General features: G+C 42.2%; 4 protein-coding genes across 10 annotated transcripts in view; all 4 read left to right on the top strand.

Annotated features, from left to right (window-relative positions):
- The first annotated feature begins 1,623 nt into the window (after positions 1 to 1,623).
- LOC139406386 (G/T mismatch-specific thymine DNA glycosylase-like) lies at positions 1,624 to 15,053 on the top strand. Of its 2 annotated transcripts, XM_071148924.1 has the most exons (11): positions 1,624 to 1,746; positions 2,232 to 2,297; positions 3,009 to 3,187; positions 3,517 to 3,776; positions 4,173 to 4,242; positions 4,509 to 4,644; positions 4,795 to 4,877; positions 4,977 to 5,071; positions 9,709 to 9,880; positions 10,295 to 10,447; positions 11,582 to 15,053. In XM_071148924.1, exons 2-11 carry the CDS (start codon positions 2,242 to 2,244, stop codon positions 11,746 to 11,748), a joined length of 1,371 nt encoding a protein of 456 aa, XP_071005025.1. In that variant the 5' UTR covers positions 1,624 to 1,746; positions 2,232 to 2,241; the 3' UTR covers positions 11,749 to 15,053. The 2 variants fall into 2 exon arrangements, with proteins under 2 accessions (XP_071005025.1, XP_071005026.1); XM_071148925.1 differs by lacking the exon at positions 2,232 to 2,297 and having other exon boundaries at positions 1,650 to 1,746; positions 11,582 to 12,509.
- A 10,305-nt stretch (positions 15,054 to 25,358) lies between these two features.
- LOC139406387 (tripartite motif-containing protein 16-like) lies at positions 25,359 to 43,216 on the top strand. Of its 2 annotated transcripts, XM_071148927.1 has the most exons (7): positions 25,359 to 25,558; positions 31,240 to 31,979; positions 32,385 to 32,480; positions 41,363 to 41,596; positions 41,751 to 41,910; positions 42,036 to 42,095; positions 42,327 to 43,216. In XM_071148927.1, exons 2-7 carry the CDS (start codon positions 31,398 to 31,400, stop codon positions 42,842 to 42,844), a joined length of 1,650 nt encoding a protein of 549 aa, XP_071005028.1. In that variant the 5' UTR covers positions 25,359 to 25,558; positions 31,240 to 31,397; the 3' UTR covers positions 42,845 to 43,216. The 2 variants fall into 2 exon arrangements, with proteins under 2 accessions (XP_071005028.1, XP_071005029.1); XM_071148928.1 differs by lacking the exon at positions 25,359 to 25,558 and having other exon boundaries at positions 31,364 to 31,979; positions 32,391 to 32,480.
- Positions 43,217 to 44,141: 925 nt separating this feature from the next.
- LOC139406389 (tripartite motif-containing protein 16-like) lies at positions 44,142 to 56,382 on the top strand. 3 transcript variants are annotated; one of them, XM_071148934.1, is made up of 7 exons: positions 44,206 to 44,709; positions 47,204 to 47,308; positions 48,371 to 48,466; positions 54,195 to 54,428; positions 54,573 to 54,732; positions 54,858 to 54,917; positions 55,155 to 56,382. In XM_071148934.1, exons 1-7 carry the CDS (start codon positions 44,218 to 44,220, stop codon positions 55,670 to 55,672), a joined length of 1,665 nt encoding a protein of 554 aa, XP_071005035.1. In that variant the 5' UTR covers positions 44,206 to 44,217; the 3' UTR covers positions 55,673 to 56,382. The 3 variants fall into 3 exon arrangements, with proteins under 3 accessions (XP_071005033.1, XP_071005035.1, XP_071005034.1); XM_071148932.1 differs by lacking the exons at positions 47,204 to 47,308; positions 48,371 to 48,466 and adding an exon at positions 46,571 to 46,666 and having other exon boundaries at positions 44,142 to 44,814; XM_071148933.1 differs by lacking the exon at positions 47,204 to 47,308 and having other exon boundaries at positions 44,206 to 44,814.
- A 10,249-nt stretch (positions 56,383 to 66,631) lies between these two features.
- The window catches only part of LOC139406388 (E3 ubiquitin/ISG15 ligase TRIM25-like), a 14,171-nt gene continuing 9,180 nt past the window's right edge, over positions 66,632 to 71,622 (top strand). Inside the window, exons 1-2 of one of the 3 annotated variants that reach the window (XM_071148929.1) lie at positions 66,632 to 67,307; positions 68,375 to 68,470. In XM_071148929.1, the coding sequence (XP_071005030.1) occupies positions 66,711 to 67,307; positions 68,375 to 68,470 (693 nt within the window). In that variant the 5' untranslated portion in view covers positions 66,632 to 66,710. The remainder of the gene's footprint in view (positions 67,308 to 68,374; positions 68,471 to 71,622) is intronic. The other 2 variants (XM_071148931.1, XM_071148930.1) reach the window with 2 other exon arrangements.

A 71,622-nucleotide genomic window follows, 5' to 3' on the forward strand; every position in this document is an offset into this window, starting at 1 on the left:
TATAGGAGAGACAAGAACAAGATGAGACTCTGGACAAGGCGGATACGGTATATTTGAGGCCTTTTAATCTAGCATAGTGATAGCTGGCAAACGTGCAGCACGGCTCTCATCGTCCACTCTTAGGGAGGTTTCGGAAAAAAGAGAGCGTAACACATATTTGGGCAGTACATTTATACATTGAAATGACGTAGGTAGATTCTAGTAGTCCTGGCTCCTGGTTGGTTGTTCGTAGGTGATAGACAGTCCTCTCCAGCCTGTTGTCGGTATCTCATTAGTTCTGGACAGAGTTCTTTGTCTTTGTAGCCCATCCCAAAGGGTTTGGAGCAGTGTATATTCATGGGTTATCCGTGTGTTTAACAACAGTCCGTGGATGCGTCATTACATGTTTTAATATGTTATTACAACACTAGTTAAATAAAAGGTTAAATTTAAACAAAAATATATATCTGATGTGACAACTTCAATGTGTTTTAATTTTCCAGTCATCTCAACTTCAATTGTGCCCAGGAACATACTGTCATTCTCCTCACTCTGCTCAACGGTGTGCATTATCCTCGGTTGGCTCTAAGATTCTTCTTCTTTTGGCAGGATTTACATACTTGACCATAGGCGGGGCATTTTCTGTGCTCATGCTTGCAACCACATCTATTGCAATTGACACACATGTTTAGTTCATCTTGAGCTGCCTTTGCTCTGTTCTTCTTGAACCTCTGCAGTACTGACACCTTTTTTTACCCGACTGGACGTGATTTTACTAGCACAACACACATTAATAGCTTTAGCCAATGTGAGATCTGCCTCTTTCAACAGCTTGTCTCTTTTTCTGTTTCAGCATGGCAATCTTGTCTTTCTCGCCTTCGGCAAATTCAAACCTGTTGCATACCTTGATTGCCGCCTCTCCCGCGATGTCTAGAACGTAGCACATTGCACTTTTTCCTCCTTTTCAGCAATGCCACTCGCGGTCAGAAACAATTCAAACTTGTGTATCCAAATCTTCCAGTCTTCAACAAAAATGTCCTTGTAGACAAGCTAGATGTTGGTTGTAACAGAGCCATCTTCTATTTTTCGCGGTTTATTCTGACACCATGTTATGTTGTTACAATATTAATGAGCCGGACAAAAAAAGTACTGTATCTCCAAAGTTATAAAAAAAATCTAGTATCTCTGCCTCTGCCTGCTTACCACAGGGTCATTGCTATCCGGGTTCCCTTGGACGTCCCTACCACGCATTGAATCTGAAATGTTAAATGGTTACGTTAGGGGTTTTAGAGTAGGGACAAAGATATTTATAGCCCCTTCTGTCTGTGTTAGGGACGTCCGAATGATTCCGGATAGCACTGACACTTGCCACAGAGGCTTGTAGCCAATGAAAACAACCTCGGGAGTTTAAATGTCCGTTGAGCAAACCAACGCTAAAATGGGGGAGAGAGGCTAGGGCTGTATTTGAAAATGTGTAAATTATGCAAAAACAAAAAATATTAGCAGTTTCTATGATATTAGTATACATTCCTGATATCAATACAACGTTTGGTATATACACTAAACCTTTACTGTGAATTTCAGGATTAGAACGTTTGACTTAACCCCCCCCCCCAACCATTATCATGTTGGTATCTTCCCATGTCAAAGTTGACGTGCTTTACTGTCATGTCTTTGTTGCTTCAATGCTAGCAAGTCCAGCGCGAAAGTGATTGAGCACAGTCGTTTTTAAGAAAGAAATAACAAATTCAACAATTTCTGTAATAGGTATGTATGCATTTGATTAATTACATATAATTTGTATTCATTTGACAACGAACCAGCTCATTGCTAGCTAGTAAAGTTAGCAAGTCATTCATCCATGCTAATTAGCGAAATAGCTAGCTAGCTTGCTTGCTAACGTTAACCAGTGAATAGCTATGCTATCTTGACTATCCATAATGACTTAATACGCCAAATCCAGTGGGTTAGCCAACATTGATTTTAAGTATACTATAGACGAAGTCGGAGTTAGAATGTGTGTTGGCTGTTTACTTTGTTGACAAAGCAGCGCTGGTTGTCTGCTAACGTAAGCTAGCTAGCTGCCAAAGCGCCTCTTAACTACTTGTCTAGGACAAATATAATTTTTGAGTTCTCGCCCCGATACACTGTTGCTAATTCTACAAAGCCAGGCAGTTTATAAGAATGATGTGCTATATCCAAATCAGAATATTAATGTCTCATCAACATGAATATTGATCTATCTAACAAAGTAAATCCAAGATGGAAGAAAAGCTGTATGGATCAGTGCCTGTCCCCTCGGAATATCTTCAACAGTGGTGAGTTCTTACGCCGTCAAAAAAAAAAGAAGCCCAGGACATTTTGAACGAACTCCCTCCTTCATCCCCTGAATGGAAAAATGTTATGAATCTGAAATAACAGCATGTTTTTGTTTTGTTTGCATCTGATGGATTGTGCTAATCTGAATCACCTAAATGCTTTGAATTGAGTTTACCACAGAACGACCTGTCTTTACTTGCAAGCCTAGATAATTGTGAGAATGAATTATGAGGACGAATTGTGCAATTGATACTATCAAGACAGTTCTGATAAAAGTGTGTGGGTGTGTGTGTGTACACCCACACTGGCCAAACCCAGACGGCGCTGGGCCAATTTTGCACATACAGTCTGCATACACATTTATATTTATATGTATATTTATGTATGTATGTGACTGGCTTTCCAGTTCAGCCTCATCTAGGAAACTTTCAACATGCAGGTGGTATAGGCAATAACAGGTTGCTTCTATGCTGTTGAAGCTGTGTCTACTGTAAGCTACCTTGTGAATATGGTGGAGGTAGGCCTACCTTTTCTGGACCTTCTGGTACCTTTGAGGAGTCTGGGATTCTGAATGTCCTCGAGGGCATGGTGTATTTGTTTTACAGGACTCACAAATATATTTACAATATTTATACTGGGGCTCTCACTGCAATATATTTTGGCTGTAGGATTAATACTGGGGGTTATTTTCTTTTGTCTTCCTTGTACAGGATTCAGTCAGCTCAACAGCTTCAGGCTCTGCAGGGCCAGTATCCGGGCATCAACCATCACCACAGTCCTCACCCTCACTACACAGAGGAACCAAGAGAAGAGAGAGTAATGGCACATGCACATATGGCTGTCAATGATGAGCTCATGGCTCAGCAAGAACCTGCCAACTTAGCGAAAGGTACCCTGCTTCTTCATTCCCACTGAGCTGTATTCAATAACAATAAGGACATGATCCTCAATGTATTGCTTGCCCAATGGATTTGAAGTTGATTTATTTGTGGGAGAAGTGTTCTTTTTGATGCATTTCCCCACAGATTAAAAACAAATGTAACTCTTGTTCGTTTCGAACTGCTTAGCTTTATCTTGGCCAGGTTGCAGTTGTAAATGAGAACTTGTTCTCAACTGGCCTACCTGGTTAAATAAAGGTGAACAAAAAAAATACCTCATCAACAAATTGTTGGGAAGGTTAACAGCAAGGTGATTGGGAGTTCTCTCTACCTCTTGCAGCTCCAGCGAAAAAGCGAGGGAGAACGGCACAACCAAAGGAACCCAAGCCACCCAAAATGCCCAAGCCCCCCAAGGCCAAACCGGGCCCCAAGCCCAAGAAAGGCAAGGAGGGTCAAGAGGCTGACGGCACGCAGGAGAAGATGGACGAGACCGTCCAGAAGGTCAGGAAGAAACGAGACCGATTCAAGGGCATGACGGAAGATGAGGTCATGAGCAGAACTCTGACTGACATCCTTGACGACAACTTGGACTATGTCATTGTGAGTTCTACCTGTTTGTCACTTTATGCCAGACATTATTATTATTATTATTATTATTATTAATGATATGAGACTGAAAATCGAGCTACCTTGATTTGTCCAATAAGAAATACTCATTTGTTTCCAGCTGCAAAATGTATTATGTTGCGAGCCCTAATGCAGTGTTTCCCAACACTGGTCCTCCAGTACCCCCAACAGTACACTGTTTTATTGTAACCCCGGACAAGCACACCTGATTCAACTTGTCAACTAATCATCAAGCCCTCAATGAGTTGAATGAGGTGTGTTTGGCTACAATTAAACTGTGCACTGTTGTAGGTACTGTAGAACCAGTGTTGAGAAACACTGCAATAATGAACACAACCCAGTTGCATGATGTGAATCTCTCTGTTCTAGATTGGAATCAACCCAGGTCTGGTGGCAGCCTATGTTGGACGATGGTTCCCTGGCCCTGGAAACCATTTCTGTAAGTTGCTTTAGTAGATATTTAGTCTTGATTTGGTGTGTGAACAGCTGTCAGGAACTCTTATTTTGAAAATATTTTCTATTTTTAGTCTGCGCTTTCATTATCTCGACACCGTTTATGAATCAACCGAAATCGCAAAACCTTTAAATTCAAGGCATCGTAACTGCAATGTTTTCCTATGCTTAGGGAGCAGAGCATTACAAAGTTGACCTCAATTTCAGAAGAATAATGGTACGACAAATTTAATGAAAACTTGTCCTCATCAGGGAAGTGCCTGTTCTTGTCTGGATTCACTGATGAGCAGCTCAACCACATGAGTGACACCAGCCTGCCAGCGAAATATAAGATCGGTTTCACCAACATGGTGGCAAGGACAACGCCTGGAAGCAAAGACCTTTCAACGTAAGCTTAGGAAGAAAATAATCAAATCCTTAAGACAGTCAGCAATGTGCTGAGAAATGACGAGTGAGACAGTAGAGTAAATGTCAAACAGTGGCCACACAGCAACATATAGATGGAAGACAATGTTTGACATCTTATGTTAATTCACAGCAAAGAGCTACGTGAGGGTGCCTTAATTCTTGTGGAAAAGCTGAAGAAGTACAAGCCTCTCATAGCTGTTTTCAATGGAAAATGTAAGTAGCCACAAAAACCCTGCTAGAGAGGAGAAAATGCCAGTTGCAAGACCTTTCCATTGAAATTCCATATTAAGCGTTGAAATTGTTTATTTTCAGGTATCTATGAAATGTTCTGCAGAGAGATGTTTGGAAAAAAGCCCAAGAAACTTGACTTTGGTCTGCAGCCACACAAGATACCTGACTGTGAAGTGGTAAGGGCTGTGCTTCCTGATAGTCTGATGTGGTGCTCTGTTACCTGGTAGTGTAACTTTCAGTTAGTTAATTTTGGCCACCCATCCCATGAAAGTGAATGTCATTCCAGTGCGCTGCTTGCTATGAATTCTATATGATGGTGCATGTTTAGGTTAAGACACTGACAAGTAGAGCGTAATATCTTTATTTTTCTTTGGTGCAATCTGATTGGGTGGGCCTGACTCCCCAGTGGGTTGGCCCAGGCCTGTGCGGGTGATTATTAACCCCCAAGAGTTGATTGACGCACCGGTGCGTCATAGTAACATTAAACAATGGCCATCTAAATCAGTTAGTTTAAGGTAGAAATCTTTTATCTTTTTTTTGCATTGGATGCGTCTCCATCCACCACATCTGCCGATGTGGAACTTCTGCATCTGCGGTAAAAGGTGGCAGAGCTAGAGCGGTGTTTGTCAGACCATGAGACGTCCCGAAAATCACTTCTCACCGAAACGTACAGTGCCTTGCGAAAGTATTCGGCCCCCTTGAACTTTGCGACCTTTTGCCACATTTCAGGCTTCAAACATAAAGATATAAAACTGTATTTTTTTGTGAAGAATCAACAACAAGTGGGACACAATCATGAAGTGGAACGACATTTATTGGATATTTCAAACTTTTTTAACAAATCAAAAACTGAAAAATTGGGCGTGCAAAATTATTCAGCCCCTTTACTTTCAGTGCAGCAAACTCTCTCCAGAAGTTCAGTGAGGATCTCTGAATGATCCAATGTTGACCTAAATGACTAATGATGATAAATACAATCCACCTGTGTGTAATCAAGTCTCCGTATAAATGCACCTGCACTGTGATAGTCTCAGAGGTCCGTTAAAAGCGCAGAGCATCATGAAGAACAAGGAACACACCAGGCAGGTCCGAGATACTGTTGTGAAGAAGTTTAAAGCCGGATTTGGATACAAAAAGATTTCCCAAGCTTTAAACATCCCAAGGAGCACTGTGCAAGCGATAATATTGAAATGGAAGGAGTATCAGACCACTGCAAATCTACCAAGACCTGGCCATCCCTCTAAACTTTCAGCTTATACAAGGAGAAGACTGATCAGAGATGCAGCCAAGAGGCCCATGATCACTCTGGATGAACTGCAGAGATCTACAGCTGAGGTGGGAGACTCTGTCCATAGGACAACAATCAGTCGTATATTTCACAAATCTGGCCTTTATGGAAGAGTGGCAAGAAGAAAGCCATTTCTTAAAGATATCCATAAAAAGTGTTGTTTAAAGTTTGCCACAAGCCACCTGGGAGACACACCAAACATGTGGAAGAAGGTGCTCTGGTCAGATGAAACCAAAATTGAACTTTTTGGCAACAATGCAAAACGTTATGTTTGGCGTAAAAGCAACACAGCTCATCACTCTGAACACACCATCCCCACTGTCAAACATGGTGGTGGCAGCATCATGGTTTGGGCCTGCTTTTCTTCAGCAGGGTCAGGGAAGATGGTTAAAATTGATGGGAAGATGGATGGAGCCAAATACAGAACCATTCTGGAAGAAAACCTGATGGAGTCTGCAAAAGACCTGAGACTGGGACGGAGATTTGTGTCTTCCAACAAGACAATGATCCAAAACATAAAGCAAAATCTACAATGGAATGGTTCAAAAATAAACATATCCAGGTGTTAGAATGGCCAAGTCAAAGTCCAGACCTGAATCCAATTGAGAATCTGTGGAAAGAACTGAAAACTGCTGTTCACAAATGCTCTCCATCCACCCTCACTGAGCTCGAGCTGTTTTGCAAGGAGGAATGGGAAAAAATGTCCGTCTCTCGATGTGCAAAACTGATAGAGACATACCCCAAGCGACTTACAGCTGTAATCGCAGCAAAAGGTGGCGCTACAAAGTATTAACTTAAGGGGGCTGAATAATTTTGCACGCCCAATTTTTCAGTTTTTGATTTGTTAAAAAAGTTTGAAATATCCAATAATTGTCGTTCCACTTCATGATTGTGTCCCACTTGTTGTTGATTCTTCACAAAAAAATACAGTTTTATATCTTTATGTTTGAAGCCTGAAATGTGGCAAAAGGTCACAAAGTTCAAGGGGGCCGAATACTTTCGCAAGGCACTGTATGTAGCATATTACTACCACTGTGTGTCACGGGACTCGTCTGAAGTCGGTACAGTCGATGTGCCAACTTTTTGTTTGTAGGGTCCAAACCACTTGGGTTACAAACTAATGTGACCCCACTGTGGAAAGGGGAGATTCTCACGAACACGATGGTGTTCTCCGTTTTGCTCTATGACCCCCATGGGACTTGTCTGAAGGTAACTTGGTACCATTTTTTTTCGTTTTTTCTGAATGGAAGTATCAATCAAATCAATTACATTTATTTATAAAGCCCTTTTTACACCAGCAGATGTCAGTGCTTATAAAGAAACCCAGCCTAAAAACCCAAACAGCAAGCAATGCAGGTGTAGAAGCACGGTGGCTAGGAAAAACTCCCTAGAAAGGCAGGAACCTAGGAAGAAACCTAGAGAGGAACCAGGCTCTGAGGGGTGGACAGTCCTCCTCTGGCTGTACCGGGTGGAGATTGAAGGTACCCAAAAAAGGGGTTAAATATGTATAAGAACTAAAATATTTCCTGAGCTTTCTTATCTCTTAGATCTAGGACAAACACTTCAAAACCTTATCCCTTATGATACATTTTTTGACTTTGTTAACTGCTTTATAAATGTGTTATTCAATTAGTTTCTCTGGGATATAGTAGTTCAAGCCCCCCCAAAAAATAATAAAATATATATATATATATATATTGTGTGGGGTACAGTGGGGCAAAAAAGTATTTGGTCAGCCACCAATTGTGCAAGTTCTCCCACTTAAAAAGATGAGAGGCCTGTAATTTTCATCATAGGTACACTTCAACTATGACAGACAAAATGAGAAAAGAAATCCAGAAAATCACATTGTAGGATTTTTAATGAATTTATTTGCAAATGATGGTGAAAAATAAGTATTTGGTCACCTACAAACAAGCAAGATATCTGGCTCTCACAGACTTGTAACTTATTTTTTAAGAGGCTCCTCTGTCCTCCACTCGTTACCTGTATTAATGGCACCTGTTTGAACTTGTTATCAATATAAAAGACACCTGTCCACAACCTCAAACAGTCACACTCCAAACTCCACTATGGCCTAGACCAAAGAGCTGTCAAAGGACACCAGAAACAAAATTGTAGACCTGCACCAGGCTGGGAAGACTGCATCTGCAATAGGTAAGCAGCTTGGTTTGAAGAAATCAACTGTGGGAGCAAATATTAGGACATGGAAGACATACAAGACCACTGATAATCTCCCTCGATCTGGGGCTCCACGCAAGATCTCACCCCGTGGGGTCAAAATGATCACAAGAGCGGTGAGCAAAAATACCAGAACCACACGGGGGGACCTAGTGAATGACCTGCAGAGAGCTGGGAGCAAAGTAACAAAGCCTACCATCAGTAAAACACTCCGCCGCCAGGGACTCAAATCCTGCAGTGCCAGACGTGTCCCCCTGCTTAAGCCAGTACATGTCCAGGCCTGTCTGACGTTTGCTAGAGAGCATTTGGATGATCTGAAGAAGATTGGGAGAATGTCATATGGTCAGATGAAACCAAAATATAACTTTTTGGTAAAAACTCAAGACATCGTGTTTGGAGGACAAAGAATGCTGAGTTGCATCCAAAGAACACCATACCTACTGTGAAGCATGGGGGTGAAAACATCATGCTTTGGGGCTGTTTTTCTGCAAAGGGACCAGGACGACTGATCCGTGTAAAGGAAAGAATGAATGGGGCCATGTATCGTGAGATTTTGAGTGAAAACCTCCTTCCATCAGCAAGGGCATTGAAGATGAAACGTGGCTGGGTCTTTCAGCATGACAATGATCCCAAACACACCGCCCGGGCAACGAAGGAGTGGCTTCGTAAAAAGCATTTCAAGGTCCTGGAGTGGCCTAGCCAGTCTCCAGATCTCAACCCCATAGAACATCTTTGGAGGGAGTTGAAAGTCTGTGTTGCCCAGCAACAGCCCCAAAACATCACTGCTCTAGAGGAGATCTGCATGGAGGAATAGGCCAAAATACCAGCAACAGTGTGTGATAACCTTGTGAAGACTTACAGAAAACATTTGACCTCTGTCATTGCCAACAAAGGGTATATAACAAAGTATTGACAAACTTTTGTTATTGACCAAATACTTATTTTCCACCATAATTTGCAAATAAATAAATTAAAATGTGATTTTCTGGATTTTTTTTCTCATTTTGTCTGTCATAGTTGAAGTGTACCTATGATGAAGATTACAGGCCTCTCTCGTCTTAAGTGGGAGAACTTGCACAATTGGTGGCTGACTAAATACTTTTTTGCCCCATTGTGTATATATATATTTTTTTTAATTCATTGATTTTTCTTTTTAAACTAAAGGGGTCCTAAAATGTCAAATCAAATTGCTAAATGATCCATAGTATGACCATCTTAAAACAATTCCACATGTCGGCTTAGCCTTTTTAAAGAATTATCTTTGATCATTGGGCATACAGAGGAAGTACAGTACCATTCCCCTTTTTGAAATGACACCGTATAACCCTGCCCTCGCCCCTACAGGCTTTGTATTTGATGCCGTCGTCCAGTGCCCGCTGTGCCCAGTTCCCCCGTGCCCAGGACAAAGTGCACTTCTACATCAAGTTGAGGGAATTAAGGGACCAGCTCAGGGGCGTGGCCAGAACAGACGACATTCAGGAGTTGGAGTACACCTTTGACCTGGGATTGGCCAAGGGTAAGAGAACGTACTGCAGAGTGCTCTGAGTATTAAATTACATTTAGATGAAAGCACATGGTTAACATCAAAAGCCAATTATTATTAAAAAGGTGAATTTTAAAATGAAAAGCCATCACAGTTCTTGCCCAGTCTCATGACCTTGTTCATCTGAGTGAGCTGTATGAGAACAGTCTTGTTCATCTGAGTGAGCTGTATGAGAACAGTCTTGTTCATCTGAGTGAGCTGTATGAGAACAGTCTTGTTCATCTGAGTGAGCTGTATGAGAACAGTCTTGTTCATCTGAGTGAGCTGTATGAGAACAGTCTTGTTCATCTGAGTGAGCTGTATGAGAACAGTCTTGTTCATGGTAACAGTTTGTTTGTTCCATAGAAATACGTTTATATTTAATTTTGTGTTTTCTCCCCCCTACAGAGGACGCCAAGAGGATGGCGATTAAAGAGGAGGCGTACGACCCGGGCTACGAGGCGGCCTTTGGCGGCGCATATGGCGATGGTGGGCCGGGGCCTGAGGAGGGCCAGAGCAACGGCAACGGGCACTGTAACTTCTCGTCAGCGGAAAACACAGGTCAGCACAGAGATGCCTGGGTGGACCATAGAACTAGGATAAGCAGCAACTAGTTATATGGTATAGGCTCCCCACAGCAGGGTTCTCGATACACACCCCTGCTGAGTACGGCTGGGTGGAGGACCGGAGGGGGGGCGGGGTAGCGCCCCTCTTTTAACTCATATCTTTTCATTTTTTAACACCTGCAACTGTCATTATCTGCAATCTAGAGCAAAAAAAAAAAGCCAGCCTAATAAACACCAGGGTCAACCGTAGTCAGCCAGCCCAATAAACACCAGGGTCAACCGTAGTCAGCCAGCCCAATAAACACCAGGGTCAACCGTAGTCAGCCAGCCCAATAAACACCAGGGTCAACCGTAGTCAGCCAGCCCAATAAACACCAGGGTCAACCGTAGTCAGCCAGCCCAATAAACACCAGGGTCAACCGTAGTCAGCCAGCCCAATAAACACCAGGGTCCAGGGACAACCGTAGTCAACCAGCCCAATAAACACCAGGGTCCAGGGACAACCGTAGTCAACCAGCCCAATAAACACCAGGGTCCAGGGACAACCGTAGTCAACCAGCCCAATAAACACCAGGGTCAACCGTAGTCAGCCAGCCCAATAAACACCAGGGTCAACCGTAGTCAGCCAGCCCAATAAACACCAGGGCAACCACAGTCAGCCAGCCCAATAAACACCAGGGTCCAGGGACAACCGTAGTCAACCAGCCCAATAAACACCAGGGTCAACCGTAGTCAGCCAGCCCAATAAACACCAGGGCAACCACAGTCAGCCAGCCCAATAAACACCAGGGTCCAGGGACAACTGTAGTCAACCAGCCCAATAAACACCAGGGTCCAGGGACAACCGTAGTCAGCCAGCCCAAGCATGGCATATAAGCTCAATTGTGACAACAAATTATGTATACAAAACAAGTAGAAGGCCAAAATGAAAGATTCAAACAATGTCCTCCTCTCACTCTGCAATGACCTGCTAATCACCCAAACTTGTGAACAATCACTAACTTATGTTGCTGTCACTCGCAGCACCTAGTCCGGATGCTGCTGCCCCCTATGTGTGATTTGTAGTGGACGGGTTTGTCTTTGGCCTAGGTAACATGGTCCAGTCACCTCAGATGTTATTTTATTCTAGTTTCAGACGCTGTCGAGAAGGCAGACACTTCTCAACTTCCTGCCGCCACCGCCGCTGCCACAGAGGGACAACTCCCGGACGGACAGTGGATGATGCAGTCTTTTGCTGATCAGATTCCAGACATTGGTGGCTCTAAAGAGCCCCAGGCATGGGCGGGCAATGTATAAGGAAGGGGATAGGGCTACTAACTAGCCCTATCTGGACGTACAGAGACCTCAACCCACACATCCTTAATCCCCTCCTTCAACAAGACACCGCACCTCAGTTTGAAGACTCAAATTGTAGCCTTTTCATTTTTTTGTCAAGTTGTATTAGCCATTTTAGGGATTTACACGTTTAACTACTTGATAGATGGAATTTTCTAAATTGATAATTGAGGATTTTTTTTAAATTCAAATATTTTATCCTGTTTTGTCATATCATGTGTTTTTTGATTGGCGGTCTTTTTAAATATGTGAAATCAGGGACTTGACAATGATTCTTGATTGTCTTTGTAGATTGTCACGTATTTAAACCTTTTGCTTATTTTGTTGTCATACTGTACTTGGCCACATGATGGCGCAGTAGGTGTAAGCAAAGCGGGACACTGTTCTGATATTACAAATGGCCCTAAATCAGACTTACACATGAACAGTCAGTCCCAAAATGAACCTGTGGCAAAACACACACACTGTATGCAACTGGAAGTCATGCATTGTGAAGTTTAGGATTAGAGAACAGGTACTGAGTGATATGTGAACAAACTAAACATGGTCAAAAAGTGATTCCACAGAGATGTTTTAGCAATTTCTTCACAAGCCTTTTTATAGTGGATTTACATTACTGAAGGTGGGTGCTGTTCTCTTGTTGCTTTATGATCCGTATATTATTTTTAGTATGTTTCTGAAAATTTTTGTTCATTAAAGCTTAAAAACGTTACTTACATACATACAGTGGGGCAAAAAAAGTATTGTCAGCCACCAATTGTGCAAGTTATCCCCCTTAAAAAGATGAGAGGCCTGTAAATTTCATCATAGGTACACTTCAACCATGACAGACAAAATGAGAGAAAAAAAATCCAGAAAATCACATTGTAGGATTTTTAATGAATTTATTAGCAAATTATGGTGGGAAATAAGTATTTGGTCAATAACAAAAGTTTATCTCAATACTTTGTTGGCAATGACAGAGGTCAAATGTTTTCTTTAAGTCTTCAAGGTTTTCACACACTGTTGCTGGTATTTTGGCCCATTCCTCCATGCAAATCTCCTCTAGAGCAGTGATGTTTTGGGGCTGTTGCTGGGCAACACGGACTTTCAACTCCCTCCAAAGATTTTCTATGGGGTTGAGATCTGGAGACTGGCTAGGCCACTCCAGGACCTTAAAATGCTTCTTACGAAGCCACTCCTTCGTTGCCCGGGCGGTGTGTTTGGGATCATTGTCATGCTGAAAGACCCAGCCACATTTCATCTTCAATGCCCTTGCTGATGGAAGGAGGTTTTCACTCAAAATCTCACGATACATGGCCCCATTCATTCTTTCCTTTACACGGATCAGTTGTCCTGGTCCCTTTGCAGAAAAACAGCCCCAAGCATGATGTTTCCACCCCCATGCTTCACAGTAGGTATGGTGTTCTTTGGATGCAACTCAGCATTCTTTGTCCTCCAAACACGACGAGTTGAGTTTTTACCAAAAAGTTATATTTTGGTTTCATCTGACCATATGACATTCTCCCAATCTTCTTCTGGATCATCCAAATGCTCTCTAGCAAACTTCAGACGGGCCTGGACATGTACTGGCTTAAGCAGGGGGACACGTCTGGCACTGCAGGATTTGAGTCCCTGGCGGCGGAGTGTGTTACTGATGGTAGGCTTTGTTACTTTGGTCCCAGATCTCTGCAGGTCATTCACTAGGTCCCCCCGTGTGGTTCTGGGATTTTTGCTCACCGTTCTTGTGATCATTTTGACCCCACGGGGTGAGATCTTGCATGGAGCCCCAGATCGAGGGAGATTATCAGTGGTCTTGTATGTCTTCCATTTCCTAATAATTGCTCCCACAGTTGATTTCTTCAAACCGAGCTGCTTACCTATTGTAGATTCAGTCTTCCCAGCCTGGTGCAGGTCTACAATTTTGTTTCTGGTGTCCTTTGACAGCTCTTTGGTCTAGGCCATAGTGGAGTTTGGAGTGTGACTGTTTGAGGTTGTGGACAGGTGTCTTTTATACTGATAACAAGTTCAAACAGGTGCCATTAATACAGGTAACGAGTGGAGGACAGAGGAGCCTCTTAAAGAAGAAGTTACAGGTCTGTGAGAGCCAGAAATCTTGCACGTTTGTAGGTGACCAAATACTTATTTTCCACCATAATTTGCAAATAAATTCATAAAAAATCCTACAATGTGATTTTCTGGATTTCTTTCTTCTCATTTTGTCTGTCACAGTTGAAGTGTACCTATGATGAAAATTACAGGTCTCTCTCGTCTTAAGTGGGAGAACTTGCACAATTGGTGGCTGACTAAATACTTTTTTGCCCCACTGTATATCCATTAATTCTTGAAGTGTATATATATATTAAATATAGGCTTGTTTTTCTCCAATGTTTTTAAACAAACACTGTATAGACTCAACATGGTTCAAACTATAATTGTGATATCATGGATGCTCAGTCCTTGCATCCATAGTTCAGTCTATGAATTTGAGTGGATTCATTTCTTTATGCCCATCCCTCAGATTTTTTTTTTACCAAAACAGGCGAGGTGATTACATTGTTTTTAAATGAAGGATTTTTAGATGTAAATGATCCTCGTGGAGTTTTTCTATTTTACTTGAAGTTATTTTGTTTAACTTTCCAGCCTGAAAAGATTTGGTCGTCTTGGTTTGGTCGGGTTCTGACGGTTTGAGTGATGATCTTCATGCACGTCAAGAACTTTTCATCCGTCTGCATGCTAAATGAGTCAACCCTAGATCGTGTTTAGTTAGGAAAATGTTTTAAATGTGTTTGTAACTGATTCATTTTTTTTGGTTTCTTATTAGAAAAAACGGATTGTCTTCTGTTTGGTGCCTATTAGAACACCACCCTGTTCTTTCTTGAAACTGTTTCATATTGTACATTACAATACTCTTTGCACAAGTTTTAACTTCTGAGATACTGCTCATGATCCCTCTGGGTAAATGTATGGATGCACGCTGTGAGAATAACTGGGTAATATGACTTTTTTTATTTGAAATGCGTAGTTGTTCCAGTATGTCAGAAATAATAATACTTTAGCATTTACAGTTCTACATCAGTAGTCGAAGTTTGTAGGCGTGAAGCTACTACAGCATCACAAAGGTTTCTACCGTGAGATGGATTAGGGTTTAAATTTGTTGTGGCAGCTACAAGCTACCTCACCTTTTAATTTCCTCATCTTTAAACCTTTCTTTATTTCCTTTTATTCTGGACTGGTTTCATTTTTGTGACCAAATGTGGATTTAAATAAAAAAAAGGGATTTTGCCTATTTGTGTGAATGGAATTGGTCATACATGCTGTTACTGTATGTAAATCCTCTGTTAAAAAGACGAAGGCTGGGATTCAATCAGAAACCAGGATTCTAGCTTTAAAGGACATTTCCATTTGAGACATCTGCAGCATTTACCTTGAATGCGATCTCCGTAAAAGCAGTAACGTTGTTGAGTGCTGCAGCGGTCTAAGGCACTGCATTGTAGTGCTGGAGGCACCCCTACGGACCCTGGTTCGATTCCAGGCTGTATCACAACCGGCCGTGATTGGGAGTCCCATCGGGGTGCGCAAAATTGGTCCAGCGTCGTTAGGGTTTGGCCAGGGTAGGCTGTCATTGTGCTTCAACATCTGCGTAGCTTGCTGTTTGGGGTTTTAGGCTGGGTTTCTGTATATCACTGTGAGATCTGCTGATGTAAAAAGGACTTTATAAATACATTTGATTGATTGAAAATAAGAATTTGTTCTCGACTTGCTTAGTTAAATAAAGGTAAAACTAAATTTTAAAAAGCAGCATTTTGTCTTTCCTGATGACAACACACAAAATTCTTCCGCTGCTCAATGTTCACTACACACCTCAGTCTGAGACTGAAGTCGTTTGTGGTGACGAGGGGTCTGAGAGGTGTTGTACAAAACAAAGTCATCAGTGATTCTACCAATCAGGGTATTAAAGCCAATGATGAATTTACCACAGACTATCAGTTGTATTGATGAAATGTGTTTGAAAATGGAATGAGGCAAAAGCAAGTGGGACCATTCTAGCCAATGAGAGGGCAGATATGCGTGTTAGGGTTAGGCATAAAGTTAGCAGTGTGGTCAAGGTAATGTTTAAAAAATCATTGAATACTTTTTTATTGTAGGCTTTTTGTGGCTGCGGTAACTAGTGAAGGCCTGGCACAACTTTGACATAAAGTGCTTTTTCTCAAAGTTGCCAGGATGTTACGTGTCCTACTTATATCAGTACACTGGTAACAACCTAATCATTACAAAACTTATATTCAAGCAAATAAGCCATTACATTTTTTGCTAACCAATACGACACCTATTGACCTCCGTACAGAAAGTCATCACTTGGTGGCCAATTATTATTATTATTTTTAAATGCTACAATCTGGAGAAGACAGATTCTGGGTCCAGTTAACTCTTTCACTTCATGTCTTCCTCTCTGGCTTTACCCACGTGGGTTCTGGCTCTGGCCATCGGTTTCTGGACCAATCAGACAGCCCTGAATGCCTTCGGGGGAAAAGTCGGGGATGTACACAGATCCAGACTCCTTGCAGAGAAGAAAGGAACATGCTGACCACACCGATCGCAGTGAGCGTCTGATTAGTCAGGCGCTAAAACAGAACTTTGTTCTATTTGTGACGCTTAACGCGCTGCAAGTCCCGCCTTTCCCATCTCCTCATTGGTTTCTAGGAGCACATACCCACGTGGGTGATTGAAAGATGAACTGAGGTCCACACTCCAGTCCAGTTGGTGGTGGTAATGCACCTTAAAGTTGGTTGCCAACCGCCATATGAAGTCCAGAGAAGAAGAAGAAACGCGCGAGCGGTCTTGTCAGCATGTGACGTCCATGTGCACAGTATAGCGTTTGGGCAACATTTTGTCCACAATGTGATCGGATTCAAACAGTAGTTGCGAAGATCACTGTTCTAGTGTGATTGAAATGTAAAAGTGATGTTTCTGCATTCGCGGAGACTGCATCCATTGTACAACCAAATGTTCCGGTTGTCAGGGGAAATGGAATGAGAGCCAGTGATAGGACTTCTACATTTTGGACGTTAACAAGAAGACTCCTCCTTCACATTTACTGGATTGGTTGAACATTGATGTTTTTTCATTTTTTCTCGTCAAGACCAGGATGTAGGGGATCTAGTTTCAGGAGTTTCTTTTTTACGCCCTCTATGGTAAACGCTGAATATGTCTGCTCAATCGAAAATTACTTTTACATTTCAACTAACACTACAACACTGACCTTTACATTTCAACCAACACTACAACACTGAGTTTTACATTTCAACCAACACTACAACACTGACCTTTACATTTCAACCAACACTACAACACTGACCTTTACATTTCAACCAACACTACAACACTGACCTTTACATTTCAACCAACGCTACAACACTGACATTTACATTTCAACCAACACTACAACACTGACCTTTACATTTCAACCAACACTACAACACTGACCTTTACATTTCAACCAACACTACAACACTGACCTTTACATTTCAACCAACACTACAACACTGACCTTTACATTTCAACCAACACTACAACACTGACCTTTACATTTCAACCAACACTACAACACTGACCTTTACATTTCAACCAACACTACAACACTGACCTTTACATTTCAACCAACGCTACAACACTGACCTTTACATTTCAACCAACGCTACAACACTGACCTTTACATTTCAACCAACACTACAACACTGACCTTTACATTTCAACCAACGCTACAACACTGACCTTTACATTTCAACCAACACTACAACACTGACCTTTACATTTCAACCAACACTACAACACTGACCTTTACATTTCAACCAACACTACAACACTGACCTTTACATTTCAACCAACACTACAACACTGACCTTTACATTTCAACCAACACTACAACACTGACCTTTACATTTCAACCAACACTACAACACTGACCTTTACATTTCAACCAACACTACAACACTGACATTTACATTTCAACCAACGCTACAACACTGACCTTTACATTTCAACCAACACTACAACACTGATCTTTACATTTCAACCAACGCTACAACACTGACCTTTACATTTCAACCAACACTACAACACTGATCTTTACATTTCAACCAACGCTACAACACTGACCTTTACATTTCAACCAACACTACAACACTGATCTTTACATTTCAACCAACGCTACAACACTGACATTTACATTTCAACCAACACTACAACACTGACCTTTACATTTCAACCAACACTACAACACTGACCTTTACATTTCAACCAACACTACAACACTGACCTTTACATTTCAACCAACACTACAACACTGACCTTTACATTTCAACCAACACTACAACACTGACCTTTACATTTCAACCAACACTACAACACTGACCTTTACATTTCAACCAACACTACAACACTGACCTTTACATTTCAACCAACACTACAACACTGACCTTTACATTTCAACCAACGCTACAACACTACAACACTGACATTTACATTTCAACCAACACTACAACACTGACCTTTACATTTCAACCAACACTACAACACTGACCTTTACATTTCAACCAACACTACAACACTGACCTTTACATTTCAACCAACGCTACAACACTGACCTTTACATTTCAACCAACACTACAACACTGACCTTTACATTTCAACCAACGCTACAACACTGACCTTTACATTTCAACCAACACTACAACACTGACCTTTACATTTCAACCAACACTACAACACTGACCTTCACATTTCAACCAACACTACAACACTGACCTTTACATTTCAACCAACGCTACAACACTACAACACTGACATTTACATTTCAACCAACACTACAACACTGACCTTTACATTTCAACCAACACTACAACACTGACCTTTACATTTCAACCAACACTACAACACTGACCTTTACATTTCAACCAACACTACAACACTGACCTTTACATTTCAACCAACGCTACAACACTGAGTTTTACATTTCAACCAACACTACAACACTGACCTTTACATTTCAACCAACACTACAACACTGACCTTTACATTTCAACCAACACTACAACACTGACCTTTACATTTCAACCAACACTACAACACTGACCTTTACATTTCAACCAACGCTACAACACTACAACACTGACATTTACATTTCAACCAACACTACAACACTGACCTTTACATTTCAACCAACACTACAACACTGACCTTTACATTTCAACCAACACTACAACACTGACCTTTACATTTCAACCAACACTACAACACTGACCTTTACATTTCAACCAACACTACAACACTGACCTTCATTGCTATGGATTGAATCATTCATTTATGTAGATGTATGTGTCACTCTGATGCTTAGTGTGCTTAGCAGGTTATAGACATGTCGGGTCACATCCCTTTTCACGGGGCTGGATAAACATTCAGTGGTGCTTCAACACAGACCGTTATTGGTTTAGTCAAAGTTTTTCGATCATCCAAACCAGTCAGGTCTCTTTCCCAAGAGCACCACACCCATGTTCAGTGGTGCAAATATTCCCTCCCTTGCACCTATGTTACGAGAATTAAGTTCATAAACCAATTCAATTAAACTACTCAGTCTGCTGATCAGGATTTGTAAGATACTGATCGAAATGAAACAGACAGAGGCCCAGCTAAAATAGTCAATAGGGTTTATTCACTAGAGTGCGCTGGTCTGTTGTACAAAACAATTCATTTTATACTGGCTTCTCACGCACACACATTCGCACAAACATACGCACCCACATTCACACTAACATTAGCACACAATGTTCTGCTACCCAGCCAACAAAGATTAGGGGATTCTTCAAGATCGGGAGACCGAGACCCTGGGAAGTAATCTCAGTGGCCCCAGCCAAGGAGACCGAGACCCTGGGAAGTAATCTCAGTGGCCCCAGCCAAGGAGACCGAGACCCTGGGAAGTAATCTCAGTGGCCCCAGCCAAGGAGACCGAGACCCTGGGAAGTAATCTCAGTGGCCCCAGCCAAGGAGACCGAGACCCTGGGAAGTAATCTCAGTGGCCCCAGCCAAGGTCGGCAGCGAATCTTGCTCAGACAGTCTGTTTTTAAGATACTATTATAGACATATTGTACAGACTATGGTTATACGTGATTCTAACCAATTTCATACGATTATATGGCTTCAGGGTAGATATGGCTTCAGGGTGGAATATTCTAGTCATTCATATAAATTCCATCAACAACCTATCACATTGGGTTGCACATTTCTCTGATTTAAACAGCCTTCACTTCTTTGGTCTTCTACATATTTATATTATCACCATTGAATCACAGCATTAACAATTTATACAACTTGTGAGAAATATTCCATATATAATGTTTAAGAGCTTTATAAGAATCTCCATATAGAATGTTTATAAGAGTTTGAGTTTATTTTATTTTTACAGGGACAGTGCACATTAATCAACTTTTCAGTAAAAGTGCCGGTTTCAACCGCAGTTCCTTGGCAGGTTATTAAAAACAATTACAATACAGACAATCAATGAGCAGTGAGCACACGCAGAGCAACATAGCACAAGCAAGACATAGCATGCAGACAGAGCAACATAGGACAAGCAAGACATAGCAACAGGACAAGCAAGACATAGCAACATAGGACAAGCAAGACATAGCAACATAGGACAAGCAAGACATAGCATGCAGACAGAGCAACATAGCACAAGCAAGACATAGCATGCAGACAGAGAAACATAGGACAAGCAAGACGTAGCATACAGACAGAGCAACATAGCACAAGCAAGACATAGCATGCAGACAGAGAAACATAGCACAAGCAAGACGTAGCATACAGACAGAGCAACATAGCACAAGCAAGACATAGCATGCAGACAGAGCAACATAGGACAAGCAAGACATAGCACAAAAAGCAACAAGACAAAACCCATAAAAGCAACACAGTGTTTCTACACCTCACAAGCTACAGACAACATGGAAAGCGGCAATAGACAGCTAGGGATTATGTTCACAAATCTGATTGACCTTTAGCCATGTCTTCATGTTTTTTGTGAAAGTGTGATAGGTGGTGCAGTTATGTGTGTCTGATGGCAGTGTATTCCAGACATGGGAAGCTCTCACAGAGAAAGCGGATTTACTAAAGGTGCTTTTCCTTATGGGAACTATACAGTCACCTCTCATGGCAGACCTTGTGGATCTGCTGCCATATGTTTGGGTTTTCTGTTTAACAAAAATACTGAGTGGAGGGGGAGCCAGGCCATTTAGGAAATTGAATACAATACATGTGTCTGTGTATTGCACAAGATTTCTCCTACTCAGGAGCTCATGCTTTCTGAGGATGTAACAGTGATGATGGCTATTGGGCTTCCTATCAAGCACATTGAGAGCCTGTTTGTAGACAGACTGAATAGGTTTTAATGTTGTACAGCAAGCTTGGGCCCAACTAGTCAAGCAGTATGTTAAGTGGGGGAGTATCATAGATTTGAAGTACCGTTTTGCTACCTCTGTAGTTAAACAATTTCGTGTAAATCGGAAATTAGCTAGGTTGAATTTGATTATTTGAATGACCTTTTTCACCTGCTTTTTAAAAGAGAGGTTGGAATCAAGTATGATGTCAAGGTACTTAAAATCAGATACCACCTTGAGCTTCTGCCCTGATATATAGACATCTGGCTCAGTTGCACCAGTTGCCCTCTTTGTGAAGAACATGCAGACAGTTTTTTTCACATTGAGATGCAAACACGAGTCACTGAGCCACTTTGTAACCTGGACCATTACAGTAGTGAGTTCTTGTGCAGCTTGTTGTTTGCTCTTTGCATGCACATATATCACTGTATCATCTGCATACATTTGAACTTCAGACCCAGTACAGACAGAAGGCAGATCATTAATGTTCAGGCTGAACAGAAGGGGCTCCAGTATTGACCCTTGGGGCACGCCCACATCATAGCTAAGAGTTGGCGACAGCTCATTGCTCACTCTGACACACTGAGTTCTGCCTTCAACGTATGATTTCATCCATCTCAAGGCATCGGGGGAAAAGTTGAACTTGGACAATTTTGTGAAGAGAATCTCATGGTTAACAGTATCAAAAGCCTTCATTAGGTCCAGAAACACAGCCCCAACAATGCGCCCTTTGTCCATCTTTGACTTCACATTTTCCAGAAGAAAGCAGTTGGCTGTTTCTGTGGAGTGTTTTGCTCTGAAGCCAAACTGCATGGAGTGTAATGTGAAGGGGCTGTTGTTGAGGTGGGCAATTAATTAGTACTCAAACAGCACTCATGAGCCCCTCCTTTATAGTATAATCCTCAAATCAGTTTCTAAAGACGGTTGACATCTAGTGGAAGCCTAAGGAAGTGAAAAATGACCCCATAGATGTAACGGATGTGAAACGGCTAGCTTAGTTAGCGTGGGCGCTAAATAGCGTTTCAATCAGTGACGTCACTTGCTCTGAGACCTTGAAGTAGTAGTTCCCCTTGCTCTGCAAGGGCCGCGGCTTTTGTGGAGCGATGGGTAACGATGCTTCGAGGGTGACTGTTGATGTGTGCAGAAGGTCCCTGGTTCGCGCCCGGGTATGGGCGATGGACGGTCTAAACTTGTACTGTTACATAGACACCTACAAGCCTCAAGAGTTCCCACTTCCTGGTTGGATTTTTCTCAGGTTTTCGCCTGCCATATGAGTTCTGTTATACTCACAGACATCATTCAAACAGTTTTAGAAACTTCAGAGTGTTTTCTATCCAATACTACTACTAATATGCATATATTAGCATCTGGGACAGAGTAGCAGGCAATTTACTTTGGGCACCTTATTTATCCAAGCTATTCAATACTCACCAAGAAGTTTTAAGCCCCAGCTGTCAGAGCAGCTCACAGATCACTGCACCTGTACATAGCCCATCTGTAAACAGGCCATTTATCTACCTCATCCCCATACTGCATTTATTTATTTATCTTGCTCCTTTGCACCCCAGTATCTCTACTTGCACAATCATCTTCTGCACCACTACCATTCCAGTGTTTAATTGCTATATTGTAATTATTTCGCCACCATGGCCTATTTATTGCCTTACCTCCCTTATCCTACCTCATTTGCACATACTGTATTTAGACTTTTTCTACTGTATTATTGACTATATGTTTATTTACTCCATGTGTATAGACTTGTTTCTACTGTATTATTGACTGTATGTTTGTTTTACTACATGTGTAACTCTGTGTTGTTGTATGTGTCGAACTACTGTGCTTTATCTTGACCAGGTAGCAGATGTAAATGAGAACTTGTTCTCAACTAGCCTACCTGGTTAAATAAAGGTGAAATAAAAAATAATAGATATTCCAGTAACCCCAAATCACCCTCTCTCCTATTTGTACAGGAAGACCATTGTAGCTATCCCTGCAAAATGTTGTTTCTCTTTATTACTTCCCAATTATGGCATAACAACTGAGCTTGATTCCATTAGAGAACTAGCTAATGAAGAAGAAAGAATGGGGAATGCTACTGCCACTGCTGTGGAAGCATTGACTGCTGAACTTGTAGCTACACGTACCAGGGTCTTACAAAATAGATTGGCTTTGGATTTTCCCCTAGTGGATAAGGGGTGGGGTTTGTGCAGTGGTGGGGGCAGAGTGTTGTACTTACATCCTGTATTCCTCCATTGTGGTTGCTAAGTCTGTTGCCATTATCAGACAGGTGGAAGCTACTGTAAACAGGGGAGATAATTAGTGGGGTTGGGATCTGTTTGCATGGGTGAAAACTAACCTGGGGAACATTGGAACACTCCTAAACCTCGTTGAAGTCCTTGTCCTTTTTCTGCCTCTTCTCACGCCCGAGGATCTTGGCGAGGAGAGAGTGGTCTGTTCTCACACCTGAGGACCTTGGTGAGGAGATAGTGGTCTGTTCTCATGCCTGAGGATCTTGGTGATGAGATAGTGGTCTGATCTCATGTCTGAGGACCTTGGTGAGGAGATAGTGGTCTGATCTCATGCCCGAGGACCTTGGTGAGGAGATTGTGGTCTGTCCTTCTGCCTGAGGACCTTGGTGAGGAGATTGTGGTTTGTCCTTCTGCCTGAGGACCTTGGAGAGGAGATTGTGTGAAACAGCAGTATCTCCTCCCCACCAGATGGTCATGTGACCACAGAAGTCAACTTGAATGACCTGACAGAGCTCACCACTGTTTCACCCTTTATTGAGGATCAAAATATCCTATTGGAGATGCTAGTTCCTACTGCCCTCTAAATGACCCCGATTCCTATGAACCCCCTTTATCCCCAGATTGTGATTATTACATGATCTTTTAGGAGTTCCATTCCATTCCACCCCTTTTTGTGTAAAATGCAATTTTCCCAGAAATCAGAAGGTTTTCAATTCTGTCTGGCAACAGCTCAGATATATTATGCCTGGTGATGCCTATGGTTTCCATGCCATCAAAGGGGGAATTGCGGTGGCAGAATTTGGGGTGAGCTGTTGTAACTTCTCAAGGGATATGTTCCGTGTTGGACAGTGATGTTCTGTCTTTCATAGACTCCTTATATGTCTGCACCCTGACACAAGGCCATTGTTGTTCAAGGAACTGTTGATGTATTAAGAACTGTTGTGTAACAATATGATTGTATTATAACCTCACACTATATCAGAGACATGGAACCATTTACTCATCAAGTTCTTCCCTGTGAAATCCCAGGTAGAGCTCCCTGCAGCTGCTTGTATTAAGGACTGTTCTATTAAACAGTTAAATAGTCTCTGCCTTCATATTATGATCTAATTGTTCACATAGTAGGACCCTACTTTAGACCTGGTCAGAAGCACCGTAGTGCACTACTTAGGGAATAGGGAACCATTTGGAACAGAGCCAGTTATTCCCCTGAACATCTTTCTCTTCCTCATCTGGTTTCTTTAACAGCCCTTCACTCCTCCACTCTTCCTCCCCCCCTTTCATTCTGTTCGATCAGCCACACCACTAGCTCACCTCCACACAATCCATTTACAAATTAAAGACACACAGTGGAATAAATAACACCATAATTTGCAAATGAATTCATTAAATATCCTACAATGTGATTTTCTGGATTTTTTTCCCTCATTTTGTCTGTCATAGTTGAAGTGTACCTATGATGAAAATTACAGGCCTCTCTCATCTTTTTAAGTGGGAGAACTTGCACAATTGGTGGCTGACTAAATACTTTTTTCCCCCACTGTAGGTCCCTCCATAATGACAATCTAAATAGCCTACCTACAACTGGTAAATAGGTGTCTCCATAATCACAATCTAATAGTCTACCTACAACTGGTAAATAGATCCCTCCATAATGACAATCTAAATAGTCTACCTACAACTGGTAAATAGTTCCCTCCACAATGACATTTTAAATAGCCTACCTACAACTGGTAGAAAGTTCTTACAGTGTGTGAGTGCTGCTCTCGTTCATCTCGCTCACTTGACTCAGCCAATAGCTGTTGTGCTCTCTCAACCCCCCCCCCCCCCCCCCCCCCCCCCCCCACGGCCCTCCCCACCACTCAGTCAGCAACAGCCTGCCTCACTGCTTTACAGTCAGCAGCAGGTCACAGTGAAATATATATTTTTGAAGAGAAATGTCATGGTGGCCGAGGTGCAACTTAGAAATAGCTCAAAATTCTGCAGCCAATACCCTTTCAAAGTAGCCCAATTTTGCGAGACAACAGCAAATATGGCAACACTGCACAGGTACTGTTGCCTACCTTCACCACCTTGGGGCGGCCCATCAGGAAGCCCAGGACTAAGAAGGTAAGTTAATGTCATAAGTGTACACACATGTAAAGTATGATTTGACATGCAAAGTATGATTTGACATGTAAAGTATGATTTGACATGCAAAGTATGATTTGACATGTAAAGTATGATTTGACATGTAAAGAATGATTTGACTCGTAAAGTATGTTGAGACATGTAAAGTATAATTTGACATGCAAAGTATGATTTGACTTGTAAAGTATGTTTTGACATGTAAAGTATGCTTTGACATGTAAAGTATGATTTGACATGTAAAGTATGAGTTGTGCCTGTATAATCAGATTTGTAGTTCCAATTTTTTTTTGCAAACATGTAACTTATTTGATGTGTGAATAAATACAACACTTGCAAACATGTGACTTGATATGTAAACAAATCGAATACGATTTTGCGACTGGTGAATCTTCTTCTGTGAATCGAAACTACATTGTGTCAAATCTGTTTTGGCACTAATTTAGCAATTAACCTGTGATAAGAATTTGAGGTATAAAGTGGTCACTGTTCCAGGGACTTCACCGGATAGAAAAGGTATGAGTGGGCATAACATTTCTAGCTGAGGAACAATTTTAGGGTGCAGTTGCAAAAAAAACACATAAAAACATAACAAATTATATTTAGCCATGCGATGTAGCTATTTTGAATAATTTTGTAATTAATCAAGCTATTTATATCTTTTTGGGGATGGTTTCCAATGAACAAGCTTGCTATCGAAAAGTTACAGCGTGTCTAGCTAACATTTGTTAGCTATCATCTTCATAGCTAGCAGCATGGAGTCAAGACATAACCAAACTGTTGCTGAGATACTGGATGTTGAGACTTCCAAGGAGAAAAGAGGCATTGCTGAAACTCATTCCTATGCTTTCCCTGAGACAGCTACAGGACAACGTCCTCACGGCTAAAATCCAAGAGAGTGCAGATGACATCATGGACTTGAAAAATAACACTGTCAGCATTGTTAACCTGAAGAAAGGGATTGGTTTCAATGCTGAAGAAGTAAATGAAACAGCAGAACACAACATTGAAAACTGCAAAGCAGGAGAAGAAACTCACTGAAATGGAGTCAAGGGTTAACGAGATTTACTCGTACAGTCGGAGATGGAATCTTTGAATTGACTGAATTTCAGAAAGATCTGACGGGAACATCAAAGCAAAAGTGAAATACATTTGCAGAACAATAGTCATGGAGGAGGAGCGAAATATTGTTACATGCTCTCTGGATGTAGTGCACCGCCTGGGTAGGCTGAGAGATGGGGAGAACTACCAGCCACCACCACCAGTGATCATGAGATTCATATAGTCACTGTGATAGTAATTTTCTATAATTATTCTATTAATGCCAGGGGAATCCGTAATATTTTGTATTGTAAGTGTAAGAGTGCCGACATTTATTTAATTCAAGAAACTCGTGCCTGATCCACAGATGTGTTTTGAAAGTGTTAATGGGGGAATGATTATTGGCTTTCATTTTGGTGCCAAACGGTCAGAAGGTGTCACTACTTTAAAAAGCAACTTTAAGGGTCATATGCAGTGCCTTGCGAAAGTATTCACCCCCTTTGGCATTTTTCCTATTTTGTTGCCTTACAACCTGGAATTAAAATAGATTTTTTGGGGGGGTTTGTATCATTTGATTTACACAACATGCCTACCCCTCTGAAGATTATATTTTTTATTGTGAAACAAACAAGAAATAAGACAAAAAAACAGAACTTGAGCGTGCATAGCTATTTACCTCCCCCCAAGTCAATACTCAATACTTTGTAGAACCACCTTTTTCAGCAATTGCAGCTGCAAGTCTCTTGGGATATGTCTCTATAAACTTGGCACATCTAGCCACTGGGATTTTTGCCCATTCTTCAGGGCAAAACTGCTCCAGCTCCTTCAAGTTGGATGTGTTCCTGCTGGTGTACAGCAATCTTTAAGTCATACCACAGATTCTCAATTGGATTGAGGTCTGGGCTTTGACTAGGCAATTCCAATACATTTAAATATTTCCCCTTAAATTAAACCACTCAAGTGTTGCTTTAGCAGTATGCTTGGGGTCATTGTCCTTCTGGAAGGTGAACCTCCGCCCCAGCTTAAATCTCTGGAAGACAAACAGGTTTCCTTCAAGAATTTCCCTGCATTTAGCTCCATCCATCATTCCTTCAATTCTGACCAGTTTCCCAGTCCCTGCCGATGAAAAACATCCCCACAGCATGATGGTGTTCTCGGGGTGATGTGGGGTGTTGGGTTTGTGCCAGACAGGGCGTTTTCCTTGATGTCCAAAAAGCTACATTTTTTTTCTCATCTGACCAGAGTACCTTCTTCCGTATGTTTGGGGAGTCTCCCACATGCCTTTTGGTGAACACCAAAACTTGTTTGCAAATTTTTTTCTTTAAGCAATAGCTTTTTTCCGGCCACTCTTCCGTAAAGATCAGCTCCGTGGAGTGTACGGCTTAAAGTGGTCCTACGGACAGAATCTCCAATCTCCGCTGTGGAGCTTTGCAGCTCCCTCAGGGTTATCTTTGGCCTCTTTGTTGCCTCTCTGATTTAATGCCCTCCTTGCCTGGTCTGTGAGTTTTGGTGGGCTGCCCTCTCTTGGCAGGTTTGTGGTGCCATATTCTTTCCATTTTTAATAATGGATTTAATGGTGCTCTGTGGGATGTTCAAAGTTTCTGATATTTTTTTAGAACCCAATCCTCATCGGTACTTCTCCACAACTTTGTCCCTGACCTGTTTGGCGAGTTCCTTGGTCTTCATGGTGCCGCTTGCTTGGTGGTGCACCTTTCTTAGTGGTGTTGCAGACTCTGGGTTATTTCAGAACAGGTGTATATATACTGAAATCATGTGACAGATCACGTGACACTTACATTGCACAAGGGTGGACTTTATGTAATTAATTATGTGACTTCTAAAGGTAATTGGTTGCACCAGATCTTATTTAGGGACTTCATGGCAAAGGGGGAGAATACATATGCACCCACCACTTTTCCATTTTTCAATTTTTTAAACAAGGAACATTTTTAATTTCACTTCCCAAATGTGGACTATTTTGTGTATGTCCATTACATGAAATCCAAATAAAAATATTTTTAATTTACAAGTTGTAATGCAACAAAATAGGAAAAATGGCAAAAAAAAGGCACTGATATGTGCCTTTTGCTAATTGCTTGTGTAAAATGGTGACACTTGAATCTCATGTAAAAGAGTGTCTATATAAGAGCGCTGTTGTTCCTGAATCATTGGTCTCTCTACCATGCACCCTGAGTGACCAGCCTCATGTCTCCACATCTTAATAAAGCCGTTGTTCCTAAATCATTGGTCTCTCTACCATGTACCCTGAGTGACCAACCTCATGTCTCCACATCTTAACAGCTGTTGTTCCTGAATCATTGGTCTCTCTACCATGCACCCTGAGTGACCAGCCTCATGTCTCCACATCTTAACAGCTGTTGTTCCTGAATCATTGGTCTCTCTACCATGTACCCTGAGTGACCAGCCTCATGTCTCCTCATCTTAACAGCTGTTGTTCCTGAATCATTGGTCTCTCTACCATGCACCCTGAGTGACCAGCCTCATGTCTCCACATCTTAACAGCTGTTGTTCCTGAATCATTGGTCTCTCTACCATGCACCCTGAGTGACCAGCCTCATGTCTCCACATCTTAACAGCTGTTGTTCCTGAATCATTGGTCTCTCTTCCATGTACCCTGAGTGACCAGCCTCATGTCTCCACATCTTAATAAAGCAGCTGTTCCTAAATCATTGGTCTCTCTACCATGTACCCTGAGTGACCAACCTCATGTCTCCACATCTTAACAGCTGTTGTTCCTGAATCATTGGTCTCTCTACCATGCACCCTGAGTGACCAGCCTCATGTCTCCACATCTTAACAGCTGTTGTTCCTGAATCATTGGTCTCTCTACCATGTACCCTGAGTGACCAGCCTCATGTCTCCTCATCTTAACAGCTGTTGTTCCTGAATCATTGGTCTCTCTACCATGTACCCTGAGTGACCAGCCTCATGTCTCCTCATCTTAACAGCTGTTGTTCCTGAATCATTGGTCTCTCTACCATGCACCCTGAGTGACCAGCCTCATGTCTCCTCATCTTAACAGCTGTTGTTCCTGAATCATTGGTCTCTCTACCATGTACCCTGAGTGACCAGCCTCATGTCTCCTCATCTTAACAGCTGTTGTTCCTGAATCATTGGTCTCTCTACCATGCACCCTGAGTGATGGTTGACCTCATGTCTCCATATCTTAATAATAAAGCTGTTGTTGAAAGAATCTTCAGTCTCTCCCCTTTCTGGTTAGAATTTCCACTACACATTTTCATGCCTCTGTGTGCAGTTTTTAAGAGATTTCCCAGTGATTATGCTCTGAGGAGAGATAGGTATTTTATTTAGCATTTTGAAATGCTTTTGAAAGTGTTTTGTGAAACATTTATTTTTAGTAAAACTCCAGGATATTTTCCTATTTAAACCAATCCTTTGCCTCCAGTGTCCTGGTCAGGCCCTGAAAACACCAAACAGACAGAGTATTCTACTATCAGGGATGAGAAGAATTTACTACATACAAATAGAAAATACCATAAAGATCAAAATATCAAAATAAACTACTAAATACTTGTATTTTGTGATGTATATAATTACATGTAAGGTATTTCATTTTTTATACAAAATATATTTGGAGGTATCCGGCCTGAACAGCCACAACCGTCTCAGTAACGGTTACAAGTCACTCTGGAGAAGATAAATGACTGAAATGGAAATGTATATGTAACGCTCGTTGGAAGAAGTGGACCAAGGTGCAGCGTGGTACGTGTTCATGATACTTTATTTAATCTGAACACCAAACAAAAGAACGTCACGTTCTGAAGGCTACACAGTGCTAACAAAAAACAACATCCCACAACCTAAGGTGGCAAAACAGGCTGCCTAAGTCTGATTCCCAATCAGAGACAACAATAGACAGCTGTCCCTGACTGAGAACCATACCCGGCCAAAACAGAAAAATAACATAGAATTAAAGAACATAGAATGCCCACCCAAATCACACCCTGACCAAACCAAATAGAGACATAAAAAGGCTCTCTAAGGTCAGGGCGTGACAGTACCCCCCCCCAAAGGTGCGGACTCCGGCCGCAAAACCTGAACCTATAGGGGAGGGTCTGGGTGGGCATCTATCCGCGGTGGCGGCTCTGGTGCGGGACATAGACCCCGCTCCACCTCTGGCTCACCCCACTTTGGTGGCGCCTCTGGTCCGGGGACCCTCGTCGCCGACCCCGGACCGGGGACCCTCGCTGCGTGCCACCTTGGGGTCTGTAGTACTATCAGACTGTTGATACCAATGTTGTCATTTAGCAGACAGTCTTATCACACCATAGTACTATCAGACTGTTGATACCAATGTTGTCATTTACCAGACACTCTTATCACACCATAGTACTATCAGACTGCTGATACCAATGCAGGGTGAAAGGTGGCCACAAGCTGTGAACTGCTCTAAAAAATTGTATAGAAAAGTATTTAGTGTTTAGAAAATACAAAAATACATTGGAGTATAGTTCAGCCCAGTATGATTTATAAGACAAGATACTCAGAAGCAATTCAAATACGTATTTCAAATACATGTAACATAAATACTGACTATCTCTGCCTACTACCCAACAATCTGTTTTACTTCCTTATCAAAGAAACCACACGCCCTCTACATACTGAGAACACAGTCAAGTAGGAAGCCACTCCCTGTCCTCTGGTGTAGAGTTCCATGAAACAGAAAGTCATCTTTGACACTGAACAGAAAGTAATCTTCGACACTGCCATTGCTTAACCTACGGGAGAGAGCACTAAAATGGCTGACAATCAGGAACTGTTCTGTTGCTCCATCTGTCTGGATCTACTGAAGGATCCGGTGACTACTGCCTGTGGACACAGTTACTGTACGGGCTGTATTAAAGAAAGCTGGGATCAGGATCGTCTGAAAGGTGTCTACAGCTGTCCACAGTGCAGACAGACCTTTACCCCAAGACCTGTACTGAAGAGAAACATCGTGCTGGCTGAAGTGGTGGAGAAACTGAAGAAGACAGGACTCCAGGCTGCTCCCCCTCCTGCTCTGTGCTATGCTGGACCTGGAGATGTGGCGTGTGATTTCTGCACTGGGGCCAGAAAGCAGAAAGCCCTCATGTCCTGTCTGGTGTGTCTGGCCTCTTACTGTGAGACTCACATCCAACCTCACTATGAATTTCCTGCTTTCAAGAAGCACAAGCTGGTCAAAGCCACCGCACAACTACAGGAGAAGATCTGCTCTCATCATGACAAACTACTGGAGGTTTACTGTCGTACCGATAAGCAGTGTATCTGTCTGCTGTGTACAATGGATGAACATAAAGGCCATGATACAGTGTCAGCTGCAGCAGAGAGGACTGAGAAACAGGTAAGACCAGAACAACTTGATGGTGACTGTTTGATAAACAAAGAATTAAAGATACAGTAGGAACTAAGACTGTTCGAATGTGAGATAATTCAAATGAAATCGATCCACGGCAGAACAAATATGAACACAAACCTTGATTATATAGATATGTTAACCCAGATTCTCCAAATGTATCATCATTTTCTAAAGTCAAACACCATTATCATTTGTTATTAAACCCCCAATCAGCTCCCCTAATTTGTGTCATGTTAAAATGATAATAATTCACATAGCAACATAATATAATTTCACACAAACACTTCCACTTTAATCTCTATCTTCTATGTGCCATATGTCACATGACTATACTATTGAGCTACTGGACAAATAAAATTTGATATCTCATTGAAGAGTGATTCTCCACAGAGGCAGCTGGGGATGAGCCAGCAGAAGGTCCAGCAGAGATTCCAGGAGAGAGAGAAGGAGCTGAAAGAGCTCCAACAGGCTGTGGAGTCTCTCAAGGTGAGTGTTGTTGACCAGAGGAGACACACCATTTCACCTGTCTCCTCCAGTCAAAGAGAGAGAGAGGGGCCCCTCTTCAATCCCACTGACCACACTATGTCTGGACCCCTTTCAGAGAATAGACTGCTTAATATAACCAACAGGATATGAACCCATATGAGCCCAGGTCTACTGGAGAAACCAACGTCTTGACCATTACACAAAGAGGACATTCCCAATTGGGCCGACACTGTTTTTAAAGTCGCAGGCGGGGCTACCTCATCACATAACCTTGAGTAACCATGACCGACTCCTGTCCCCTATACATTAACATGGAGTTCTCTCTCTCTCTCTCTCTCTCTCTCTCAATTCAAAGGGCTTTATTTCCATGGGAAACATATGTTTACATTGCCAAAGCAAGATAAATAGATAATATATATAAGTGAAATAAACAATCATGAACAGTAAGCCTTACACTAAAAAAGTTTAAAAGTAATAGAGACATTTCAAATGTTATAATTCAAGTGCAAACAGAGTTTGCCGTGCACCCGACCGAGTTCTGGAGGTGAAATGGAAATGAATGAGGGAGAGTTGAGTGAGGTAGAAGGTGTGGTGAAGACCTCAGAACCAGAGCCTAGCATCAATGAACATGATAAAGAAGATTCTGGTGCAGTAGGAGTTACATTGTTGGAGAAAGTGGATTCATACCTTTTGGCAGATCCATTTGTGGTTTCAGGGTGGGTGGTAAAGGAGTTTGGTGCAGTTGAATCAGTGAAGGTAACCTAGGTAACCTGTAGTGGAATTCTGATATTTGTTTGTTTCTTCTGACCAGAGGGAGTGGGCGCTCCGTGTCACGTAACTTGGGTCAAGATCTGTTTCTTGCTTTGCTCTCAGGAACAGGACACTATTGAAATGAATGATTTCTGGGGTAGCGTTAAGTGTGGAGGTGGAGCAATTGATGGTGGGCGTGGTGAAACAGAGGAGTCACTGTCAGTCCTTTTGAGTTTTGAGTCTTTACCCGACAAAGTCATGTTAGGATATATCAGTTATCCTGTTAGAGTCTTTGTGCCGAAACCACTGCGCTGTTTCAAATCAAATCAAAGTTTATTTGTCACGTGCACCGAATACAACAGGTGTCGACCTTACAGTGAAATGCTTACTTACGAGCCCCTAACTAACAGTGCAGTTTTAAAAAATATGGATAAGAATAAGAGATAACAGTAACAAGTAAAAAAGAGCAGCAGTAAAAAATAACAATATATACAGGGGGGTGTCGGTACAGAGTCAATGTGCGGGGGCACCGGTCAGTTGAAGTTGTATGTACATGTAGGTAGAGTTAATTAAAGTGACTATGCATTGATGACAACAGAGAGTGGCAGTGGTGTGGAGAGGGGAGGGGAAGGGCAATGTGAATAGTCTGGGTAGCCATTTGACTAGATGTTCAGGAGTCTTATGGCTTAGGGGTAGAAGCTGGTTATAAGCCTCTTTGACCTAGAATTGGCTCTCCAGGACCGCTTGCCGTGTGGTAGCAGATAGTATGTACATGTAGGTATGGTTAAAGTGACTATTTATATATGATAAAAAGAGAGTAGCGGTAGCGTAAAAGAGGGGTTGTCGGGTGGTGGGTGGTGGGTGGCGGGTGGCGGGACACAATGCAGATAGTCCGGGTAGCCAATGTGCAGGGCACCGGTTAGTCGGGCTAATTGAGGTAGTATGTACATGGATGTATTGTTAAAGTGCTTCGGTACCGCTTGCCACGTGGTAGTAGAGAGAGCGATCTTTGACTGGGGTGACTAGGGTCATTAACAATTCTTAGGGCCTTCCTCTGACACCGCCTGGTGTAAAGGTCCTGGATGGCAGGCAGCTTAGCCCCAGTGATGCACTGGGCCTTGCGGTCGGAGGCCGAGCATTTGCCGTACCAGGCAGTGATGCAACCGGTCAGGATGCTCTTGATGTTGCAGCTGTAGAACCTTTTGAGGATATGGAGAGAGTGATCACACTGTTGTCTGGAACAGCTGATGCTGTCATACATGCCTAGTGTTGCTTGCCTCGAAAAGAGCATAGAAGTGATTTAACTCGTCTGGTATGCTCGTGTCACTGGGCAACACGCGGCTGTGCTTCCCTTTGTAGTCCGCAATAGGTTGCAAGCCCTGCCACATAAGATGAGCGTCGGAGCCGATGTGGTATGATTCAATATTAGCCCTGTATTGACGCTTTGCCTGTTTGGTGGTTCGTCGGAGGGCATAGCGGGATTTCTTATAAGCTTCCGGGTTAGAGTTCCGCACCTTGGACGCGTCAGCTCTACCCTTTAGCTCAGTGCGAATGTTGTCTGTAATCCATGGCTTCTGGTTGGGGTATGTATGTACAGTCACTGTGGGGACGACGTCCTCAATGCACTTATTGAAAAAGTAAATGACTGATGTGGTGTACTCCTCAATGCCATCGGGAGAATTCCTGAACATGTTCCAGTCTGTGATAACAAACCAGTCCTGTAGTTTAGCATCTGCTTCAAATGGCCACTTTTAAATTGATCTAGTCACTGGTGCTTCCTGCTTTAATTTTTGCAGGAGGATAGAATTGTGGTCAGATTGACCAAATGGTGGGCGAGGGATAGCCTTGTACATGTCTCTGTGTGTGGAGTACAGGTGATCTAGACTTTTTATCCCTCTGGATGCACATTTAACATGTTGATAGAAATGAGGTAGAACTGATTTAAGTTTCCTCGCATTAAAGTTTAGCCCACTAGGAGCACCGCCTCTGGGTGAGTGGTTTCCTGTTTGCTATTTTCTTATACAGCTGACTGAGTGCGGTCTTAGTGCCAGCATCCGTCTGGGGTGGAAAATAAACAGCCACGAAAAGTATAGATGAAAACTATCTTTGCAAATAGTGTGGTCTGCAGTTTGTCATAAGATACTCTGCTTCAAATTAAGCGAAATAAAACACATAATAGCACCATTGGTCGGGCGCCCGTAAAACTGCTGCCATTTCTTCCGGCGCCATTTTAGGTGCAGCGTTTATGGTCATGTTGCTGCAGTTTGTAGCTGGGAGATTCCAATATGTGGGAAGTGTGCAGGAGGGCGGGCGGGCCATTTGTGCTCAAGGCGGGCGGGCCATTTACTTAGTTAAACTTGAAAGGGAATACAATTCTCTCACCTCAAAGGTTTAACATCACATTACATCATTTCACAAATAGTTTCATCTTTACTCATTCATTTTATACAAGAATTAGATGTAAACCTCATAATTGAGAAATGTACACATTCAGATATATAGTTGTGTGTTTCCTGTCCTCTCTGAGGTCACCAAATGAAACACACTCATCATACCCGTCAATACCCGACAATTCCCACATTCTTATGAGTGGATTTTTTTTTTCAAATTCCCATTTTGGGGATTTAGGAGTTCGCCATGTGAAATCCGTTGTTCTCTCTGTGTCTCTCTTTCTGCATGACCAGGGGTAGAGAGTCTCCGCCAGGAATTTATGTCCTGAGATAACAGAACCTGGGTGTAGGAGAGAGTGAGAGAGAGGGCGAAGCCATGATCTATACCCAGAAAGGGCCACGTCATGATACCTACTATTGGAGGTATAATGAATTGAGTGAATGGGTGTAATAGTGAGTTTCTGCACATTTGGGTGTGTTTGGGTGTTTGAGCTTTAAAACAAGATATAATTGTTATTAATGTTCCACTGGGTAGAGGTGAAGCCAAATGTAAGATCAGAGCCATTTCGATAGATGTGTAGCAGAAGAGATGGTACTCTGAGCACAAGGGACGGCATTTATATGCCCTCCAAAAGAAAGGTCGGTGGACCAAGATTCATAGGTCAGATTAGGAAGGAAGAGATGATGTTTACTCGATTGTGTTTAGGACATTGTACATTGAACTGGTCATTACATCTGGTTGGCAGCATGTGGATGGTTTGTGTCTGGAGGGGATTGTCAATGAAACGGTGGAGCATGTGTTGTTATATTGTTGTAAGTATGTTGAAGAGAGGGAAAGATTGAAGTGTAGGGTCATTGAGTTTGGACGGGGTTGGGGGGGTTTGGAAGGGATTTGGGGGATGGGGGAGGGTCTATTAGAAGTTAGTAGGGCTCTTTTTTAGTTTCTCAGAAGTACTGAGTAGGGTAGGAGGATTTATAAATGTTGTCAAAAACCGTGATTGAACACACTCCAGCACAGTAGGTGGCGCCATGCACCTTTAATGTTTGTTTGCAGTCCGCCATTATACCATAGAAGAAGAAGAAGTTGTGTGAGGGTTACTATTCCTTTTTATTTGTGTATTTATTTTATTTTATTTTTGTATTTTATTTTGTGGTTCATGAGGAGGGTTACTATTCTTTTTTTGTTTGGTTCTTGCGTATTTTCCTAATTTATTTTCTCATGTTTGAGGGATTGTTTATTGGTTTCTACTGTTTATCGGTTAGAGTTGAGGGGGGAGTAGGGGAAGTTTGTTTGGGCGGCGTGATGGCTTCAACCGAGTGGAGAAGAAACGCTGTCTCTTCGGGTCCATTCTGGAGAATGTTGTGGACGAATTGTTGATCATGGTCGGCGAACAGGTGGGAGCTGAACATATACACTCTGTATCCAGAATGAACAAGGCGGTGGTTGTGGTAATGAAAAGGTGAGTCTTGTTGTTCTTTCGACACTAATCTGCCTCTGTTTATTACGTCCAAACAGATTCACAAGGAGTTGGTTTGTTTTGGTAAATTTGCAAGTGGTTTTTGTGTGCTCTCGTCTACGTGCCAAGTGCAATCCGTTAAACATGTTGTCTCTTTTTGTAGGCAAGTGTTTGTTTCTTACAAACTTCAAGGTAAAGCAGGGGGAGGGGTGGTACCCAGGGTTTGCTAGCACAGATAGTTTTCAGGGTTTTGAGTGTCGTGGAAATTTCCTGTATTACCAAATCATGAGAGAGCAAACCACACACAAGTCAGAGTTATATCATAACGTCCATATTTAATTATATACGCTTCACCATAGCCCTGTGACTCTCAGATCAATTCAGTGTCCATAAATGAATTCTCTGAGAATGCTTACAAAACAATTCTTAGTATCATTTATAGCCAAGACACACCCCTCTCAACTCACATGACAAATAACAGATCTTAGGAACATTACAAAGGAAGACTTTAATTGAGAGAGGAGTATCCCATAGCCAGACAGCATTAGCTATAAATTATCGTTCAGTTTGGTCTCCTTAAACAAAGTTCCTATCTCGTTCTTGGTACTACTTAGGACCAAAACATTACCTCATCCAATGGCATATATCAATTGTCAATTCTAGATACTCCCATCTCAAATACAACCCTCCTGGACAAGATCAGAAAAGACAGTGAGCCTCCTAGGCCATATACTAAATCAAGATAAGGGCAACCTCAGAGGGGACATGTAATAGTTACAGACACATTCCCATAAGAAGACAAGCCTGACCTCTCCCCTCTCTGGGGCCCAAGTAACTTTACCCACATAAGCATACTTATGAAAATGGATAAAACATCTTATTTATCAATGTTACCTAAATAATTCTGATTCTGCCACAACATGAGTGTGGGCCACATGGGGCATAATGCAATTGCAGACAAGCGCTACCAGCCGGCTAGGACTAGGCTGGACACATGCCATTTTTAATGACTTTTTCTGATAAAACTAGTTCATTGCATCCGCCATGGAGCCTAGTTTAATTTTATTACCATATTTATCAGTTTCACTCTGCCAGCTCCTACTAGTTGTTTTGAAAAAACAGGCCTAATTTTAGGTCATGTTTCACCCTGCCAGCTCCTATTAGTTGTTTTGAAAGAACAGGCCTTATTTTAGATCATATTTCACCCTGCCAGCTCCTATTAGTTGTATTGAAAAAATAGGCCTTATTTTAGGTGATGTCTCACCCTGCCCAGCTACTTGGTGAGGAAGCTCACTGTTCACCTGGTTACACGTTGTATAGATGCTCAGTATTAGCAATGGTTGCCTTTCAAGTTTCGTGAATAAGGTATGTAGTACCCACAGAAGACCACATGGAGGAGCAAGAGAGCTATACCCTGAACCTAACAATCAATCAATCAAATGTATTTATAAAGTCAGTTTTACATCAGCAGATGTCACAAAGTGCTGTACAGAAACTCTAACTCTAAGTACCTATTTTAGCCTAATCCCTAATTCTAGGGTAGGGTAGCCTAGAACATATTTAGAAACAATTTTTGTAATAATATTATGTTAGTAAATACCATTAGAGTACTAAATAGGATTAATTATTTTGACATTATACAACCCTCTTGGTTAGTAAATTTACCTCAACAGCCTCGGAATAGAAAAGACGATGCATCTTCCAGCCCAACAATAAATGACATCTTGCAACCCTCACGGTTAGTAAATGTACCTCAACATGCCCCTCTCTTGTGGGAGAAGGCAGAGTGCTCGCTGCCGCTGACGGCACAAGCTTTTGGCAGGGCTTGTTGAGTTGGATACTTGTGAGAGAAGGCAGAGCGGCTCGATGCTGGTTGATGAATTTGACAATGAGTGTACTAGGAAAATACATTTTTGTTGTCCCGAGGTGACTGACTTAATGTTCAGGCTTATTGATAATCGTTTTAGTAATAAAGTATGACTTCAAAACATGAGCATAAAACAGGTAATATTAAACATCATTATACTACTTCACAGTAATCTGTCAAATGCTTTTTCAGTTCTTCTTCTTGCGTTAGCAGTGTGGAAGGGGACAGAACAAAGCACAGACAGGAGTTTTCCTGTGAGGGGGAGAGGTGTATCTAGGGGAGAACTAAACTAAACTTCTGAAATGTCATTCTTGGTCTTAAGCTGCCATCTATTGGAATTATTTAGCAACTGCAGTAGTACTGAATAAAGTGTATATCCTTACTAAAGTAGTAATTACTCAGAATTACAAAATATAAAATGTTCTAGTTCATTATATCACTATCATGCATAAAATAACAATTTCTAGCATAATAATGAAACTGACATAAACCAAAAACACCATACATTTAATTATATTTAAAAAAATACCAGTCAAAAGTTTTGACACCTACTCATTCCACAGTTTTCCTTTATTTTTTACTTTGTAGAATAATATTTGTATTTCTTTATTTTTATTGAACCTATATTTAACTAGGAAAGTCGGTTAAGAACAAATTGTTATTTACAATGACGGCCTACCCAGGTGTCGTGTCTTTGGCTATGCAGGATTAAGTGATATGACATGCTCTTCTATAAAATCATTTCTCTGTAATTAATATTACCCGATTGATCTAATCATGTAAATGTAATTAACTAGAAAGTCAGGGCACCAGGAAATAATATTTATAGAGCTGTTATCTTCTGAATAAACTCTTAAAGACCTAGTAATATTTTACATCAATAGCAGTCAATATTAATCGTCACCTTATTTCAGTCTCACCTGAAAGTTGTAAATTCTTGGTTTTCTTCACAAACCCTGGCTAACAAGTTGAATCAGCAATACAACATTGGGTTTAATTATTTATTTACTAAATACCTAACTAATCACACAGAATTACGTATACACAGAATGAATCATACCTTGATTACAAATGATGTCATAAAGGAAAATGTTCCTAGCGGAGGGAACAGATATGACAGCTGGTTACACAAAAGAAAAAGGGCTGGGTTTGAGTGAAAGAGCGGGAAGACTGAGGAACAAAGGGAGAAGCGATGTCACTATCGGGCCGTAGGCAGCTACTCTATCGTAAATACAGAATCTTATGCATTCTAAATTACCGCCCATTTGGAAAAGGAAAATGCAATAAATATTTACTCTGAGCTGCGCTTCAATAGGTTGGTGGTAGATGGAAGGCTGTGTTTCCCAACAGAGTCCTTTGTCCTTTGAAGAGTGTCTCTGGTGGTGAACGGGATACGTTGTAGTGTTGTCCTTATGTGGTAGACGGGATACTCTGTATGTCCTCTCCTAGCCCACATTTATGCGGCCGCTGCTAACTCAACGGCTAGGAGGTATCACTTCTGTAGCAAATAAGAGCTCAAAGTTCATACCATTCGCAACCAAAGCTCACGCTGAGGTTGGCTTCATTCTGTAGTTATTATCTGAATCCTTCTGACATCGGACCGTCATCTTAATGTACAGGAGGTTACAGGAGGTTACATTTTCGTCAAGGGCTTATATAGTGGAGGGAGAAGGGTGTGTTTCATAGTTTATAACCCGTGTCTCTTCACAGGGACGGGCCACTGATTGAGCAGAGCTCTAATCTTATGAAAACCCAATTCTCTCATTTGGAAGCTAAAATAATAAGCTAACTATAATGTGTAGACTTTCCCAGATACAGTTTATCTCGTCCTGTCATCAGTCAAAATGTCTCAGATGACAGCCGAACTGACATCATACTCATTAAGTACCAACGGATATTTTTAACTGGTTCCATTACCGAAATATGGTTCCTTTCCCTCCACTTGTTTGATGTTCCCAGACTCTCTGTTTAACAAAGGCTATTCAAGAGTCCCTCTGTAGAGTCAGAGAGAGAGGGAAGGGAGAAAGGTATTTATGGGGGGGTCATAAACCTTACCCACAGGCCAACATCATGACACAGGCCAAACTTGGACTATGCTGGGCCAATTGTGTGCTGCCTTATGGGACTCCCAATCAGGCCTTCATGAGTTTTACAAATTATCAATATTGTTAAGATGTTTCAGGAGGTATGGGGGCTCAGGGGGGCTGTCTGTACGGCTGGAGAGGAGGGGTTGGATGTACGGTTGGAATGTGGTGCTGGATGGTGTATTATACTGTGGTGTTGGGTACTCTATAATGTGATTGTGTGGAGGTTGAGGTGGCACACAATGTGTTATTAGGAGGGGGTGGTGTTAGTGTAATGAGGATGGCTCATATAAGTAAGATAAGTCAGTCTCTGTCTCTCTCTCTCTCTTAACAGCACTCTGCACAGGCAGCAGTGGAGGACAGTGATAATATATTTACTGAGCTGATCTGCTCCATTGAGAGAAGGCGCTCTGAGGTGAAGAAGCTGATCAGAGCCCAAGAGAAGGCTCAAGTGAGTCAAGCTGAAGGACTCCTGGAGCAACTAAAGCAGGAGATAGCTGAGCTGAGGAAGAGAAGCACTGAGCTGGAGAAGCTCTCACACATAGAGGATCACATCCATTTCCTCCAGGTAACTAAACTGCCTTGATACATGAGATATGAACTTTTAACTCAACGTGACACTCAATAATTTGGTTCTGTTCTCTCTCTGTCTCTCTCTCTCTGTTCCTCTCTCTATCTCTCTCTCTCTCTCTCTCTCTCTCTCTCTCTCTCTCTGTCTCCAGAGTTATCAGTCTCTCTCCAGTATCAGTATATCTTCAGACTTACCCAGCATCGTTGTCAGTCCTCTTCAGTACTTTGGAGATGTGAGTAAGACTGTGTCTGAACTGAGAGAGAAACTAGAAGACTTCCTTAAAGGAGAATGGAACAAGATCTCCACTACAGGTGTGTTGAAAATAATAAGAACATCAACTTTAGACCATTGAAAGTTCCCTACTAGTCATATACATGTGGAATATGGTCTGATGATAACATTCCCTCTCTCTGTCAATGTGTTTGTGTGTCTGTAGTGAATATAGTGGATGTTGTACTGCCTCCAGAGCCCAAGACCAGAGAACAGTTGTTACAATGTGAGTCTCTTTATTGTGAAGTAACTAACAGTCTCTTTTTTACTGATACTCCTAACAATCCCTCTAGAAATATATAGCAATAGTAGATCTAATCAAAGACTGGGTATTTATCTGGCTCCTCATATTTCTCTGATTTGATTTCTGCTGTGCTCTTATCAAAGACAGGGTAGATACAGTATCTGACTTAACTTTTGTTCTAACTCCCCTCATTGGTCTCTGCTCTTCTCCCAGATTCCTGTCAGCTCACACTGGACCCAAAAACAGTATACACACGCCTCTCTCTGTCTGAAGGGAACAGAAAGGTAACCTATACAGGCCAACCCCAACCATATCCTGACCATCCGGACAGATTCACCAACCATTGTCAGGTTCTGTGTAGAGAGGGTCTGTCTGGACACTGTTACTGGGAGGTGGAGTGGAGTGGGGATGTTGATACAGCAGTCTCCTATAAAGATGTCAGCAGAACAGAGAGAGATGGTGGATTTGGAGACAATAAAAAGTCCTGGAGTTTAGAGTGCTCTAGTGGTGGTTATTGTTTCATACACAATAATGTTGTGACTAAAGTATCAGGCCCTCAGTCCTCCAGAGTAGGAGTGTACCTGGATCACAAGGCAGGTACTCTGTCCTTCTACAGTGTCTCTGACACAATGACCCTCCTCCACAGAGTCCAGACCACATTCACTCAGTCCCTCTATCCTGGGTTTTATCTCTATAGTTATAATGATACTGCTGAGCTGGTTAAACTGTAGTAGGGTCCACATAGATACTAGTCATGCTGGTGGTGATGGTCCCCAGATATAGCCCCGGATGTGATGATTCATTCTGCTCTGATCTTCAGAAGATGTTATGTATTCATATTTCATAAATTGCATTGTTCATTTCCATTAATCATGATGTATGGTGTTGATGTATATTGTTGGTCATTCAGAACCATTATTTTTTCTCAATTGGGTTTGATAACAAGTTCAAACAGCTGCCATTAATACAGGTAACGAGTGGAGGACAGAGGAGCCTCTTAAAGAACAAGTTACAGGTCTGTGAGAGCCAGAAATCTTGCCTTTTTGTAGGTGACCAAATACCTATTTTCCACCACAATTTGCAAATAAATGCATTAAAAATCCTACAATGTGATTTTCTGGATTTTTTTTCTCATTTTGTCTGTCACAGTTGTACCTATGATGACAATTACAGGCCTCTCTCATCTTTTCAAGTGGGAGAACTTGCACAATTGGTGGCTGACTAAATACTTTTTTGCCCCACTGTATATATATATACTCCAACATTGACTGGTACAGTGTATGTATATTTATCTATATTTATACTCCAGGACTCCAACATTGACTGGTACAGTGTATGTATATATTTATACTCCAGAACTCCAACATTGACTGGTACAGTGTATGTATATTTATCTATATTTATACTCCAGGACTCCAACATTGACTGGTATTGTGTATATATATATTTATACTCCAGAACTCCAACATTGCTCATCCTAATATTTTAATGTTTCTTAATTCCTTTACTTTTTACATGAGTGTGTATTGTTAGGTTTTACTGCACTGTTGGAGCCAGGAACACCAAGCATTTCACTACACCAGCAATAACATCTGCTAAATATGTGTATGTGACCAATACAATTGGATTTGATTGTATTTTTGAAAGTGTTACATAATTCTCAATCCGTGTTGTGTCTTGTCTAAGAACAGCCCTTAGCCGTGGTACTGTATATTAACCATATACCACACCTCCTCAGGCCTGATTGATTAATTACAACACATAAGTGTATTATAACGCATTATAAAGGTCATTAAAATAATTATATGTACTTCATATAAACTGTTACCCTTTATATATTCTAACAACTCACATGTTAAGATTAATTATGTCATTTGTTCCATGTTAAGGGCTCTAACCAAGGAACAAAACTATTTGTCTCCCTCTTGCTGTTGCATGCAGTTCCTCTCTCTTCCTCCATTCCTCTAACCCCTCCCTCCTTCTAACCCCACCCCTCTGGCAAAACCTTGAAGTCCGTCCCCCTCCTACAAACTCTCTTCTGAGGAAACAAAACTGATCTGAGTCTCTGTGTCATCTGTCTGTGTGAGAGTGAACAACCATCCAAATGGCTCATCAGGGAGTTCTGCTAGATCAGGACCAGTTATGTTGTTCTGTCTGTCTGGATCTACTGAAGGAGCCGGTGGTTATTCCCTGTGGACACAGTTACTGTAGGAGCTGTATTGAGGGCTGCTGGGATCAGGATGTTCTGAAAGTGGTCTATAGCTGTCCACAGTGCAGAGAGACCTTCACCCCAAGGCCTAATCTGAGGAAAAATAACATGTTGGCTGAGATGGTGGAGAAACTGAAGAAGACAGGACTCCAGGCTGCTCCCCCTCCTGCTCTGTGCTATGCTGGACCTGGAGATGTGGCGTGTGATTTCTGCACTGGGACCAGAAAGCAGAAAGCCCTCATGTCCTGTCTGGCATGTCTGGCCTCTTACTGTGAGACTCACCTGCAACCTCACTATGAATTTCCAGCTTTGAAGAAGCACAAGCTGGTCAAAGCCACCGCACAACTACAGGAGAAGATCTGCTCTCAACATGACAAACTGCTGGAGGTTTACTGTCGTACCGATAAGCAGTGTATCTGTTATCAGTGTTTGATGGATGAACATAAAGGCCATGATACAGTGTCAGCTGCAGCAGAGAGGACTGAGAAACAGGTAAGACCAGAAAAACTTGTTGGTGACTGTCTGGTAAACAAAGAATTAAAGACACAGTAGGAACTAAGACTGTTCGAATGTGAGAGAATTCAAATCAAATTGGTCCACAAATATGAACACAAACCTTGATTATATACAGTTGAAGTTGGAAGTTTACATACACCTTAGCCAAATACATTTAAACTCCGTTTTTCACAATTCCTGACATTTAATCCTGATAAATATTCCCTGTTTTAGGTCAGTTAGGATCACCACTTTATTTTAAGAATGTGAAATGTCAGAATGATAGAGTGATTTTTTTTTCCAGCTTTTATTTCTTTCATCACATTATCAGTGGGTCAAAAGATTACATACACTCAATTAGTATTTGGTAGTATTGCCTTTAAATTGTTTAACTTACGTCAAACGTTTCGGGCAGCCTTCCACAAGCTTCCCACAATAAGTTCTGTGAAATTTGGCTAATTCCTCCTGACAGAGCTGGTATAACTGAGTCAGGGTTATAGGCCTCCTTGCTCCCTCACGCGTTTTCAGTTCTGCCAACAAATCTTCTATAGGATTGAGGTCAGGGCTTTGTGATGGTGACTCCAATACATTGACTTTGTTGTCCTTAAGCCATTTTACCACAACTTTGGAAGTATGCTTGGGGTCATAGTCCATTTGGAAGACCCATTTGCGACCAAGCTTTAAATTCCTGACTAATGTCTTGAGATGTTGCTTCAATATATCCACATAATTTTCCGTCCTCATGATGCCATCTATTTTGTGAAGTGCACCAGTCCCTCCTGCAGCAAAGCACCCCCACAACATGCACAACATGCTGCCACCCCTGTGCTTCACGGCTGGGATGGTGTTCTTTGGCTTGCAAGCCTACCCCTTTTTCTTCCAAATATAACGATGGTCATTATGGCCAAACAGTTCTATTTTTGTTTCATCAGACCAGAGGACATTTATCCAAAAAGTACGATCTTTGTCCCCATGTGCAATTGCAATCAATAGTGGCTTTTTTATGGCGGTTTTGGAGCAGTGGCTTCTTCCTTGCTGAGCGGCCTTCCAGGTTTTGACGACATAGGACTTGTTTTACTGTGGATATAGATACTTTTGTACCTGTTTCCTCCAGCATCTTCACAAGGTCCTTTGCTGTTGTTCTGGGATTGTTTTGCACCTTTCGCACCAAAGTACGTTCATCTCTAGGAGACAGAACGGTATGACGGCTGAGTGATCCCATGGTGTTTATACTCGCGTACTATGGTATGTACAGATGAACTAGGCTAGAACACGCCCAATTTTTCAGTTTTTGATTTGTTAAAAAAGTTTGAAATATCCAATAAATGTCGTTCCACTTCATGATTGTGTCCCACTTGTTGTTGATTCTTCACAAAAAAATACAGTTTTATATCTTTATGTTTGAAGCCTGAAATGTGGTAAAAGTTCGCAAAGTTCAAGGGGGCCGAATACTTTCGCAAGGCACTGTATGTTAACCGAGATTCTCCAAATGTATCACCATTTTCTAAAGTCAAACACTATTGTCAATGTGAATGTCCTTTTATGAGTCCAAGGTTCAGTCTTAATGCCTTGAAAACATGTATGCCTACCATAAAAACTAGAATCATTCACATATCAACATAATAACAATAGCAAACAGATACTTCCTCAACATTTGAATCCCATTTTCTATGGGCCCTATGTCATATTACTATACTATTGATCTACTGGACTAATAAAGCTTGATTGCTCATTGAAGAGTGATTATCCACAGAGGCAGCTGGGGATGAGTCAGCAGAAGGTCCAGCAGAGATTCCAGGAGAGAGAGAAGGAGCTGAAGGAGCTCCAACAGGCTGTGGAGTCTCTCAAGGTGAGTATTGTTGACCAGAGGAGACACACCATTTCACTTCTCTCCTCCAATCAGAGAGAGAGAGTGGAGTCAGTCGGATCTCTGTGGGCTGTCTGGACCCCTTTCAGACAATAGACTGCTTAATGTAACCGACGGAATATGAACCCAGGTCTACCGCAGGAGAAACCAACATATTGACCGTTACACCAAGAGGACATTCCCTATTGGACTGACACTGATTTTGAAGTCAAAGGCAGCCCCTCCTTTGACTTCAAAATCAGTGTCCGCTCTCTCTCTCTCTCTCTCTCTCTCTCTCTCTCTCTCTCTCTCTCTCTCTCTCTCTCTGTCTCTCTCTGTCTGTGTTTTTTTTTTGGCATGGACAACATATGCTTACATTGCCAAAGCAAGTGAAATAAACAATCAGAAATGAACAGTAAACATTACACTCACAAAAGTTTCAAAGGAATGCAGACATTCAAGTGTAAACAGAATAAGCCGGTCAAAGCCACCGCACAACTACAGGAAAAGATCTGCTCTCATCATGACAAACTGCTGGAGGTTTACTGTCGTACCGATCAGCAGTGTATCTGTTATCTGTGTACAATGGATGAACATAAAGGCCATGATACAGTGTCAGCTGCAGCAGAGAGGACTGAGAAACAGGTAAGACTAGAACAACTTGTTGGTGACTGTCTGATAAACAAAGAATTAAAGATACAGTATAAACTAAGACTGTTTGAATATGAGATCATTCAAATTAAATCGATCCACAGCAGCACAAATATGAACACAAACCTTGAGTATATATTTTTTTATTTATCCTTTATTTAACTAGGCAATTCAGTTAAAAACAAATTATTTCATACAATTAAATGTTTTACCTTTCAATAACTAAGCAAGTTGGTTAAAAACACATTCTTATTTACAATGACGGCCTGCAATGAACAACAGTTGGTTAACTACCTTGTTCAGGGGAAGAACAACAGATTTATACCTTGTCAGCTTGGGGATTCAATCCAGCAACCTTTTGGTTACTGTCCCAACGCTCTAACCACTAGGCTACCTGCAACCCCGATGAAGACCTACTATTGGCCAAACCCTAACTCGGACAACGCTGGGCCAATTGTGCGCCACCCTAGGGAACGCCCAATCACGGCCGGTTGTGATACAGCCTGGAATCAAACCAGGGTCTGAAGTGATGCTTCTAGCACTGAGATACAGTGCCATAGACCACTGCGCCAGTAGGGAGATATGATAACCCAGATTCTCCAAATGTATCACCATTTTCTAAAGTCCAACACCATTATAATTTGTTATCAAACACCCAATCAGCTCCCCTGATTTGTGTATTGTTAAAACTATAATAATTCAAATCAAATGTCATGTTATTGGTCACACACATATTTAGCAGATGTTATTGGTGGTGTAGTGAAATGCTTGTGTTCCTAGCTCCAACAGTGCAGTAATTTCTAACAATTCACAGCAATACACACAAATCTAAAGTAAAAGAATGCATTTAAGAAATATTTAAATTTTAGATTGAGCAACGTCGGAGTGGCGTTGACTAAAATCTAGTAGAATCACATAACATTATAATATAATTTCACACAGTAAATCCTCTAAATTTTAATACATATCTTCTACGGGCCCTATGTGACATGACTATACTATTGATCTACTGGACAAATAAAGCTTGATAGCTCATTGAAGAGTGATTCTCCACAGAGGCAGCTGAGGATGAGTCAGCAGAAGGTCCAGCAGAGATTCCAGGAGAGAGAGAAGGAGCTGAAGGACCTCCAACAGGCTGTGGAGTCTTTCAAGGTGAGTATTGTTGACCAGAGGAGACACACCAGTTCACTTCTCTCCTCCAGTCAGAGAGAGAGGAGAGGGGCTCCTTTCCAATCCCACTGACCCCACTGTTGGGAACAGGCTGTCTGGACCCCTTTCAGAGGGGTGTATGTGACCAACGGGATATGAACCCAGGTCTACTGCAGGAGAAACCAACATCTTGACCGTTACACCAAAAGCACGTTCCCTATTGGACCGAGGGCTGAATTTGATGTGGCAGGCGTGGCGACCTCATCACATAACCTTGAGTAACCATGACTACTCATGTTCCCTATACATTAACATGGAGCTCTCTCTCTCTCTCTCTGTCAAATGGGTTATATTGGCATGGGAAACATATGTTTACATTGCCTAAGCAAGTGAAAGACCATAAACAAAAGTGAAATAAACTATTAGAAATGAACAGTAAACATTACACTCACAGAAGTTTCAAAGGAATAGAGACGTTTCAAATGTTATAATTCAAGTGCAAACAGAATGAGCCGTGCGCCAGACCGAGTTCTGGAGGTGAAATGGAAATGAATGAGGGAGAGTTAAGTGAGGTAGAATGTGTGGTGAAGAGCTCAGAACCAGAGCCTGGCATCAATGGACATGATAATGAAAAATCTGGTGCAGTAGGAGTTACATTGTTGGAGAAAGTGGATCCATACCTTTTGGCAGATCCATTTGTGGTTTCTGGGTGGGATGGAAAGGAGTTGGGTGCAGTTGAATCAGTGAAGGTAACCTAGGTAACCTGTAGTGGAATTCTGATATTTGTTTGTGTTTCTTCTGACCAGAGGGAGTGGGCGCTCCGTGTCACGCAACTTGGGTCAAGATCTGTTTCTTGCTTTGCTCTCAGGAACAGGACACTATTGAAATGAATGATTTCTGGGGTAGCGTTAAGTGTGGAGGTGGAGCAATTGAAGTTGAAGACTCCTGGTGTTTGATGCCCGCGGTTTGGTGCGACACAGACCCGGTGGTGAGCGTGGTGAAACAGAGGAGTCACTGTCAGTCCTTTTGAGTTTTGAGTCTTTACCCGACAAAGTCATGTTAGGATATATCAGTTATCCTGTTAGAGTCTTTGTGTTGAATCCACTGAGCTGTTTCAGGTGCAACGTTTATGGTCATGTTGCAGCAGTTTGTAGGAGGGAGATTCCAAGATGTGGGAAGTGTGTAGGAGGTTATGGGAAAGAGGATTGTGTAGTTTTGGTGGATAAAGTTGTATGTGTCAACTGTAGGGGTGCCCATGTTGCTGGGGATCAGAAGTGTCCAGTGAGAGAGAGGCAGGTAGAGGTGGATAGAGTCAGAGTAGTGCAGAAGGTGTCGTATGCTGAGGCAGTGAAGAAAGTAGAGGAGGATGGGTCAAGGGTGAGGGATCCTGAGAGGATCCCTGTGAGTAGTAGATCTGTGCAGCACAGAGGGATAGGCCAACGAGTGATATATGCTTCAGTAAGGTTAGCTTCTTAGCATTCATGGTTATCAACTGTACCAGAGAAATGGAATGTAAAACACAGAAAATAGATGTTGTGGTGGCAGCTGCAGAGAAGTATTTGGTCATACAAGATTTGACTTCAGAAGAGTTACAGGGTGTGTTGAGTGGTGGTGTCCCGTCCTCCCAGGTCGTTGTCATGGTGCAGGAGCAGATAGGGTCAAAGTAGTGGAATGGGGTAGTGGGTTTTTAATGAGTGTAGGGTTAGTTGGAAGGGTGATTAATTTAAGAAATATGTTTTCATATCCCCTTTTCCAATTTTGTATCACAAAGTATCATGGATTTATATTATAGTCCAGTTGGGGGCGGTAATGCAACATATTGGATGCCAACCGCCGTTAAACTCCAAAGAAGAAGAAACGTTATATTATGTCTGTGTACAGTGTTGTAACAATGTCTCTCTCTCTCATTCCATCACTTTCATGGTAGTTGGTTGTGTGGATCTCTGGGTATGAATGGGGTGCTAACAGACAATTGTTGATGGATATTTATAGAGCTCTGATCAGGACGACAATTGATTACGGGTGTATAGTTTATGGAACAGTGGCACAGACTTGTCTTCAGAAGCTGGACAGAATCCAGTATATAGTTTTAAGGATATGTATTGGTGCATTTAAATCAACATCTGTATGTGTCTTACTAGTGGAGGCAGGTGAGATGCCTTTGGATATACGACGTAATAAATTGTCATTAGCTTATTGGGTTGAAAGGCTGTGAGGTTGAGCATCCCACTGCTACTGTTCTAGATGACTGTTGGGAATATACTAGTCGACAAGGCAGTGGTTTGGTTGGACAGTTGGAAAGCTTTCTGATGAGAGTGGTTTTGAGGGAGTTGGAGGTTGGCCATTCTGTGGTGATAGGGGATGTTCCTCCATGGTTACTCCCAGATCCTGTTGTTGATCTAACCTTGGTAGAGAAAAGGAAAGATTGGTCAGAAGTCAGTGATAAAGGGAAACTGGTTGACAATTACATTGGTAGAAGTTATGCTTTTTTACCACGTTTCACAGATGGATCCAAGGACCCAGATAGTGGAGCACAGGAGCAAACGTTTACCTTCCTGAATTTGATGTGTAGATATGTAGAAACCAGACAGTGGGAGCACAGGAGCAGACGTTTACCTTCCTGAATTTGATGTGCAGATATGTAGAAGACTAACAGATGAACTGTCAGCATACTCAGTTGAACTGTTGGTGATAATAGTTGCACTCCAGTGGGTGGAGGACGTACAACCTGTTAGAATTATAGGATGCTCATATTCTCTGTCTGTATTGAATAGTTTATCATCTGGTTTATCTAATAGGAGTGACCTTCTATTGGAGGTATCAATGTTAATATGGAGAATTGAGAGAATGGGTGTAGTAGTGAGATTCTGCTGGGTCCCAGCACATTCAGGTGTGGAAGGATATGAAATTGTAGACCAGTTCGCTAAAAAAGCTTTGAAACAAGATATAATTGATATTAATGTTCCACTGGGTAGAGGTGAGGCCAAATGTGAGATCAGAGCCATTTTGATAGATGTGTGGCAGAAGAGATGGGGCTCTGAGCACAAGGGACAACATGTATATGCCCTCCAAAGAAAGGTCAGTGGACCAAGATTCAAAGGTTAGATTTGGAAGTTAGAGGTGATGTTTACTCAATTGTGTTTAGGACATTGTACATTGAACTGGTCATTCCATCTGGTTGGCAGCATGTGAATGGTTTGTGTCTGGAGGGTATTTGTCAATGAAACAGTGGAGCTTGTGTTGTTATATGAGAGAGGCCTGTAATTTCCATCATAGGTACACTTCAACTATGATGGAAAAAAATGTGAGAAAAAAAATCAGAAAATCACATTGTAGGATTTTTTATGAATTTATTTGCAAATTATGGTGGAAAATAAGTATTTGGTCACCTACAAACAAGCAGGATTTATGGCTCTCACAGACCTGTAACATATTCTTTAAGAGGCTCCTCTGTCCTCCACTCTTTACCTGTATTAATAGCACCTGTTTCAACTTGTTATCAGTATAAAAGACACCTGTCCACAACCTCAAACAGTCACACCCCAAACTCCATTATGGCCAAGACCAAAGAGCTGTCAAAGGACACCAGAAACAAAATTGTAGACCTGCACCAGGCTGGGAAGACTGAATCTGCAATAGGTAAGCAGCTTGGTTTGAATAAATCAACTGTGGGAGCAATTATTAGGAAATGGAAGACATACAAGACCACTGATAATCTCCCTCGATCTGGGGCTCCACTCAAGATCTCACCCCGTGGGGTCAAAATGATCACAAGAACGGTGAGCAAAAATCCCAGAACCACACAGGGGGACCTAGTGAATGACCTGCAGAGAGCTGGGACCAAAGTAACAAAGCCTACCATCAGTAACACACTACGCCGCCAGGGACTCAAATCCTGCAGTGCCAGAAGTGTCCGCCTGCATAAGCCAGTACATGTCCAGGCCCGTCTGAAGTTTGCTAGAGAGCATTTGGATGATCCAGAAGAAGATTGGGAGAATGTCATATGGTCAGATGAAACCAAAATATAACTTTTTGGTAAAAACTCAAGACATCGTGTTTGGAGGACAAAGAATGCTGAGTTGCATCCAAAGAACACCATACCTACTGTGAAGCATGGGGGTGAAAACATCATGCTTTGGGGCTGTTTTTCTGCAAAGGGACCAGGACGACTGATCCGTGTAAAGGAAAGAATGAATGGGGCCATGTATCGTGAGATTTTGAGTGAAAACCTCCTTCCATCAGCAAGGGCATTGAATATGAAAAGTGGCTGGGTCTTTCAGCATGACAATGATCCCAAACACACCGCCCGGGCAACAAAGGAGTGGCTTCGTAAGAAGCATTTCAAGGTCCTGGAGTGGCCTAGCCAGTCTCCAGATCTCAACCCCATAGAAAATCTTTGGAAGGAGTTGAAAGTCTGTGTTGCCTAGCAACAGCCCCAAAACATCACTGCTCTAGAGGAGATCTGCATGGATGACTGGGCCAAAATACCAGCAACAGTGTGTGAAAACCTTGTGAAGACTTACAGAAAACGTTTGACCTCTGTTATTGCCAACAAAGGGTATATAACAAAGTATTGAGATAAACTTTTGTTATTGACCAAGTACTCATTTTCCACCATAATTTGCAAGTTATTCATTAAAAATCCTACAATGTGATTTTCTGGATATTTTTTTTTCTCATTTTGTCTGTCATAGTTGAAGTGTACATATGATGAAAATTACAGGCCTCTCTCATCTTTTTAAGTGGGAGAACTTGCACAATTGGTGACTGACTAAATACTTTTTGCCCCACTGTATGATGAACAGAGAGTAGCAGAAGCTTAAATAGAGGGCTTGGCGGGTGTTTGGACACAATGCAGATAGCCCGGTTAGCCAATGTGCGGGAGCACTGGTTGGTCGGGAGGAGGGGACTGAGCAATAACCCCTTGGAAGCTCCAGCGTTGAGGATCAGTGTTTCAGATGTGTTGCTACCTACCCTCACCACCTGGGGGCGGCCTGTCAGGAAGTCCAGGATCCAGTTGCAGAGGGAGGTGTTTAGTCCCAGGATCCTTAGCTTAGTGGTGAGCTTTGAGGGTACTATGGTGCTGAATGCTGAGCTGTAGTCAATGAATAGCATTCTCACATAGGTGTTCCTTGAGTCCAGGTGGGAAAGGGCAGTGTGGAGTGCAATAGAGATTGCATCATCTGTGGATCTGTTTGGGTGGTATGCAAATTGGAGTAGGTCTAGGGTTTCTGGGATAATGGTGTTGATGTGAGCCATGTCCAGCCTTTCAAAGCACTTCATGGCTACGGACGTGAGTGCTACGGGTCTGTAGTCATTTAGGCAGGTTGCCTTTGTGTTCTTGGGCACAGGGACTATGGTGGTCTGCTTGAAGCATGTTGGTATTACAGACTCAATCAGGGACATGTTGAAAATGTCAGTGAAGACACCTGCCAGATGGTCAGCAAATGCCTGGAGCACACGTCCTGTGTGGAGATGTTTCAGGAGGTATGGGGGCTCAGGGGGGCTGTCTGTACGGCTGGAGAGGAGGGGTTGGATGTATTGTTGAATGTGGTGCTGGATGCTGTATTGTACTGTGGTGTTGGGTACTGTATAATGTGATTGTGTGGAGGTTGTGGTGGCACGCAATGTGTTTTTAGGAGGGGGGGGGGGGGGTGTTAGTGTAATGAGGATGGCTCATATAAGTAAGATAAGTCAGTCTCTGTCTCTCTCTCTCTCTCTCTCTTAACAGCACTCTGCACAGGCAGCAGTGGAGGACAGTGATTATATATTTACTGAGCTGATCTGCTCCATTGAGAGAAGGCGCTCTGAGGTGAAGAAGCTGATCAGAGCCCAAGAGAAGGCTCAAGTGAGTCAAGCTGAAGGACTCCTGGAGCAACTGAAGCAGGAGATCGCTGAGCTGAGGAAGAGAAGCACTGAGCTGGAGCAGCTCTCTCACACAGAGGATCACATCCATTTCCTGCAGGTATCTAAACTGCCATGTTACATTTGATATGAAATTAGACGTTTCAATCATTTGGTTCTGTTCTCTGTCTGTCTCTCTCTCTGTCCCTCTCTCTCTCTCTCTCTCTCTCTCTCTCTCTCTCTCTCTCTCTCTCTCTGTCCCCAGAGTTTTCAGTCTATCTCCAGTATCAGTGTATCTTCAGACTTACCCAGCATCGTTGTCCATCCTCTTCAGTACTTTGGAGATGTGAGTAAGACTGTGTCTGAACTGAGAGAGAAACTAGATGACTTCCTTAAAGGAGAATGGACCAAGATCTCCACTACAGGTATGTTGAAAACAATAAGGACATCAACTTTAGACCATTGAAAATTCCCTACTAGTCATATACATGTGGAATATGGTATGATGATAACAATCACTCTCTCTGTCAATGTGTTTGTGTGTCTGTAGAGAATATAGTGGATGTTGTACTGCCTCCAGAGCCCAAGACCAGAGAACAGTTGTTACAATGTGAGTCTCTTTATTGTGAAGTAACTAACAGTCTCTTTTTTACTGAGACTCCCAACAATCCCTCTAGAAATATATAGCAATAGCAGATCGAATCAAAGACTGGGTATCTATCTGACTCCTCATATTTCTCTGATTTGATCGCTGTTATGCTCTAATCAAAGACAGGGTAGATACAGTATCTGACTTAACTTATTGTTCTAACTCGCCTCATTGGTCTCTGCTCTGCTCTTCTCCCAGATTCCTGTCAGCTCACACTGGACCCAAACACAGCACACACAACCCTCTCTCTGTCTAAAGGGAACAGAAAGGTGACCTGTACAGGCCAAGTCCAACCATATCCTGATCATCCAGACAGATTCACCAACCATTGTCAGGTTCTGAGTAGAGAGGGTCTGTCTGGACGCTGTTATTGGGAGGTGGAGTGGAGTGGTTATGTTTATACAGCAGTCTCATATAAAGACATCAGCAGAACACGGATAGGTAATATATTTGGATACAATAACAAGTCCTGGAGTTTACAGTGCTCTAGTGTTGGTGATTGTTTCATACACAATAATGTTGTGACTAAAGTAACAGGCCCTCAGTCCTCCAGAGTAGGAGTGTACCTGGATCACAAGGCAGGTACTCTGTCCTTCTTCAGTGTCTCTGACACAATGACCCTACTCCACAGAGTCCAGACCACATTCACTCAGCCCCTCTATCCTGGAATTTGGCTCTATACTTATAATGATACTGCTGAGCTGGTTAAACTGTAGTAGGGTCCACGTAGGTACTAGTCATGCTGGTGTAGTCTATAGCTGAGCTGGTTAAACTGTAGTTGGGTCCACATAGATACTAGTCATGCTGGTGGTGATGACCCCCAGATATAATGGTCTGTTTTTCTGTACAATAATTTGTCTGACTGTATAGTTGAATTAAAATGTAATTTACTTATTTTTTTAATCAAATACAATGTTTTAATTTTGTACATTTCCATGAATCATGATGCATGGTGTTGATGTATATTGTTTGTCATTCAGAACCATTGATATGTTTTCTCAATTGGTTCTCTGTCTCTTTGTAATTCTCCTCAGTAGCATTGAACAGGTACTATCACTTACTAACTAACTAAACTATATGGAATGGACACAGATTAATCCTAGTCCTGGACTAAAAAGTATGTTCAATGTAGATGTCCTGGAAACTGGCCCTAAATTTGTCATCTTTCATCCTCCCATACTGCTTAGTCAAGCAATATTAAACCTGTCCAGCAGGTGGTGGTATTGACCAAACAATAAAACCAGCAGCTATCTTGACTTGCCTCTCAGTGTATCAGTAATGTTCAGAATAGTACTTTAATATCATTGGAGATTGATGGTGTTTTTAATCCACTATCCAGAGTCAGGAACAGATGAAGTTAGGTCTGCTACTGTTCAGTGATTAAATATGATTTATGGTGATGGGAAATAAAAAATACAACACTAAACTTCATCTAGTAATAGTTTTCCTTTGTTATTTATTCCAAGGTGTCTTTAACTTGTAAATGGATTGTGTGGAGGTGAGCTAGTGGTGTGGCTGATAGAATAGAATGAAAAGGGAGGATGGGAGGGGAAATGGGCAGATATATCAGACAGATGAGGGAGAGAAAGATTTTCATTCAGGAGTTAGTGTCTCTGTTCCAAATAGCCCAAATAGCTCTGTTCCAAATAGCTCAAATAGCTCCCATTTCCTGCGTAGTGCACTAGGCTTCTTTAGACCAGATATAAAGTAGTATTCTAGATGTTAGATTGTTTCTCCCTGTCATAACAACATGACAATATGGTCATGACTTTAGTGGTTTCCTCTTTGTTTTTATTGTTAGTTTGTTATGTGTGTTGTCAGGTTGTTCCTCTGTGTTCCTAATTGAAAATCCATTAACAATGAATCACAAAGTAATCATATTCCAGTTGTGTTTAGACAACTTCATGTCTGACATCCCCCAGTTCAGTTCAGACCCATTGAACTGGGTCACATTCTAAGTGGTCACTTGTATTGATAGTCCATACTGGACCTAACTTTGGTTAACCAGACTGGAGGGGTTCTAATCACATATTCCCTCATCTCCAGAACTTCACCTGATGTCTCGCTCTCTCTCAATTCAATTTCAATGTAATAGCTGTATTGGCATGGGAAACTCATGTTTTCATTGCCGAAGCAATTGAAATAGATAATAAACAAGAGTGAAATAAACAATTAGAAATAAAAATTACATTCACAAAAGTTCCAAAAGAATAAAGACATTTCAAATGTCATATTTATATATACAGTGTTGTAACATTGTGCAATAGTTAAAGTCCAAAAGGGAAAATAAATAAACATGGGTTGTATTTAAAATGGTTTGTTCTTCACTGGGTGCCTTTTTCTCGTGGCAACAGGTCACAAATATTGCTGCTGTGATGGCACACTGTGGTATTTTACCCAGTAAATATGGGAGTTTATCAAATGTGGATACGTTTTCTAATTTTTTGTGGATGTGTGTAATCTGAGGGAAATACAGTTGAAGTCGGAAGTTTCCATACACTTAGGTCAGTAAAACTCGTTTTTCAACCACTCCACAAATTTCTTGTTAACAAACTATAGTTTTGGCAAGACGGTTAGGACATCTACTTTGTGCATAACAAGTAATTTTTCCAACAATTGTTTGCAGACAGAATAGTTCACTTATAATTCACTGTATCACAATTCCAGTGGGTCAGAAGTTGACCTACACTAAGTTGACTGTGCCTTTAAACAACTTGGAAAACTCCAGAAAATGATGTCATGGCTTTAGAAGCTTCTGATAGGCTAATTGAAATAATTTGAGTCAATTGGAGGTGTATCTATGGATGTATTTCAAGGCCTACCTTCAAACTTAGTGCCTCTTTGCTTGACATCATGGGAAAATCAAAAGAAATCAGCCAAGACCTCATAACAAAATTGTAGAAGAAGACCTCCACAAATTTGGTTCATCCTTGGGAGCAATTTCCAAACGCCTTTTCCAAACGCCATGTTCATCTGTACAAACAATAGTACGGAAGTATAAACACCATGGGACCACACAGCCGTCATACTGCTCAGGAAGAAGACGCGTTCTGTCTCCTAGAGATGAACGCACTTTGGTGCGAAAAGTGCAAATCAATCCCAGATCAACAGCAAAGGACCTTGTGAAGTTGCTGTAGGAAACAGGTACAAAATTCTCTATATCCACAGTAAAACGAGTCCTATATCGACATAACCCGAAAGGCCGCTCAGCAAGGAAGAAGCCACTGCTCCAAAACCGCCATAAAAAAGCCAGACTACAGTTTGCAACTGCACATGGGGACAAAGATTGTACTTTTTGGAGAAATGTCCTCTGGTCTGATGAAACAAAAAATATAACTGTTTGGCCATAATGACCATCGTTATGTTTGGAGAAAAAAGGGGAGGCTTGCAAGCCGAAGAACATCATCCCAACCGTAATGCACGAGGGTGGCAGCTTTATGTTGTGGGGGTGCTTTGCTGCAGGAGGGACTGGTGCACTTCACAAAATAGATGGCATCATGAAGTAGGAAAATTATGTGGATAGATTGAGGCAACATCTCAAGACATCAGTGAGAAAGTTAAAGCTTGGACACAAATGGGTTTTCCAAATGGACAATGTGGCAGATTAATCAGAATTAGTTGGGTAACATAGATAATTAAGATGTATTATCTGCATAATATGCTTATGTGATATACTTGTTATTAGAATTTATCTCTTTGGACTTTGGTGTTGGCAATTGCACTTCTTCCCTCAGCTGGGGCTCAGTCACTTGGGGCCCAGAGAGGGGAGAGGTCAGACTTGTGTTTTACATGTCTCTGGTGCTATGCAGAATGTCAGAAAGGGAAGAGGACAGGATGGAACATTGTCTTCATATGTGAATGTGTCTTTACCTATTCATAATCCATGTGAAGGGATGGCGTGATTAATGGGGAACCAATTACTTGTCTCCACAATGTCTGTGCGCCAGTCACTCCCTCCTTTGGCATTGGAGGGAGGTGTATTGCAGTGTATGGAACCATTGTATGTCCTCTCTGATGTTGCACTTATCCTGGGATAGTATATGACCTAGAGACTCACTCCCCCCAGTGAGCTTGTCCAGGAGTGAGGTCAAGAAGGGGTTTTACTTGAGATGTGAGTATCTAGAGTTGACAATTGAGTTATGCCATTGGATGAGCCAATGTTCCAGTTCTATACCATACCAGGAAGAGACGGTTCCAGTTTGGAGTAGGAGGACCAGACACTGGTCTTTAAAATGAAAACTGTTGACACAGCAGTAACTGTCTGCTATGTATCATATATATATTTCATACAAATCTTAACATTGAGACCATTCTATGTATCTGTTGCTCGTCATGCAGGTTGAGAGGGGTGTATCTTGGCTATAAAAGATCTTTGTACTTTTGTGTTGTCATTCTCAACGGTTCATTAGAAATAGGGAATCGTTGAAAGTCAATGCTATTGCAAAGCTCTTCTTATTAAAGTAGTTTAAGTTGAAGTCTGACTGGTGTGTGAAGTTTGTTTCTCCTCATTTGGAAATACAGAAATTAACCACCAAAACAATGACCCCAAGCATACTTCCAAAGTTGTGGCAAAATGGCTTAAGGACAACAAAGTCAAGGTATTGGAGTGGTCATCACAAAGCCCTGACCTCAATCCTATAGAAAAATTGTGGGCAGAACTGAAAAAGCGTGTGCGAGCAAGGAGGCCTACAAACCTGACTCAGGTACACCAGCTCTGTCAGGAGGAATGGGACAAAATTCACCCATTTTATTGTGGGAAGCCTGTGGAAGGCTACCCAAAACATTTGACCCTAGTTAAACAATTTAAAGGCAATTCTACCAAATACTAATTGAGTGTATGTAAACTTCTGACCCACTGGAAATGTTATGAAATAAATAATTATCTTTCATTCTCTTCATCACTCCTCCTCAGACGAAGAGGAGGAAATCCGTTACAATACTGAACCTTTAAATGTGACTCACGACCTGGATTTGGTCTTATGTAGCAAAATTTGAAATTGTTTTTATTTTTAATTTTTACATTGGATGAAAGTAGAGACTCAGAGCTACAAATGGTAGATACACTTGTAAACTCACTTTTGAGAAAAGGCCCTTTCAATGTTTTGTTACCCTCTATAGATTTCTCCTTTGTTTACAGTCTACTGGATTGTTGCCCCATCAAATACTTACAGGAAGGCCGATGAAGATGGACAACGTGCCTGTGAAGCAGGCCCAGCTTACATTGACGGTTGTGGATGACCAGATGGTAAAGTACATGATATAACTTCTTAACAAAACTCTGAAGTCTATCTATACACAGGTGAGAGCCGCCCGAGCCAAAGAGACCTGGTGACCGGATCATGGTGTAGGATTTGAGACAAAAGCACTGGCACCAACCTCGGTGGAGGGGACCATACCAGGTGCTGCTGACCAACCCACTGCAGTCAGGATGGCTGAGAGAGAGAGAGATACCTGGATCCACGTGTCCCACTGTAGAAGAGTACCAACCCCAGAAGAGGAAGATGGCTCCGCTACTGCGTAACACTGTTTTAGTTTATGTCTGTCTGTGTGTCTTTGCGGCAGTGACTCTCAGCTTCCCTATTGGTAAGGTGCCAGAAGGACACACTCTACAGACCAATGTTGATAAATTGAGAAAGACTGAGCCAGAGACCCTAGTGACAGAAGAAGGTCCCGAGCCAAAGGGACCAACGCAAGTTGTGGGAGCTAATCTAATGCCACGAATTGCATTTGCTGTTTCTGGGCAAAACTCAAGCCAATAATTACATGAGCTAATGTAAATAACTGCATTAGCTAATGCCAATAACTACATTTACTACATCTGGACTTACCAATTTTAGGTGAACATAGGGGCAGGATGGTAGCACAATGACCAATACGTGAAACATATGTATACAATAAATGTATATTTTTTTGTATTACATAAAGGGTCCTGCCACCACTATAATCTAACTCGAAGCAGATGTGGGATTTAACAAGCAAGAACTGGGACTAAAATATCATGGTGGGGAAAGGAAGAGGGGAGTTGTTCATTTGCGTACAGGGAGCCTATATGTGTTATGTAAAGATACAATACTATAAAGGCAGAGCTCTGTGATAAGAAAGTCGGTTGTTCCATGGAATAGCACGGCTTTGTTGCTTTGTTTCTCCCCCATCAAGGGAGAAACAGCCTGTACTCTACAGCCTGTACTCTACTCTGGACCAAGACGGTTTGTTCGGGGCTTGGGGATCACAGATAGCCCATATTCCAGTCTGTGCTAGCAAAACAGTCCTGTAGCTTAGCATGTGCTATGTAGACAGCTACGACAAATACAGATGAAATCTCTTTAGGTAGATAGTGTGGTCTACAGCTTCAGGTAACGGTGTATCAAATGGAAGGGCAAGTCTCACCACTGAGAGGAAAACATCACTGGTCCACCTCTGCATCAGGTCAGCTATGTTGATCAGTACTGTCCCAGGAATGCTGGGAGCAACCAGCATTAACCCCATTACTGCTATAACACACATACACCATGTTAATAGAATGAAATGGATCCAGGTTCCATTTATTCTACAATAGATTTCACCCCAGGTCACTTGGTAAGTGTGTTAATATCTCCAAAGTGGTCTGAAATCAAAATGACTGCAGGCTTAAATCCCAAACGAATGGGGGGAAATGGCTCCATCTAAAAATATGGTATTTAGACAAACAAAATTCTATTGACTTACATACAGAGCATTCAGAAAGTATTCAGACCCCTTCCCTTTTCCACATTTTGTTACATTACAGCCTTATTCTATTATGGATGTAATAAATAAATAAATCTACACACAATACCCCGTAATGACAAAGCAAAAAAAATGTTTTTGAAAAAAATACTGAAATATCCCATTGTGGACGGACAGACAGACAGACAGACAGACAGACAGACAGACAGACAGACAGACAGACAGACAGACAGACAGACAGACAGACAGACAGACAGACAGACAGACAGATAGATAGATAGATAGATAGATAGATAGATAGATAGATAGATAGATAGATAGATAGATAGATAGATAGATAGATAGATAGATAGATAGATAGATAGATAGATAGATAGATAGATAGATAGATTAGATTACTATGACTGGATGAAGGGATGCAGTGTTGAATGATTCCTTTAGGTCTCCTGGTCTCTTGGGATTTAAACTGTGAATACAGAGAGATAGTCCTAACCATTCAATCAATGTACCCAACAAGCACTCATCATTAAGACTATACTGAGTGGAGACTATGGATATAATATATTATCTTACAATATAATAGCATATAATATAATGACTAGAATAGAATAAGGGTTTTGACAAGAAAGCACAGCCAGATGTTTTGACTTGACAGTGTGTCTCTATACCTCTCTGTCTCCAAAGACACCCAGCCATGGTTAGGATTATTAGAGAAGCTTTTCCTGCTGAAAGACAGCTTCATTTAATCTGGTTTCAGAAATAATGTATTGGATATGTTCATAACCCCGTCCACCTATAAGCTGTGGGGGATCTGTATGACTTAGAAGAGATACAAAGAACTCTGATTGTAAAACGTCTTCGCTTTTTAGTCCTAAATATGTCTAGAGTTACTGCTGAATGTAATACCTCTAACCCTGATCCTAGACCTGTCAGTAATAACCACACTGTAATGTAAAGTGTTCCATTCTAGGGTTACTGCTGAATGTAATACCTCTAACCCTGATCCTAGACCTGTCAGTAATAACCACACTGTAATGTAAAGTGTTCAATTCTAGGGTTACTGCTGAATGTAATACCTCTAACCCTGACCCTAGACCTGTCAGTAATAACCACACTGTAATGTAAAGTGTTCCATTCTAGGGTTACTGCTGAATGTAATACCTCTAACCCTGATCCTAGACCTGTCAGTAATAACCACACTGTAATGTAAAGTGTTCCATTCTAGGGTTACTGCTGAATGTAGTACCTCTAACCCTGATCCTAGACCTGTCAGTAATAACCACACTGTAATGTAAAGTGTTCCATTCTAGGGTTACTGCTGAATGTAGTACCTCTAACCCTGATCCTAGACCTGTCAGTAATAACCACACTGTAATGTAAAGTGTTCCATTCTAGGGTTACTGCTGAATGTAGTACCTCTAACCCTGACCTTAGACCTGTCAGTAATAACCACAATGTAATGTAAAGTGTTCCATTCTAGGGTTACTGCTGAATGTAGTACCTCTAACCCTGACCCTAGACCTGTCAGTAATAACCACAATGTAATGTAAAGTGTTCCATTCTAGGGTTACTGCTGAATGTAATACCTCTAACCCTGACCCTAGACCTGTCAGTAATAACCACACTGTAATGTAAAGTGTTCCATTCTAGGGTTACAGCTGAATGTAATACCTCTAACCCTGACCCTAGACCTGTCAGTAATAACCACACTGTAATGTAAAGTGTTCCATTCTAGGGTTACTGCTGAATGTAATACCTCTAACCCTGACCCTAGACCTGTCAGTAATAACCACACTGTAATGTAAAGTGTTCCATTCTAGGGTTACTGCTGAATATAGTACCTCTAACCCTGATCCTAGACCTGTCAGTAATAACCACAATGTAATGTAAAGTGTTCCATTCTAGCGTTACTGCTGAATGTAGTACCTCTAACCCTGACCCTAGACCTGTCAGTAATAACCACACTGTAATGTAAAGTCTTCCATTCTAGGGTTACTGCTGAATGTAGTACCTCTAACCCTGACCCTAGACCTGTCAGTAATAACCACACTGTAATGTAAAGTGTTCCATTCTAGGGTTACTGCTGAATGTAATACCTCTAACCCTGACCCTAGACCTGTCAGTAATAACCACACTGTAATGTAAAGTGTTCCATTCTAGGGTTACTGCTGAATGTAGTACCTCTAACCCTGACCCTAGACCTGTCAGTAATAACCACACTGTAATGTAAAGTGTTCCATTCTAGGGTTACTGCTGAATGTAATACCTCTAACCCTGAACCTAGACCTGTCAGTAATAACCACACTGTAATGTAAAGTGTTCCATTCTAGGGTTACTGCTGAATGTAGTACCTCTAACCCTGACCCTAGACCTGTCAGTAATAACCACACTGTAATGTAAAGTGTTCCATTCTAGTGTTACTGCAGAATGTAGTACCTCTAACCCTGACCCTAGACCTGTCAGTAATAACCACAATGTAATGTAAAGTGTTCCATTCTAGGGTTACTGCTGAATGTAGTACCTCTAACCCTGACCCTAGACCTGTCAGTAATAACCACAATGTAATGTAAAGTGTTCCATTCTAGGGTTACTGCGGAATGTAGTACCTCTAACCCTGACCCTAGACCTGTCAGTAATAACCACACTGTAATGTAAAGTGTTCCATTCTAGGGTTACTGCTGAATGTAGTACCTCTAACCCTGACCCTAGACCTGTCAGTAATAACCACAATGTAATGTAAAGTGTTCCATTCTAGGGTTACTGCTAAATGTAATACCTCTAACCCTGACCCTAGACCTGTCAGTAATAACCACACTGTAATGTAAAGTGTTCCATTCTAGGGTTACTGCTGAATGTAATACCTCTAACCCTGACCCTAGACCTGTCAGTAATAACCACACTGTAATGTAAAGTGTTCCATTCTAGGGTTACTGCTGAATGTAATACCTCTAACCCTGACCCTAGACCTGTAAGTAATAACCACACTGTAATGTAAAGTGTTCCATTCTAGGGTTACTGCTGAATGTAGTACCTCTAACCCTGATCCTAGACCTGTCAGTAATAACCACAATGTAATGTAAAGTGTTCCATTCTAGCGTTACTGCTGAATGTAGTACCTCTAACCCTGACCCTAGACCTGTCAGTAATAACCACACTGTAATGTAAAGTGTTCCATTCTAGGGTTACTGCTGAATGTAATACCTCTAACCCTGACCCTAGACCTGTCAGTAATAACCACACTGTAATGTAAAGTGTTCCATTCTAGGGTTACTGCTGAATGTAGTACCTCTAACCCTGACCCTAGACCTGTCAGTAATAACCACACAGTAATGTAAAGTGTTCCATTCTAGGGTTACTGCTGAATGTAATACCTCTAACCCTGAACCTAGACCTGTCAGTAATAACCACACTGTAATGTAAAGTGTTCCATTCTAGGGTTACTGCTGAATGTAGTACCTCTAACCCTGACCCTAGACCTGTCAGTAATAACCACACTGTAATGTAAAGTGTTCCATTCTAGTGTTACTGCAGAATGTAGTACCTCTAACCCTGACCCTAGACCTGTCAGTAATAACCACAATGTAATGTAAAGTGTTCCATTCTAGGGTTACTGCTGAATGTAGTACCTCTAACCCTGACCCTAGACCTGTCAGTAATAACCACAATGTAATGTAAAGTGTTCCATTCTAGGGTTACTGCTGAATGTAGTACCTCTAACCCTGACCCTAGACCTGTCAGTAATAACCACACTGTAATGTAAAGTGTTCCATTCTAGGGTTACTGCTGAATGTAGTACCTCTAACCCTGACCCTAGACCTGTCAGTAATAACCACACTGCAATGTAAAGTGTTCCATTCTAGGGTTACTGCTGAATGTAGTACCTCTAACCCTGACCCTAGACCTGTCAGTAATAACCACACTGTAATGTAAAGTGTTCCATTCTAGGGTTACTGCTGAATGTAGTACCTCTAACCCTGACCCTAGACCTGTCAGTAATAACCACACTGTAATGTAAAGTGTTCCATTCTAGGGTTACTGCTGAATGTAATACCTCTAACCCTGACCCTAGACCTGTCAGTAATAACCACACTGTAATGTAAAGTGTTCCATTCTAGGGTTACTGCTGAATGTAGTACCTCTAACCCTGACCCTAGACCTGTCAGTAATAACCACACTGTAATGTAAAGTGTTCCATTCTAGTGTTACTGCAGAATATAGTACCTCTAACCCTGACCCTAGACCTGTCAGTAATAACCACAATGTAATGTAAAGTGTTCCATTCTAGGGTTACTGCTGAATGTAGTACCTCTAACCCTGACCCTAGACCTGTCAGTAATAACCACAATGTAATGTAAAGTGTTCCATTCTAGGGTTACTGCTGAATGTAGTACCTCTAACCCTGACCCTAGACCTGTCAGTAATAACCACACTGTAATGTAAAGTGTTCCATTCTAGGGTTACTGCTGAATGTAGTACCTCTAACCCTGACCCTAGACCTGTCAGTAATAACCACACTGTAATGTAAAGTGTTCCATTCTAGGGTTACTGCTGAATGTAGTACCTCTAACCCTGACCCTAGACCTGTCAGTAATAACCACACTGTAATGTAAAGTATTACCTCATTCTCAATGATCAGTCAATACATACAGTATTCATTTCAACTACAGTACATTGTATCAATATCAAGTCCCCCTTCCCTCATTACAACCACTTATTAATTATTTTAGACACTTAGAATCAGTGTTATAACATATAAGGCATTATAAAGGTCATTATAATTTGTACTTCATATAAACCTTTATATATTCTATATATTCTATATATATTATATATTCTAACAACTCACATTAGTTAGATTTATTCTATATTAAGGACCCTAACCTAGGAACAAAAATCTTTGTCTCCTCGAAGTTGCGTGCAGTTCCCTCCCTCCAACCCCACACCTCTGTCAGAACCAGGAAGTCCCTCCTTCTCCCACAAACTCTCTTCTGAGGAAACAAAACTGAGTCTCTGTGTCGTCTGTATGTGTGAGAGTGAACAACCGTCCAAATGGCTCAGCAGGGAGTTCTGCTGGACCATGACCAGTTCGGTTGTTCTGTCTGTCTGGATCTACTGAAGGAGCCGGTCACTACTGCCTGTGGACACAGTTACTGTAGGAGCTGTATTGAGGACTGCTGGGATCAGGATGTTCTGAAAGGGGTCTATAGCTGTCCTCAGTGCAGAGAGACCTTCACTCCAAGGCCTAATCTGAGGAAAAATAACATGTTGGCTGAGATGGTGGAGAAACTGAAGAAGACAGGACTCCAGGCTGCTCCCCCTCCTGCTCTGTGCTATGCTGTACCTGGAGATGTGGCGTGTGATTTCTGCATTGGGACCAGAAAGCAAAAAGCCCTCATGTCCTGTCTGGCATGTCTGGCCTCTTACTGTGAGACTCACCTCCAACCTCACTATGAATCTCCTGCTTTCAAGAAGCACAAGCTGGTCAAAGCCACCGCACAACTACAGGAGAAGATCTGCTCTCATCATGACAAACTGCTGGAGGTTTACTGTCGTACCGATCAGCAGTGTATCTGTTATCTGTGTACAATGGATGAACATAAAGGCCATGATACTGTGTCAGCTGCAGCAGAGAGGACTGAGAAACAGGTAAGACCATGTTGGTGGCTGTCTGTTAAACAAAGAATTAAAGATACAGTAGGAACTAAGTCTGATTGAATATGAGATCATTCAAATGAAATCGAGTCACAAATATGAACACAAACCTTGATTATAAAGATATGTTAACCAAGATTCTCCAAATGTATCACCATTTTCTAAAGTCAAACACCGTTGTCATTCATTATCAATCACCGTTATCATTTGTTATCAAACACCATTATCATTTGTTATAAAACACCCAATCAGCTCCCCTGGTTTGTGTTCTGTTAAAACTATAATCATTCCCATAACAACTTAATGATATATTTTCACAGACACTTCCTCAACATTTGAATCTCTATTGTTAGCAACTGAGGTTATTCTTCAATAACACAGACCCCAAATCAAATCAGGGGGAGAAAATAGACGTATTTGAGGAGGACAAATCCTAGGTGCTATGCTGAAAAGTAGACATTCAGTCTTCCCTGTCCTTCAGTTTTTCACCACAGAACAAAGGACAGGATGCCACTTATAACCCTCCACCCTAGCCTGGGGTTGGCCAATCAGAAGTCCTTGCTGCAGGACAAGTATCCCACTCCAGAGTCAATGTACAGACCAATGAAAATGTAGCACACGTAGCACACGTAGCTCTGAGTTCATGACTGACATTCCACAGATCCTAACAGATGTTGAACTGAAACCCAACTCCTATTTACAATTCCCTATTAACTATTAGGGGTGGTAGGGTACCCTAGTGGTTAGAGTGTTGGACTAGCAACTGAAAGGCTGCAAGTTCAAATCCCCCGAGCTGACACGGTACAAATCTGTTGTTCTGCCCCTGAACAAGGCAGTCAACCCACTGTTCCTAGGCTGTCATTGAAAATAAGAATTTGTTCTTATTAACAGACTTGCCTAGTAAAATAAAATTAGTACTCTAGTTTTTCATCCTCTGCGGTGTGTATTTCTCTTCAAAATATTCTTGTACCATCTTCAATGGGCCCCATGTCACATGACTATACTATTGATCTACTGGACAAATACAGCTTGATAGCTCATTGAAGAGTGATTCTCCACAGAGGCAGCTGAGGATGAGTCAGCAGAAGGTCCAGCAGAGATTCCAGGAGAGAGAGAAGGAGCTGAAAGAGCTCCAACAGGCTGTGGAGTCTTTCAAGGTGAGTATTGTTGACCAGAGGAGACACACCATTTCACTTCTCTCAGTCTGAGAGAGGAGAGGGGCCCCTCTCCAATCCAACTGTTGGGAACAGGCTGTCTGGACCCCTTTCAGAAAACAGAGCGCTTAATGATGTAACCAACGGGATATGAACCCAGGTCTACTGCGGGAGAGACCAACATCTTGACCGTTACACCAAGAGGACAGTCCCCATTGGGCCGACACTGATTTTGAAGTCGCAAGCGAGCCTACCTCATCACATAACCATGACTGACTCATGCCCCCTATACATTAACATGGAGAGCTCTCTCTCTCTCTCTCTCTCTCAATTAAATTAAATTCAAATGGCATTATTGGCATGGGAAATATATGTTTACATTGCCAAAGCAGGTGGAATAAATACTAAACAAACGTGAAATAAACCATCAGAAATTAACAGGAAACTTTCCACTCACAAAAGTAAAAAAATAATAGAGACATTTCAAATGTTATAATTCAAGTGCAAACAGAGTGAGCCGTGCGCCAAATCAAATCAAATGTTATTTGTCACATACACATGGTTAGCAGATGTTAATGCGAGTGTAGCGAAGTGCTTGTGCTTCTAGTTCCGACAATGCAGTAATAACCAACGAGTAATCTAACCTAACAATTCCAAAACTACTACCTTATACACACAAGTGTAAAGGGATAAAGAATATGTACATAAAGATATATGAATGAGTGATGGTACAGAGCGGCATAGGCAAGATGCAGTAGATGGTATCGAGTACAGTATATACATATGAGATGTATGTAAACAAAGTGGCATAGTTTAAAGTGGCTAGTGATACATGTATTACATAAAGATGCAGTAGATGATATAGAGTACAGTATATACGTATACATATGAGATCAATAATGTAGGGTATGTAAACATTATATTAAGTAGCATTGTTTAAAGTGGCTAGTGATATATTTTACATAAATTCCCATCAATTCCCATTATTAAAGTGGCTGGAGTTGAGTCAGTGTGTTGGCAGCAGCCACTCAATGTTAGTGGTGGCTGTTTAACAGTCTGATGGCCTTGATAAAAAAAAAGCTGTTTTTCAGTCTCTCGGTCCCAGCTTTGATGCACCTGTACTGACCTCGCCTTCTGGATGATAGCGGGGTGAACAGGCAGTGGCTCAGGTGGTTGTTGTCCTTGATGATCTTTATGGCCTTCCTGTGACATCGGGTGGTGTAGGTGTCCTGGAGGGCAGGTAGTTTGCCCCCGGTGATGCGTTGTGCAGACCTCACTACCCTCTGGAGAGCCTTGCGGTTGTGGGCGGAGCAGTTGCTGTACCAGGCGGTGATACAGCCCGACAGGATGCTCTCGATTGTGCATCTGTAGAAGTTTGTGAGTGCTTTTGGGTGACAAGTCGAATTTCTTCAGCCTCCTGAGGTTGAAGAGGCGCTGCTGCGCCTTCTTCACGATGCTGTCTGTGTGGGTGAACCAATTCAGTTTGTCTGTGATGTGTACGCCGAGGAACTTAAAACTTACTACCCTCTCCACTACTGTTCTGTCAATGTGGATAGGGGGGTGTTCCCTCTGCTGTTTCCTGAAGTCCACAATCATCTCCTTAGTTTTGTTGACGTTGAGTGTGAGGTTATTTTCCTGACACCACACTCCGAGGGCCCTCACCTCCTCCCTGTAGGCCGTCTCATCGTTGTTGGTAATCAAGCCTACCACTGTTGTGTCGTCCGCAAACTTGATGATTGAGTTGAAGGTGTGCATGGCCACGCAGTCGTGGGTGAACAGGGAGTACAGGAGAGGGCTCAGAACGCACCCTTGTGGGGCCCCAGTGTTGAGGATCAGCGGGGTGGAGATGTTGTTACCTACCCTCACCACCTGGGGGCGGCCCGTCAGGAAGTCCAGTACCCAGTTGCACAGGGCGGGGTCGAGACCCAGGGTCTCGAGCTTGATGACGAGTTTGGAGGGTACTATGGTGTTAAATGCTGAGCTGTAGTCGATGAACAGCATTCTCACATAGGTATTCCTCTTGTCCAGATGGGTTAGGGCAGTGTGCAGTGTGGTTGAGATTGCATCGTCTGTGGACCTATTTGGGCGGTAAGCAAATTGGAGTGGGTCAAGGGTGTCAGGTAGGGTGGAGGTGATATGGTCCTTGACTAGTCTCTCAAAGCACTTCATGATGACGGAAGTGCCAGACTGAGCTTTGGAGGCTGAATGGCGGCTCTGGCAGATCCTGGCTGACTGGCGGCTCTGGCGGATCCTGGCTGACTGGCGGCTCTGGCGGATCCTGGCTGACTGGCTGCTCTGGCGGCTCCTGGCTGACTGGCGGCTCTTGGCTGACTGGCGGCTCTGGCGGCTCCTGGCTGACTGGCGGCTCCTGGCTGACTGGCGGCTCCTGGCTGACTGGCGGCTCTGGCGGCTCCTTGCAGACTGGCGGCTCTGGCGGCTCCTTGCAGACTGGCGGCTCTGGCAGCTCCTTGCAGACTGGTGGCTCTGGCGGCTCCTTGCAAACTGGCGGCTCTGGTGGCTCCTTGCAGACTGGCAGCTCTGGCGGGTCCTTGCAGACTGGCGGCTCTGGCAGCTTCTTGCAGACTGGTAGCCCTGGTGGCTCCTTGCAGACTGGCGGCCCTGGCGGCTCCTTGCAGACTGGCGGCTCTGGCGGCTCAGGACAGACGGGAGACTCTGGCGGCGCTGGGCAGGAAGAAGGCTCTGGCAGCACTGGACAGACGAGGCGCACTGTAGGCCTGGTGCGTGGTGCCGGCACTGGGCCGAGGACACGCACCTCAGGGCGAGTATGAGGAGGAGGAACAGGGTGTCGGGGGCTGCCACCGGAGGGCTGGTGCGTGGAGATGGCACCGGATAGACCGGCCCGAGAAGGCGTACTGGAGGTCTCGAGCACCGAGCCTGCCCCACCTTACCTGGTTGAATGCTCCCCGTAGCCTGACCAGTACGGCCAGGTGGAATAGGCTGCACTGGGCTGTGCAGGCGAACCGGGGACACCATGCGTAAGGCTGGTGCCATGTACGCCGGCCCGAGGAGATGCACTGGAGACCAGATGCGTAAAGCCGGCTTTATGGCACCTGGCTGGAAGCTCAACCTAGCCCGGCCGATACGAGGAGCTGGGATGTACCGCACCGGGCTAAGCACGCGTACTGGGGACACCG

The sequence above is a fragment of the Oncorhynchus clarkii genome, chromosome 4, assembly GCF_045791955.1.
Source record: "Oncorhynchus clarkii lewisi isolate Uvic-CL-2024 chromosome 4, UVic_Ocla_1.0, whole genome shotgun sequence".
NCBI classification, from domain to species: domain Eukaryota; kingdom Metazoa; phylum Chordata; class Actinopteri; order Salmoniformes; family Salmonidae; genus Oncorhynchus; species Oncorhynchus clarkii.

Coding starts and splice junctions, on each gene's coding strand:
- LOC139406386 (XM_071148924.1), top strand. CDS start 2,242: ATGGAAGAAAAGCTGTATGGATCAGTGCCTGTCCCCTCGGAATATCTT. Junction 2,298..3,008: donor TCGGAATATCTTCAACAGTG/GTGAGTTCTTAC, acceptor TTCCTTGTACAG/GATTCAGTCAGCTCAACAGC. Junction 5,072..9,708: donor AGATACCTGACTGTGAAGTG/GTAAGGGCTGTG, acceptor TCGCCCCTACAG/GCTTTGTATTTGATGCCGTC.
- LOC139406387 (XM_071148927.1), top strand. CDS start 31,398: ATGGCTGACAATCAGGAACTGTTCTGTTGCTCCATCTGTCTGGATCTA. Junction 32,481..41,362: donor AGGCTGTGGAGTCTCTCAAG/GTGAGTGTTGTT, acceptor CTCTCTTAACAG/CACTCTGCACAGGCAGCAGT. Junction 42,096..42,326: donor CAGAGAACAGTTGTTACAAT/GTGAGTCTCTTT, acceptor CTCTTCTCCCAG/ATTCCTGTCAGCTCACACTG.
- LOC139406389 (XM_071148932.1), top strand. CDS start 44,218: ATGGCTCATCAGGGAGTTCTGCTAGATCAGGACCAGTTATGTTGTTCT. Junction 46,667..54,194: donor AGGCTGTGGAGTCTCTCAAG/GTGAGTATTGTT, acceptor CTCTCTTAACAG/CACTCTGCACAGGCAGCAGT. Junction 54,429..54,572: donor ATCACATCCATTTCCTGCAG/GTATCTAAACTG, acceptor CTCTGTCCCCAG/AGTTTTCAGTCTATCTCCAG.